At 35.3% G+C, this 60,948-nt stretch overlaps 1 protein-coding gene across 1 annotated transcript; it reads left to right on the top strand.

The window, feature by feature from the left end:
- The first annotated feature begins 731 nt into the window (after positions 1 to 731).
- Positions 732 to 25,939, top strand: LOC131046853 (subtilisin-like protease SBT3.9). Its single transcript, XM_057980645.2, has 3 exons — positions 732 to 1,120; positions 20,741 to 20,838; positions 25,670 to 25,939. The coding sequence occupies exons 1-3, from the start codon at positions 915 to 917 to the stop codon at positions 25,747 to 25,749; spliced, it is 384 nt and encodes a 127-aa protein (XP_057836628.1). The 5' UTR covers positions 732 to 914; the 3' UTR covers positions 25,750 to 25,939.
- The last annotated feature ends 35,009 nt before the right edge of the window (positions 25,940 to 60,948 follow it).

Below are 60,948 nucleotides of genomic sequence, written 5' to 3'. Positions count from 1 at the left end.
CTACTTGCCATGTAATCTTTTTTCAAAAGTTAATATAATGGAAGCTGCCCCTTTATTGGCAGTAATTACTCAAAAAATAAAAATAAAAATCTTAAACTTGATTATTAATTATTAGTTTAAGATTACATTATTATAATTTCAATAAAATAACTATTAATAATTCTAAAATTATATAATATTAAGACTAGAATGAAAGTAGACATTTTTTGAATTACTAAATGAAATTTTTTAAATTCATGATTAAAAGTTATTATATTATTTTGTATATTTTATTCTCAAAAAGTATTAAAAATAGAATGGTTTAATAAAAAATAAAAAAATATAATTATAAAGGATACCTATACTAATTTATATAGAAAAATCATTTTATTATATATAAAAAATGAAGTCCATGTGCCTTTGGCTTGTTGGGATCATGCCCTAAACAAATTTGGGAGAATGGATACTCCTTGACTCTTATAGCCTACAGGCTCGTGCTTTTGTATGGAGTAGCTAAAACTACTTTAGGAAGGCCCTCGCTACGTTGGTGTGCTCGTGCTCCCATATTAGATAGCTAAAACTACTTTGTGAAGGGCCCAAACCCTCGCTAGACTGATGTGTTTGTGCTCCTGTAACAAATAGCTAAAACTACTTTATGAAGGCCCGAGAACTTCCACCTCATCTCAACCTCATCAAAAAATTAGAAAAAGAAAGAAAGAAAGAAATGCGAGAAAAAAATCTAAAAAATCTCTCAATTGTAGTATTGCCTACGATACATTCTATGTTCGATTAGACAAGAGAGAAGTTAAAAAGCAAATCAAATCAGAATTGTTACGCCACATCGATTTCTTCGCTCCCTTCGGTTCTATTTTGTTTGCAAGTCACTTCTCCCGATTCAGACTATAAAAAGTCAATCACTAACAAAGGAGACAACAATGGAATGCAAGAAAGCGTTTAACCTCTTATTTTGCTTGTTAACCTTGTTTCTCACAATCTCGATAGCCATGTCAGACAACCAGAAATCAGAGGAGCAAGCGAAGGCCAGCAATGAAGGCACCGTGCAAATTGTGTACATGGAAAGAACATCTGACGAGGATCCTGAATCTACCCATATCCAAACTCTTGCTTCCGTTCTCGGAAGGTATGTTCTGTTAGCTGATTTGCATTTTTAATCCTCTTTCTTGGCTAGAGGAACTCAATTTCTGCGGCGAGTTGATGATCTTCTATCAATATATTGATTGGCAAATGATGCTTAATACCTATGTCAGATTTACATTTTTGCACTATTTCTTGCCTAGAGAAATCCAATTTCTGCGGTAGATTGATGCTCGTTTATCAATAATTGATGGGCAAATTATGGGAAATACCGATTTCTGATTTGATTTAACCCTCTTTTTTGTCTGGAGAAACTTAATTTCTGTGGTGGATTTATGCTATTTTATCAATTCATTGATTGGCAAATTATTCTAAATACCAATACCTATTTCTGATTTGAATTGTTTACCCACTTTCCTGGCTAGAGCAACCCAATTTCTGCTGTGAATTGTTTCTCTTCTATCAGTATATTGATTGGCAAATTATGCTAAATGCCTATTTCTGATTTTCATTTTCTACCCCTTTGCTTGGTTAGAGAAACCAAAATACCGCTCAGCTTCCTCGGTTAGGGGGCTTCTATTCAGGCAAACGGACCTCGAACATGCAGCTGGTCTTGTCAGTTTATGTAGACTTGGCTACTTTTGGGTGCTCTAGGTTAGTCGCATGGTCCCATCCATGATTGGAGGGGATGGCTTCTTTAATTTCCTCTCCTACAGTGGCTGCACCTGGAAAGTGGGTTTAACGTGCTATTCAATTTTCATGTTCATTAAGGTAAGATGTACCCAGAGTTGGATGCTTTCAGTTTCGTTGCACCAATAATTGGGTGCCTTAGATTAGGCGGACATGTAATTGAAGAGATGCCCTAGGTTACTGAAGTTCTTAGTCCATTCGGGTACTTCCCACTGTGCCCAATTGATAGTGGTAGATATGCTATACCCATAATGGTATACAAGCAGGTTGTTGAATTGAGGTAAGCTGCACCTGCGCCTAGAATTGGATGCTCTATACTAGCTGCGTTCATAATTGAATGCAATAGGTTCTCAATTTCCTTGAATGTTAACATTGGTTACAGTATAATATCTTTATGGGTATCTTAATTTTCCTCAACATTGGCCGCAGCTAAAATTTGATGCAGTAGATTAGCTGCACCCTTGATTTGATGCTGTAGGTTGCTCATATTCCTCATTCGACCTAAATTGGATGCAATAGATTAACCACAAGGGTTACTTAATTTCCTCATCCATTGACATAGGCTACACCCAAAATTGGAAACCATTGGCCAGCCATATTCATAATTAGAAGTGGTAAGTTAGTTAATTTCATTGTTTGTTGAGGTTGGCTGCACCTAAAATTGGATATTTTAGAGTAGCCATACCCAGACATGGATCTATGGTAGATTAGTTAACTTCCTTGCCGGCTGAGGAATCCCAGAATTGGATGCAGATTATTACTCAAATGGTAGGTTACAAATTTTTTTAATCGTGGGGAGGTCTTTTACCTAAAATTTGATGTGATAGAGTAAACATAATGGGTCTATAGTAGACTAGTTAATTTCCTTGCCTGCCAAGGAAACTTGGAAATGGATGCAGATTGTTACTCAATTGTATACATTAACATGTCTGCTGGGAATCCAGTCTTTGCTGTGAAAAATTATTGACCCGAACCTTGTCTATTGTTAGGAAAATCTCTAGTAACGTTACTGCTTATTACAATTACTAGAGTTCCAACATCTCGTGGGGATGGCTATGAATTTTTGATCATATTAAGGTTTAACTATGCTAATAACATTCCTGTTTATAAAAGTATAAATAATTTTAACATAATAGGATTGGCAATGAATTTTTGTTTTTTTAACATGAAACAGCATGAGTTTCATTAGAATCAACAAATCTGTAGTAACCTCCTTTTTTTCCCATATAAAGTAAAAATTTATGCTTGAAGGGCCCTTTTTTTAACTTATCTCTGGATAAGAGAAGCTCGCTTTTACAATTTTGATTAGATAAAGTGGGAAGGGCCCGAACCCATTACAACTCAGCCATAGAAAAAAACTACAAACAAGGCAAGTCTCACAACAAGAACCAGCAATGTTTTTGACCGGAGCATGGAATCAGAACTAGTTAAGGGACCAAAACCACCAACAAAGTCAAGGCGGTTTAATTCCAAATTTCATCAAAGGTCTTAGGAGAGGGGAAGGTAGGAATGGAACGCCCTTCTACTTTTGGGTGGAGAGAACTCAACATTGAGTTTTATTTTGATCTTGTAGGGGGCACCTTTGTCCTCAACAATGTTGGCTTTTGATAACATCAACCTCTGGTCCACCAAAGGGTTATGAAGATGACAGCCAATGGTGGGCTTGAACTTTTTTGATTCCATAATCAACTCCTCTTCCTGGTGGACATGGCACTTTGCATAAATTATAATGGAAGTTAAGGCAGATCGAGGAGAAGTGTCCAACATGTGGAAGTGTTACAACCGAGAGGGTTCATAATGAATCTCTTGATCCCAAACCCCAAGATTGGAGCAGAGTTTAACACTGTTGGGCAACTTCGAACAAAATTCTACCAAGACACGAAATCTAGCAAAGAGAACTAGATCGACAATTAATGACATTATCAATGGCAATAAATTGATCGATAGCTTCAACAGTTTCTCGAATGATACAATCATTCCAAAAGACCAAGGGACGCTTTGGAGATAGACCCAAATAGGAATCATGTTGACTTTTTTAGCAGCAATTCTAACAATCCAACTTTTCAGATGAAGAAAAGCATTATCTAGGAACCAAGGACCTTCTTGAAGAATACAAATTCAATCCTCGAAGGAATGAAAAGAGAATAGGAGGAGCTCATTCATCATGGCCACAACACTAAAAATCTGCCAACTACCAGCAACCTAGCAGCAGATAATGTCTATGTTTGGTCTATGACCAAAAAATCTACCAATGAGAGCAAAATGTGTATTGGAAGAAGCTTTGTTCATCCATTCCTTCGGAATACTCAGAGAAGAAGACCGGGGAATGAAGCCTTAGGCTCTCCAGGAAAATCCATCACAGGAGGCCCAACAAAAGGAGACTCCACATCCGAAGAGGAAGGAAGGGCTTTCAATGGCTTTGGAGTCAAAAGATCGCAAAGCTCCATCACAACCACATTTGAAACCTCCTCAAAACTGCTAGAACCTGGTAAATGCTCAGTTGGGAGTGTGGGAGAGGGTAGAAGAAAGCCCCTCTTGAGAGCATGGGCTAAGTCCCCTGAACCATCCCTTGAACCACAATGCACAGAAGAAGACAGAGACATTGTAGAGTCCTCCTTCCATCCAACCTTGTTCCTCTAAGAAGAGAGACATGACTCAAGAAGAGTATCAAACAACATTTCATCTTCCTCATCTGGCTAAACATCCTCTGTAGCATTCAACACAACATCATCTTCCTCATCAGAAAAACCCAAACAATCCCTAGCGAAGAAAGAGATGCCCAAACTCCATAGTTGCAAGGAGCAACCTCCTTAAGGGAAGACTTCTTCACAGGACCAAGATGAGCATGCAGATGGGCTTCCAGCATCTCACTTTTACAGATACACCATCCCATTGAGAGGCAGTCTGGTTGGTTTTGGGTAAATAAGTTGAATGACAACGTCCAAAAGAAATTGTGCAAAAATAAATAGAATTGTATGTTTTGGAGCTTTTGTGCGCTTTTCTAACAATGACTTATGAACTCAATTATGTTATCTCAGGTTTCTGAAATTATGAGTACTTTTTATGCCTTATTCAAACTAGCTGCTATGGATTCCCTTGAAATTTAAACTTTTTACCCTTATCACATCCTAGCTCATGCAGAATTGAAGGCAATATTGATTTGGGTTTTGTTTAAAGAACCTGTTTTTTGCTTTTGTGCAATCCTAATCCGCTTGGTTTTTCTGTAACTAAGTTGAATAAGATGACAACAACCTGAAGAGACTGCAGAGAATTAGGTGGAACCGTATTTATTTGGGAGATTTCAGTTTTTTTGTCTTCTTTTTTAATAGTGACCTATGAACTCAAATATACTTACCTCAAATTTCTGAAAATATGAATGATTCTTTAGAGGAAAGTCACCATGCAAGCATATTACAGTACCAAACCAATCTCCACCCTAAACAAAATAGATGTTTATTTCAAATGAGAGCATATACAAAATGGGCAAAACTGTAGGAGAAATGTATGCTTTTATTTAGCTCCCATGCTATGAATTCAGCTATTATTTAGAATTACACAAATATAGAAAAATTTACCTTGAACATCTTTAACACCTATGAAATAAAAAACAATAAGTTCACATATATTTATGAGATTGCAGATATTAAATATTGCGACCTTTGCTTTCATTATTGTTAATTTTCTCAGATTTTGTTGTCCTTGAGTCCTGGATAATTTAAGCAGCTTTTTTGTTCAATATGCTAAACTAGATGAGAGATTTCTTTTTGGTCTCCTCTTTGATTGTTTTAGATAATTGACTTTAAAACACTTTGAAATAAACAGGACTATAATTAAAGACATCAGATTTTCACAGTCCAGAATATTGAACACATGTAGTTACTGGATAAACTGTGTAAAATTTATTTTGCAGCAACATTTCAGATCACACTTTGTGATCCATCATCAAGATTTAAAATATTAGAGAGCTAGAGGAGTAAAAATGATAAAAAATAAGGTAAGCCAGGATATAAAACATGCTATATTCATTCATTGGTGAGGCAAAGGATTTAAAAATAATCTCATGAAATTGTTGTGGTCTGTACGAATTACCAAGCATCCACAAACTAAATATTGTCTGATTTTAGCTAGTGAATGCATAACCACCAACATCTTCTTATCATGGATAGGGAAATTACATTCTTATCTCTATTAATTTTTTACTATTTGATGTTATGGGTCAACCTTTTTGTGTAAGAACAGTTCAAAACTTTCTTTTGAAGCGTTGCATTTTACCAGAAAAGGAAATGTGAAATTGGGAATGACAAGAATGGGCCCAATGTACGCTACCTTCTTCAAATGGTCAAATGACTCTTGAGCAAATGGTTAATTCTATCAATGGTGAGGCTAGTTGTCAGAACCACTAATAAAGCTCTTGTAGTAGCTTCAAAGATCCAAAAAATTTCTATAGTTGTTTCAAATGTACTTAAAAGTAAACCAATCCTAGATGGTTTGCAGCTTGGTTGGATCCATCTCTACACCTACCTTGTTGGTTATGTGAACCATGCACATAAGTTTTTGCATTCCAAACTCACACTTTGCTTTTGTGGGCAAAGAAGTTCTGTTGCTGTAGTATGGCCAACACTATATCTAAGTGTTTAACGTGTCTTTCCTATCCTACTGTAAATCAGAATGTCGTCTAAGAATACTAGTATGATTTCCTTAGGTAGGGCTTAAGAATTTCATTCATTGCTAACTAGAATGTGGTCAGTGCATTGGTGAGTCTGAAAGGCATCACCAAAAATTTGATTATACCCAAACTACAAATCAATTTTTGTTCAATATGCTACTCTATGATTCATCAAGCAATTCACTAATACGAGGTATGGGGTATGTATTCTTTATTTTTTTTTAATTTTGATCTCAGTAATCTAGATTCTATACACATCCTCAGTGTTCTATCTTTCTTCTTCACTAGTACTATTGGGGATGTAAATGGGCTTGTATTGGGTCAAATGTGTTCCAGTATCAGTTGCTCTTCAAGATTCCTCTCTGTGTCATCCTTAAAGGCACGGGTATGACGATAAGGAGTCATAATTACAAGCACCATCCTTGGTTCCAACTCAGTAATATGTTGGACATCCTTATATTGTGGAAGTCTTGGAGGCATATTGTCAAACACAAAAGCCTACTTATCCAAAAAAAATGGATATTTGGAGGATATTAATCCACCATCAAGTCCATGGTACTCAGAGATAACCCATTAATGGTGGAAATGGTTTCCATCCAATTGACTTGGCACCGTCTCAAAAGCCTCTCTATTTGATGGGCTAATACCTGTTGTAGTGATGCATCGAAACCCCTTTGACGACCTTTCATTCATGCTCCACATAGCTAAGAGCCATCATTTGGTAGTTTTGTGTAAATCCCCCAAGTAATGTAACTATTGGATACCCAAAACCATGTGAGCTACCACAAGTGGAATGACATTAAAGTCATGGGTTATACCGTTATAGTATGCCCATCAAACACCACCTATAATTGTTGGATGACTTGCTTGTAGGCCAATGAATAACTATCTATTACTGCCACTTTGAACCCTACAGACTCTTTGCCGTTTAATCTAAAAAGTGCTATAACACCTTGGTCAATGAAGTTATGGGTTGCTCTCTTATCAACAAGTGCCATCAGAAAGAATGGTACCTTGGTGGTCCTGACAAGGAAGTAATTGTAGCTGGCTGCATTCCCTCTTTAGATGACTATATATCTTCAATTACTATAACTTTTAGTGAGACCTCATCCTCCATTCATAATTTGGGCTATCCCTTGTCAGCTGAATACACCTCGATCAAATGGACCCATTCTTTTTCCAAGCATCTATGTGTTGGATTCCAAGGTTCTTTATAATTGAAGCATAGCTGATTTCTTTGCAATTCAGTGTGAATCATATATTTAGATTGCTGATATTTAAATGTGCCACATCCCCTGGAATTCATTGGGTCAAAAGGGTGCAGTACCCAATTTTTGCAGGAAAGGTTTATACTAAGTTTTTGCTGCCTCAGTTGTTGTTGCTGCTGTAATGCTCCCTTAAAGGCTGACCCTTGGAAAGTTTTGCTAGGTGTAGCAGTCTCGAAGGTTAGGAACTTTTTATGGCAGCTTATAATGAGTTGAGTTCTAAAGCCTTAACTAGGCCTTGAAGGGGTTCTTTTAGCACTTACATGAAAAGGAACACTAGGCACCTCTCTGATAGATCAGTTACCGGTACATCCTTTGAAATTTGGCCACATAATCATCCATTGGGTCTTGGAGGTGTAGCTGTGTAAGATACTTGAAATGGTCTCCAGGGTCTTGCTTCACGAATCTATTTGTTAATATCGTGCAAAAATGAATGGCACTCACTGTATCCTACATACCACTTGCTATAGCATGACTAAGATGAATGAAGTTACTTTTACATGATTTCTAAAGGATATATTTATAGACAAATTCGGCTAATGGATCAATTTGAGAATCCAAAGAACAAACATTAAATTTCAAGAAGATGGGATTCCTTGAGCTTGAGTTTTCATAGAGCCAACAGAACTCTTTTCTGTTTAACAGTTTCCTCTTGAGCTTAGCCTTTCATTATGGACAAAATTGTCAAGTGTGAATCTTCTTCTGTGTTCTCCTCAAGCTGTCTGGATTACCTCAACCTTTTTGCAACCTTTGTGGATACCTTCACTGCCCTGCATATTCTGTTCTTGCTAAAATATGTCATATTAGGAAAACTGAGAGTATATCAAGGTAACCTGGTCTTTTTGATTACTGAATGTGATTAGTGTTCTGGATGAACTGAATACGGTTTGCTACAATGCCCAATTCAGATCAAGATTGGGTTGCATTATTGATAGTTTGAGATTCTTGACCATTACCATTCGAAAACTATAAACAGGCCTCTGATATAGAGAAATATTGCAGAATAATATTGGATTCTGTAAAAAACAAATCTTTTGTTGGACTAATTTTGGCATCTTGGAATCTATAGTGCAAATGGCAGATTACTGAAAAGATTCTGACCTAATGAGGTTGACAATGGCTTTAAGCTAGGCCCAAACTAAAGTGAGGTTTGAACACTCACCTTTTTACCTGCATGCTTGAAAATTTGCAGCAATAGTTGCAAATAAAAATAAGAATTTTGTAGTAAAATTGTAATGTCCCCTTCCTAGTTTGCCCTAGATTTTGCCCTAAAATCACACTTGCAACAAATTAGGGTCAGGGTTACATCTTACCAAGTAAAATATCTTTTTAGATAACGTGATCCTGGATTTGAATCCTGAAATCATAACATAAGAAACACACACACATATATATTCAAACTTCTAATTATCAGGGTTAGTCAAGATCACATCATAATCATATAATATCTGTAACATCATTCAAATTTCAAACACATTAGGGTTTGGGGGAAGAAGCATGATAGGTATGCCCCAAGCCATCCCACACTAAGCCCAAGAGCAGAATTTTTGCCCTCTTGGCCTAGATGGCAGGTAACATGGACATCCACTCAAGGTATCCTACCTAGTGGGGTGCTTGTACTTGCTTTCCCTATCCATGCTTCATCTCCTAAGATTAATAGCCATCATTATAGAGTCGGAGAGGAGATTATAATGAAGGTTCCTTGATTGTCCTATCTAAGCCCAAGAGCGGAGCTTTGGCCATCTTGGCCCTGGTGGCAAGCAACATGGACATCCACTCAGGGTATCTGTTGATGTGTTTTTCATGCACATGCGAACACAGAATAAAATACCAAGGTATCTTACCCTCTCTCGAACAAAGTTTCCCCGAATGCTAAAGATTTCGTCTAAGGATCATTGGAGAAGACTCCAAGGTTCTTATATGTAGGGCCTCTACGTGTGGATAAGCTCTTGCGGTATGATGTGATTTTGCTGGAATCACAAGGGGACTCACATTCGATGACCTGAGTGTTTGATTTGCTTTGGATATCACTGGAACGTGGGTCTTTACTGATCCTTGATTTTTTAAAAAAAGGAAAAAGGATAAGGGTTGGGGAGGATCTAATTCTAATACTAAGAATGTAGGAGCAATGGATGACCTTTGATGAAACCTTAACTAAGTCTTGCTTTGACACGCTAGGATCATCTCCACAAGGTTAGTGTGATCTTTTAAGGAAAACTTTATGATGTTCAGATCACCGCTACAAGCATAGACACCGTCAAGTTGATGCATATCAATGAAGAAGCGATAATTGAAGTTAAGCTTAAGCTGAATGATTCCAGTTGACTACGCAATGCAAGTTTGCAATCAACAAACCGCTAGTAGTATGGATATACAAATTTCACCATTGATCATACAAATTTCTTCCATTCATCTAATAACATGAAATTAAATTTGAGAAGTATAGAGACCATGCAAATTGTAGAATCGACACACATAATTCACTATTCCTTCAATGAAGTTTACATGTCTTTTGCAACAATCTTTGCCTTCTCTTTTCTACTCTACTCTAAAATGCTATCTACTATTGAGCTACTAATTATTGACTATCTCTCCTTTTGCTAACTCCTAACTATTCTTTGACTATTAACGCCTACAAATGAAGAGCCAGGGCTTTATATAGAGAGCCCCTTACAAATTGATGGCTTTGATTGACTTAGAATCAATGGCTAGGATTACAAGATAATAAACCCTAATTAGGGTTTGTTATAACAAACTTCCTTAGCCAATGAGAAAATTACATTCCAAGAGTGAAGACTAATAGGAAGCAGGGGTAGGTACACTGAAGTTTGTGCCACCTCCGATGAGTCAGGTACATTGCATTTGGACATGCCGAGGTGGACCAATCTGACTGCAGGAGCAGTGACTGGGATGCCACCTTGTCTGACATCTGTGTCTTGGTTAATCCTCCTCTGTCTTTGATGTGATGAATGATGTACCTCTTTTACTCCCAAGTGCTTGATAAGGCTTTCTTATTGTCAAGTCTTCCTTCTCCGATAGCATACCTTGCCTTGAAGTGCTGGCGAAGTGAAGGTTTTGGAGATAGCTGGCAACTCCTTGAACACATGTAGTCTTCCAATGCTTCAAAAACTCCTTGAGTCCACCTTTATGCCTTTGGAATGTCCTTGATGATGATGGACTGGAACAGGTCGTCCTTGTCCTGATCTTCTTCCATTTGCAAAACAAACCAAAAGGTGATTAAGGACACATAATAAATTCATTCAACATAGCATTTTCTACCTTAAAACATCAACAAGAAGACATCAAAATGAAGTTCGCTCAAGATCCTTCCCAGGGACAGGCCCTATAAAAATTTCGCTCTGGACCCTTTGGAAGGATCAGGAGCGCAATTTGCATTTTAGCTCAAATTTCGTCATCTCCTTGCCTTGAACTTCTCTTGACCTTTGAATCCCTTTCTCCTGAAGACATCATTGATTTGACCCCCAACAAGACCAAAAAAGAGGATTTTGCTTTGGACCTTGGCCAAGGACAGGACCTATAGGGAATTTCGCTCTGGACCCTTTGGAAGGGTCAGGAGCGAAATTTGCATCCTAGGACAAAATCTTCACATTTTGTGACCACAACTTGTTCAAATGCATGCCTAGAAATGTTTCTAATCTCAATCAACACTAGGTTTGATGCAAAATTGGAGCAAAATAGAGTTTTTAAGGATTTCGCTCTGGTCCCTTTGGAAGGATCAGGAGTGAAATTCACATTCTAGGACAATTTCTATCATTTCTCTACTCCAAAATGCCTTCCAAGGCAAGCATACACTAGTCTTCTCTCCACCAAGGCCTGGGAATCCATCTCTTAATCTCAATCATGGGCCAATTAGGTGATTTTGGGAATTTCGCTCTGGACCCTTTGGAAGGGTCAGGAGCGAAATTCATTCTGTAGCTCAAAATCCTTACTTTTTGATCTCATAACCCATTCAAATACATGCCTATGGCAATCTTTAAGTCCAATTCACCTTCATCAACGTTTGGCTTAATACAAATTTGGAAGAAAAAGGATATTTTGAGAATTTGGCTCTGGACCCTTTGGAAGGAAGGTTAGGAGCGAAATTCAAGTTTTAGACTTGATCCTTCATTTCCTTCACTTCAATTCATCTTGCAAGGCAAAAATACATCACTCCACCTTCAACCACGCCATAGGAATCAATGTTTTGGCTTCACACAAGGAGAAAATAGGTGGTTTGAGGGATTTCGCTCTGGACCCTTTGGAAGGGTCAGGAGCGAAATTCATGATGTAGGACAAAATCCTTCACTCCTTCACTTCTAATCACTTCCTAAGGCAAAAACATGTCAATCCACTTCCAAATATGCCCAAGGAACTAAGATGTTGGCCAAGGCAAGGAAGAAAATGAGGTTTATGGAGAATTCCGCTTTGGACCCTTTGGAAGGGTTAGGAGCGAAATTCATTCTTTGCTTGTTTTTTCTTACTTAGCTCCATTCTTCTCACTTTGTTCTACCTTGACTCTCACCTTTGGATCTCCCTCTCATGAAGATAACACTTGTTTGACCCCAAAAAAGGCCTGAAAGGGGAAATTCGCTCAAAACCATGGCCAAGGACATGACCTATTTAGGATTTCGCTCTGGACCCTTTGGAAGGGTCAGGAGCAAAATCCATGTTTTAGCTCAAAATCTTGATCATTGGTGGCCACAATCCATTCAAAGGTACGCCTAGGGGTCTTTCCAAGCTCATTTCACTTTGATCAAGGTTTGTCTTGACTCTTGACACAAAAAATGGAAGAAAGAGGGATTTTGGGAATTTCGCTCTGGACCCTTTGGAAGGGTCAAGAGCGAAATTCTTGTTTTGAGCTCATTTCTTCATTTTTTCAACTCCAATCCACCTCAAAAGGCAAGGACACATCACTTCACTTCCATCCATGCCATAAGAACCAAGGTCTTGACCTCATCTAAGGGGGAAATAGGTGTTTTCAAGAATTTCGCTATTGACCCTTTGGAAGGGTCAGGAGCGAAATTCTAGTTTTAGCTCAATTCCTTCACATTTGATGATCACAAGCAACTCAAAGGCATGCTTAAGGACATCTTCAATCTTAATTCACCCTGTTCCACACTTGGCTTGACACAAAATTGAGAGAAAAAAGGAGATTTTGGGAATTTCGCTCTGGACCCTTTGGAAGGGTTAGGAGTGAAACTCACATTCTAGGCTTGACTCTTCATCTCTTTTAATCACCATCAAGTCTATTTGCCACTTACTTAGCTCAAAACAAGGTCTTTCCAATGTCCTAGGCAAAATAGAGGGTCAAATGAGGATTTTGCTCCTGACCCTTTGGAAGGGTCAGGAGCGAAATTCTCAAATATAGCCAATTTCTCACTTCCTTTCTCCTTCTCATGCCTTGGACATACTTTGTTAGGCTTCCTTCCATCATGATCAAGCTCAACTTGGCATTCATTTGGAGACTTTGTGAAGAAAATAGGGTCTTATTACTTATATGAATTTCGCTTTGGACCCTTTGGAAGGGTTAGGAGCGAAATTCTTCGTTGAGCTCAAATCCTATCTTTGTTTTCCACATTTCTTCACTCAAACAAGTGTTTTACCTTCTATCAAGCCTGGGAATGGGTTAGCTCCTAATTTAGGTCAAGGTGGAGTGTCGTATGGAGAATTTCGCTCTGGACCCTTTGGAAGGGTCAGGAGCGAAATTCCTATTCTAGGCTCAATTCACCTTGGATTTGACTTGACTTTGCCTTAAACTTGATCCTAGATCCATTTCCTTCCCTATCCTTGCAAATTTGCTCAACCATTCAATGACTCAGGTGAAATCTTAGGTCCTTTGTGAAATTTCGCTTTGGACCCTTTGGAAGGGTTAGGAGCAAAATTCATTATTTTAGCCTCTTTGTCAGGATTCATATATGGAATATAACATTTAAGTATAAGAAAGAAGAAAGATATAAATACTTTAAGTTATATTCCATATATATTGTCAGGATGTTTGAGAGTGGTTTCGGACCTCCAAGAGTTATAATGCAAAATCTAGTTTTTGGAGGATTCTTCAATTTTCCAGACAGCCAAATTTCAGGATCAGGATTAGGATAACATTCCAGACTTAGCCAAATTTCAGGACATTTGAAGATCAGGATGACATTCCAGACTTCTTAAGGCGAATCCACTCTGCCCTTGATGGAAGGGATGGGACCTAGGAGGACATTATGCATTCAACAAAGGTTTGATTTAGCAACTTGAAGTGCGACCAGATAGTACACAAAAAACACCCTAGGAATGATCTAAATGTAAATGTTATTCGATTTTCAATTTAAGATGCAAGTTATATTCAAGGTTATTCTTCTTCTTTTAGGTATATGTTATTTCTTAATATAATGGATCTGATTATTGTCTGGTATGATGTAGATGGAGAAGGAGCATTTATCGATTCCAATGTCCTTATCATCATTATCGATTGATATATATATATATATATATATATATGCTAATGAGGAGGATCAAGCAATACCTTGACCGGTCATGTCTAATGGACATGACCGATCAAGATATTACTTGATCGCACCTCTTAGAATCATAATCGCATTTTACCTTATACCAATCGGCATGTATAAGTTACTAATCAATGTGTATATCATAACAAGTGGGCCGATACTAACTGGCATATATATTATTAACAAATGCACCGATACTAATCGGTATGCAGTCTTTAATAATCCCGATAACAATCGGTGTTTACGTAGTTAATGTGTTTGACCGATAATAATCGGTGTGCAAATGATTAACAAGGTGAACTGATACCAATCGGTATTTGTGCTTTATGATTTGCAACCGATAATTTAGACATTGATCTGAATAAGTAAGGTTATATATCGAAGAATGATCATTAGATGAAGGAATGATAAATGAAGTCTTATCATAGTCTATCGATAAGATAGATGATTGAATGAGAGACTTCATTTATCTCTCATTCAATCATTTATCTTACCGAGGCTATCATGTATCAACACTAAATAACCCCTAATCACTGAATTGACCTGACCTCTTGAGGAGATCCACCTGACTCAATCCTTTTCGCTTAAGCAGAGCCTGCTATCTTAGTGATCCCTCTGGCAATACTCAAAATGCAAAGGCTAATAGACAAGAACCTAAAAGACCTAGAAAAACAAACCCCAGAAAGCAAAAAGTAGGGGTCCCCATTTGCAATGGGGCAATGTGTGAATACGTCACAACAGTATCCTACCTAGATGGTAATCCTCATGACTTTCCCTTTCCTTACACCTCCTTCCTTCTATACATGATGGGGGTTTTGTTGTGACGTTTTCACACATCGCCCCATTGCAAATGGGGACCCTTGCTTTTTTGCTTTTTAGGGTTTGTTTTCTAGGTCTTTTAGGGTTTTGTCAGTTAGCCTTTGCATTTTGAGTGTCGCCCAGGTGATCACATGGATAAGCAAGTCCGGCTTGAGTGATGTCCTGATCTTGAAATTTGGCTAAGTCTGAAAGTCCTGATCCTGAAATTTGGCTAAGTCTAGAATGTCCTGATCCTGAATTTGGCTAAGTCTAGAAACTGAAAAACCTCAAAAAGCTAGATTTTGGAATATAACTCCTGGAGGTCTGAAACCACTCTCAAACATCCTGAAAGTATATATGGAATATAACTTAAAGTATAAGCCTTATACTTAAATGTTATATTCCATAAAAGTTATCCTGATAGAGAGTTCGAAAAGTCAAATTTCGCTTCTGTCCTTCACTGAGGATCCAGAGCGAATTTCGCTCCTGTCCCTCCCAGGAGGACCAAGGCGAAGCGCTCATGTCCCTCACCAAGGGACCAGGGCGATAATACTTATTTGAGCCATTCCTGACCTTGTTTGGACGAATTGAGACATCAAAGGCATGGTGAAGGGCAAAATGAGCATGATGGAGCATCCAGACTTGATCAAAAGCAATGAAATGATGAAGTTTTTTTGCCCAGAAGGTCAAATTCGCTTCTGTCCCTCACTGAAGGACCAGAGCGATTTTCTTTATATGCACAATTTTAGACCTTTTTTGGACATTAACTTTTATTCATAGCATGAAGCAGGATGATATCTTCCCTAGCAAAGACATTTCATGGTGAAAAGTGAAGCATTTGGGCCTGGAGGACAAAAATCGCTCCTATCCCTCACTGAAGGACCGGAGCTTGAAATCCAAAATTGCCTTGTCCTTGAAAGATTTGAACGATTTCGCGAGTTGAGAAGATCAAAGGAGATACATTTTATCAGTTGAATATAACTTGAAAGCGCAATCATGAGGAAAATTGACCCTAGAAGCAAAATCGCTCCTGTCCCTTTGCCAGGGACCAGGGCGAATTTAAGTGATAGCTCCCGTCCCTCTCTCAGGGACCAGAGCGATTTTCCCTATAAGACAGGTTTTGGGCGAAGATCAAGTAAGTGTTAAGTTTGAGGCAAGCAAAGGAGGCGTAACGAGTCCATTGAAGATAATTTGAAGATTGCAAAAACGCCAAGTGAAGCCCATATTGTCCTAGGCGCTCCTGTCCCTCTCCCAGGGACCAGAGCGATTTCTTCCTTAGACAAATCTCTCGCCAAGATGGGGCAAATTACATGTCAAGGATGAGTGAAGGGAAGCATAGCGGATCCATTGAAGATGGTTTTAAAAGTTAGCAAAGCATGATTGAGCCTACAAGTGAAAGTTCGCTCCTGTCCCTCAGCCAGGGACCAGGGCAAACTCAAGGTTATTTAATATTCCCTCCAAGCTTAAATCACTCCAAGCTAAGACACAAAGGGGCAATGATGTTTGGAATGCCTCGGAGAGAAAGTAAAGTATCAAAGACCGCAAAGGTGATGGAAATGCCCAAATTCGCTCCTGTCCCTCACCAAGGGACCAGAGCGAAATGTTCAAGTGTGTCCAAGTTTAAGTTGCCACTCACATTTCAAGTGTTCAAAAAGGAGTAAGGAACATCATTTTACACCGTGAAGACAGTTGCAAGTTGATATAAACAAGGATGAGCACAAGGAACAAAGGTTCGCTCCTGTCCCTCACCAAGGGACCAGGGCGAAAGTACTTTAAAGCGCACTCCTTCCACAAAAGGGACGAATTAAGCTCAAGATTCCCAATTAAAATGCTATTTTGGACGTCTAAGACAAGACTCTGAACGTGAAAAACAAGAAAAACAAGGCCAAAATGAAGGAGCGCTCCTGTCCCTTTCCCAGGGACCAGAGCGATATGGTTAGTGTCCCTTATTCCTCCCATGCTTAGGCGCCAATATTTTCGAATTACATTAAAATGCCAAATTCGATAAAAATGTGAAAGATTTAATTAAATTGGTATTTAAAAATAGCGCATGGACATTCAATAATTAATTTAAAGCCTTTAAAAAATCGAATTTTTTAATTATAAAGGCATTTAAAATTAATTATTATTATTTAAAAAAAAATAAAATAAAATTGGAGCGCTTGGGGTATTATTTAATGTTTTTATCAAGTCGGCCTCTTCTTTTATTAATTTTTATTTATCTTTTGGCCTATTTTTCCAAGTCGGCCCATGGAAATAAAATGGTGAGCGCTCTATATATAAGAGGGGTGTGTTGAGCATGTTAATCCATCTTTCAATCATTTGTCCAAGTGCGATTTTGAAGGAGCAATAAAGGAGTGCGAAATCTGGTCCAAGAAGGAGTGCGAGTTGAAAGCTAGAGGTGGAGCGAATTTTCCTCAAGACGTTGAAGGCTAGAAGTGGTGAAGTTGATAGAAGAAGCACATTTTGAAGACTTTGATCCACATTTTGCCTAGCAAACTTGCTTAATTTTGCATCTTTTCTTAGAGTTAATTCCCAAGTGGAGGTATGGCGAGATTCTCCTAGTCTCAATTTTGAATTTTGAATTTTCAATCTCAAGTGGCTTAGTAAATTTAGGAAATGATAATTCTAAGATTTATCATGAGGTTTCCTAATTTAAAACTTAAATCCTCTTTCTAGTCTATATTTCCACGTTGCAAATCATGTTACTAATTTTGAAATGTTGTGTAGGTATCAAGATGGCGACTCCCGAGCTCGAAGGATCTACAAGACAGAAGGCTCTCATCAAGGACGATCAAGCAAGGACAAGGACGACCTTCTTCGATCCAGCCTAGCAAGGACAAGGGCAACCTCCTCCAGCCTAGCATCAACAAGGACGGCCTTCTTTGGACTAACGTCATCAAGGGCGACCTCTTCCAAATCCAGCATTCCAAGGCAAGGTACATCAATCATCCTACACATCGAGGACACAAAAAGTCAGAACAAGGGTTCGTTGAAGAAGCAAATAATTTCAGAAGAGTTAATTAAAGATAGCTTCTCAACAACATCAAGTTGAATATCTACCAAGTTACAAGTGTCAGATGAGGTGGCATCCCAGTCATCACTCCTCCAGTCAGTGTGGTCCACCTCAGCATGTCCAGATTCAATGTACCTAACTCATGGAAGGTGGCACAAACTCCGATGTACCTACCCCAACTATCCATTGGTGGAATTTTCTAAAGAGGACATGTGTCCAAGCAATACAATTTTATCATTGGTCAAGCATTAAATGTTATGTAATGGTTGTAACAAACCCTAATTAGGGTTTTCATTGTTGAATCTTGGCCATTGATCTCGAATTGATCTTAAGCCATTGAATTGTATTGAGGGCACTATATAAGCCCTGGCATTTCATTTGTAAAGGCTAATCAGAAGATAGTTAGAGTTAGAATATAGATAGAAAGTAGTTAGAAGGTGATTAGAATAGCAATTAGAGTAGAGTAGAAAGAGAAGGCAAAGATTGTTGCCAAGAGGTTGTTGTAAAAGACTTGTAACTTCATTGAAGAAATGGTGAAATTTATGGGTCAATTCGACAATTTGCATGGTCTTTATACTTCTCATATTTGATTTCATGTTATTAGATGAGTGGAAGAAATATGCTTGATTGATGGTGAAATTCGTATATCCATACTACTAGCAGTTTGTTGATTGCAAACTTGCCTTGCGTAGTCAACTGGAATCATTCAGCTTAAGCTTAACTTCAATTGTCGCTTCTTCATCGATATGCATCAACCTGATGGTGTGTCTATGCCTGCAGTGATGATTTGAACATCATAAAGCTTTCCTTCGAAGATCGCACTAACCTTGTGGAGATGTTCCTATGATGTCAAAACAAGACTTAGTTAGAATTTCATCAAAGATCATTCATTGCTCTTACATTCTTAGTGTTAGGATTAGATCCTTTCCTCGCCCTCATCTTTTTTCCTTTTTTCAAATCTAAGCTAGTGAAAATCCTGTGTTCCAGCAATATTCAAAGCAAATCAGAAGTTCAGGCATCAAATGTAAGTCCCCTTGTGATTCCAGCAAATCACATCATACCACAAAGAGCTTATCCACACGTAGAGACCCTACATACAAGAACCTTGAAGTCATCTTGATTGATCCTTTTTCGCGATATCTTCAGCAATCAGAGGCTTTACTCAAGAGAGGATAAGGTACCTTTAGGTATTTTATTCTGTGTTTGATAGTGTACAAAATACACGTCAACAGGTTTACAAACAGATTTATTGAAGACATATGCATATTATATTATTATCTATGCCAAACACATAAGGAATTACATGCTAGATAATTTTTTAATAATGCATACACTAAGCACTCATCTCATGCATACCACGAATGGAGAAGATTGCCAATATCTGCAACATTTAGAGATCCCTGATCTGATTTATGTGTTTGATTTCTGGAGACCGTTCTTTACTCTTTTGCTGCTGACTGTATTGTTCTTCCCTTGATGGCTTAGTCTATTTGCTGGATACTGTTTCCTCCTTATGGGGCTTGATGTTCCTTCAAATGATTGCTTGATGGTTCCTTCCATCGTGGTCTTCTACCTTTTATATCTTCATGTCTCTTTGAAGTGAGACAACTTTTGGATGTTGCTGTCCTTAAAGAATGGTCACAATCTGTCTTAACAATCCTCTTCAAATGAAACCCTCTCCCTCTATAACTTCCAATGTGAGGGAGAGTCACCCCACCTTTGTCATGCCTTCCCTTTGCAAGGGTCACAACCTTTCACAATTACCGCCCTTTCAAACGGTCACAACCTTTCATCATTTCTGTCCTTAAAAGTTACTTCTTTATTTTCTGCCCATTCCTTTCTTCTTCCATCAATCCTTCCTTAATCGCTACACACCATTCATCCTTCTTCTCTTCATCCCATTCCTTGATTGATGCCTGCACTTTTCTGTATTAAACTCAGAATCAGAATTTCTATTCGTTCCCCCCGCACATTAATTGCTTACTCTTTTATACCTTCATATCTCATTGAGGAGACGCATCTTTTGGAAAGAGATATCCCTTTAAAGGGGCATGTCTCTGCATTGACGTCTTATTATTTAATTCAGATCTGCACTTCTGATTGTAGATTAAGGATTGATGTTTCAAATGAAGTTCTCTTCTCCCTTTTATACCTTATGTTTGAGGGAGCACAACTTTTCATTTAATGTTTTTTGACCATTCATTATACTGAACTAAATTTTAATTAATTTTATTTTTATTCTTTTATATTTTAATTTTATTATTAATATTGATTATTAAAATCCTATTTCAAAATGGGGACATTACAAAAAATGACTGCAGTAAAGAATCTTATTGAATCTCTCATTAAGATTATAAATTTATACGTAAAGTTTGACGATGTCAATTTTGTTAGAATATTGTGTTGAGATGTGTGCTTCATTTCAATCAAACACATCTTACTTGCAGTGTTAAAGAAACGTATTGATTCTACATTGAGCTAATCACCAAGTTTGGCAATTTCAAGTAGAATATTGTCATGAAGTAAACCTTGTTTTGGTCCAACTCATGAAAGAGAGGAATTAAACAGTTATCCTTACACTTCACATTGCCTAAGACTGAGGAATTGAAAAGAGTTATTTTATAGTTCATATTTGCAGAGGATTTTGCATGCTTTATTATTGTAATTTTCAATTCTATTATTTTCTTCTTGTCTAAACTGCTGTCTGTAAATTTTCTCTTATTGACATCAATAGCGAAGAAGCAGCTAAGAGTGCGATCCTCTATAGCTACAAGCACACTGTGAATGGATTTTCTGCCAAGCTTACCCCAGAGCAAGTTGATGCTCTTTCAAGTATGTATACTTCAATTTTTCTTTCTGAATATTTACAATGCAGGCATTTTTCTTTTTTAAAGCATGGAATTTTAGAGGCAAACATAGGTGAATTGCATGTTCTCAAGATTATCAAAACAAACTTAATGAAATAGCCAATTGGTGATTGTCAAATATGCAACAAATGTAGAAGTTATAAACATAGTCATGACAAGTATTGATTTTTTGACTGTTACATGGGGCAAGTCCCTCTTTAGTATTTTGAACTATTTACCAGAATTATAGAACCTTGACGGGTTACTGACAAGGAATGGAACTCTATTTAATGATGCCAGTGGTTTTGATGGTACTGGACACTACTTATGTCAAGGCATAATCATTACAAATTTACAAATGATAGCTTAACTGAAAGATGAAATTTATATCTATTTGAAGATGCCTTATGCTAGTATATTTGTTGACAATCTTGCATGGAATGTAGAACATTGTGAAGGTTGTTAGTTCCTCCAACTGATTGCCTGATCTTCTCTAAAGACTAGCAATATATTATAATCAAGAGTATCAGATCAGTGGCCAATGAACAGAGAATTCACGTTAAAGGTAAATTATTTTTACACTTAAGGCTCTGCAAAGCCAAGGTGGGTTCCCCTATATGGTATCATTTAAGGATAAATGCCTTGACAAAGAATAACACCTAGCAGATAATGTCTCTCACATTATGACAAGGACTTGAAGAATATAACATTGAACACACTTGTGATCCTTATGCACTTTCAGGTCTTGGTATGAGAAGCTAAATAATTAAAAATAATTTTCAGTGGCTTGAGATTTGGCTTTGAGTTTTTGAATTTTAAAACTATTATGGAAAGAGGGAACTGCAAAAGAGACAGATCGGTGCATGTCCTGGGTTACAGAGTCATGTGTCCTGCATCTTAGATCACAATGTAAAACATATTGTGATGATCTTTTATTGTATTACTATCTGATGATAATAATCTCTCTAAAGCTTGCAATACAGTCATTCTTAATAATCTATCTGATAACATGAGCATTTACTCTATACCTTAGACAGATAGAAATAAAGAAAATAGTTCTCTGCAGAAAATGTGCGGAAAGAAAGCAACAATCCTTGATTATAACATACGTTGCAGTGTGCTATTCATATAATCACAAAACAAGATACAACATCATTTTGATGTGATGACTTATAGACACAAACCTTCACCTAGTATAGACAACAATTTTTATCACTGTACAGTGCCTTTTTTTCTGTTTTCAGAACTCTTTTCAAATGACTGAAAGTTACAGTTTAAAGAAGACGAGAAAACTCAAATTAAGTCTCACAATTAATTGGCACACTGATTTCCCTTCGTGCAACTGAGCACGCTGATTTTCTTTTGATTTGCAAGTTGCAACTGACTGGCACCTTATGCTTTATTTTACCTTTTATTTGCAAGTGAAATTTTCTTTTTGCCTTTTGTTTGCATTCCCGTATGAAGTATTTACTTGGGTCATGGGTGTGAAAACCCATTTACTGCTTTATTTCACCTTTGCCAGTAAAAATTTCGTTCTCTGGGTAAAGGTCCATTTCACTGGCAGTTTTCAGTGACTGTCAGAGCCTCTCTGTCTCCTTTGCAATCAATTTGACATTTTTCGAATGATTGGCTCATATCCTTTAAACTTGTTTTTGGAACTTGAAAGATACCATTAGCATAGTATTTCAGCTCTCAGCTTTATTGAAAGCACAAGGGGCTTTCAATCTCTATACAATTTCTTTACAGGATGAGTCACTTTCAACAATGCATAACATAGGAAAGCTTTGAGACAAAACCTCTTAGGACAACAAAGCACAAATGGAGTTTTACCATCTTTATGTTTCCTAAGTATTTTCAGTATAGTTAGCGTTGTTTTCCATTTGTAGTTTCTCTCCAACCATTCCATCCCACATCTGATCCAGGTGCTTCAACGTTTTCCCAACCAGACTATATAACAAATTGCATACAGTCGCCATTTTTATTCTTAATGTGCTTGATATTTGAATCATCATTCCAATGGTCTGGGGCATTTTATCATGTGCAGGTCGTGAGAAGCATTTGCAAGGACGTTTGTGGCTTGGATAACATTTAAAAAATGCCCATAACATCATAAAACAACTCTCTGGGTGTTTGGAAAGCTACAGACATTTTATAGGATAAAGCAGCAGGAAAATGATGCATAAAACACTTAAATGCCCTTAAACAGTTTCCATGTGAATGATTTCTGTTTCTAGCAATGGGATGAGTTGTTTGTAAGCTAAAACAGTGAAGAACTTGCTCCATATTGGCGTTAGAGCAGAGAGAAAGTACCAGGTCATTACCATTATGATGCACATGAAAAACATATCCTTTTTGGTGCAATTCAATGTCCAACTCAGCAATGAATTGGACCAATCACAATGCCATCGCAAGTTTTCAGTTTAGCATTGGTTCATTTTGCTTTCTCAACACAAAGATGTGATGGGAAGAAATAAGGAAAGCAAGTTTTAAAGATAACAAGATATCACGTGAGGAAATAAAGCTTTCTGGGTGCCACTTTCCAAGTCAACAAAGGCAGCAAAAATGTTACTAACTGTCTCCCGAAGAAGACATTCTAATATTCACCAATGAGATGCCATCGCAAGTTTTCACTTTCATCACAGTTTTGAGTGTAGTTAAGAAGCCTAAAGATGTGGAGGTGCGATGGCCTCTAAGTCAGTGTAACTTGACTTTTAAACTTTGACTCCATATTTTATAAAATACTTTAAATGCCTAATACACACTCTCCACCATTGGAGGAAATTTAATATGTTAATACCGATCAAAAAACAATTTAAGACATTTAACAATTTCAAATATTTTAATGTCAAAAATCTCGAAAATGGCAATTTATGCTCTTTGCAAGCCAAATGATGGTACTGACACCATAGGCACAAACGACCTCCAGGAGCCATGAAACCTTGCAAGGAGTGATATAATCAATTGTGTAGTCCCTGTTATTTGGTTTTGACATGGTCAGAACATCAATTTCCAAGACATTTATAAATTGGGCCCTTTGGCAGACAGTTAAACACAATTTTGGTTTCAGGCTCCAAAACTTCTCCAACAACCATGATAATGGAGCTGGAGGTTATCGAGGACAAATGAACAACAGGATTGTCAGCAGAATAGAGAAATTTGGAACTTTTTACGAGACCCTACAAGCCCGCTCAAAATCATAGGCAAATTAAAATCACCATCAAAACTTGTTGGAGAACTACGAAACTGAGCATGCACAATCCTTATGATTTATCAAAAACTGGATTGGAAAATATTAATGCTGGAAGTTTCAGGCCAACTAGTTGCCACAAGGCTTAAAATTGAGCTTCTGTCAACTGAAAGTTCAAAATGCACTATAAACATGGCAAAAATATATATGCTAACAAAGGGATCGATTGATGTCTATATGTTCTTGCTAACTCTTCCAACGCATCAGTCAACATTGGACTATGTGGATGACACAGGGGGATAATTGCCAACGAAGCCTCATTGCTGCAGTGGCCAGACAGTATTTTGTCTACCATCTCAATCATGAGATAGTAGAGTACCTTATTGTGATTGGATGGAACTCTAGAACTCCCATTAATCATATCGTATTCTCCCTTATTACTGCAGTGCAACTTTAGCCCTTATAACAAACACCTGCAATTACCATACCAGGTTTGACATCTCTTTTGGCAATGCATCCTGCCTCAATCATAATAACAGTATGTGGAATTTGGGAGAACATTTTTTATTTTTTCTGGCAGAATCATTTGTCAACATAGAAATATAGAAAAGCAAATAGGACTCCTTGAAGTCTTCTTGCAGGGGCTAGAGAGAGCCTTTTGTGGATGTGAATTAACATGCAGTCTGCACAATTTGTGGATGCTTGTTTATAATGTTTTAAGAGAGATCATGATAGACTCGTCTACTTAAGGAACTGATTTCCTATGAGATTTTACTGTCAAGTCTTACTATTCTTAAGGTAGATGATCTCTGGTTGAAAAACTCGTGCCCAAAATTTCAAAATAGAACAAAAAAATAGAAGCGGAGACATCGCCTTAAAGTACCTATGGTCTGTCTTGATAAACCATTTTGTTTATTTCTTGACTTCTGGGGTATATACTTTGTTCATAATTAATGTACATCGTACCTTTTGTCTTATTTAGATATTGATCAAATATTGACTGTTTGTTTCCTGTTGTGGGGCTCTTCAATTCTGCCTGAGTATCGAAAAACATTGAGATGCTCAAATTCTAAACTTCTTAGCAAACAGTTAAAAATGATGAGCACGATTTGTATATCACTATGGTGTAGAGAACGTGTTTTTTGTAACCATTGCAGATATCAAATTCAGGATGTAATTCGTTTAAAAACCTTCAGAGGGGCATCACATTGTTTTGCATTAAAATTGTCAAAACAAATGCCCTGATTACCAGTAGGTACTGCATAACTATGCAGTGTCTACTTGGGACCCACAAACTTGATATAAGAGATGCAACACAAATTATTTACTCCAACAACGAAGGCAAAGTTTAAGCTGTCAATTGCATCTTTCAGGTTTCAGATCTAAAATTTATTATATCCTCTTATCATTTACATGTGACTTTAATCTTGCGGCCTCAATATTCTTGGATATCTTTATCTTTACCACTCATATCATAGGAGCTTCATTTTTCTGAGATATCAAGTAATCATTTTTTCTGGAATTTTTAAATCATTCATAATAAATATTTCTTGAGTTTACCCGTTACAATTATTGGAGTTTGCTTTTTAAATTATTCATAATAAAATTCGGGTTTGTTATTATTTTGCAGAAATGCCTGGTGTTCTCCAGGTCATGCCAAGTCAGAAATTACATCTCCATAAAGGAGCAGGGCTTTCCTCTTTATCATGAATTATGACTTCAATGGCATCCGAAACTTTGTGCCTAGAAAAATAAACATCAGATGCTAGCTCTGGAGTTTTGCAGCGTGTATATTCATATATAATTATATTACTTTAATATAATGCTGGAGAAATACTGCAAATGCTTATTTTCTTAAAATTGTTTATGTTTTTAATAATATATATATTTGAGTGATGAATTATTCTTGCATTGGGCTTCTGTTTCTTTTAACAAGATATGGCACGATAGATGAAATGTTCATGCATCAGGTTATGTTTTTTCATTTGTTGCATTGGATTATGTACTTATTCAAATCGAAAGGTGGATAAGGGTTGTATACCATCCTGAACAATTTCTTGTGGGTTCCTATACACCAAGTTGATGGTTCCCATACTACCACAAAATTTGTAGTAATTTTAAAATTCCTGCATGTTTTTGTTTCAATTGTGTTCTAACGCTTATATAGGCTAATGCTTACACAAGTGTTCTATCTCTTTGCCATATATCTTTTTAGATGGATACATTTAGATTTTAGCTGCCGAATGTTTTTGTTTTAGCTCATACTATCTCACATCCCATTGATTCTTTTAGTCTACCACTGATTAATATATTTTGATTTTCTTCGCTTGGCCTCATTTGAAATTCCACATATTGTAGCATCAATAATTTTAAAAATGTCTCCCAACTAATACTATCTTGAAAATCAAGACCAAGGTACATGTATTCATTTACTACTTCCAATAGATTTTGTAAGTTAAAATAGTTTTCTTTGGGTTTAATTTCCATTTTCTCTAAAGGAAAATATGAAACCTCAACCTTTGTTTCATTTGGTATGTACCTACTTTCTTATTATCCAAGGTGAAGCTTGAGAAACACCCATACTTTAAACGTGTTTGACCACTCCTCTATGTTGTCACTCACTAAATATTCTAGTTGTCATGTAGAAGTTCTGCATTGTGGGTTGTATTTTGTTACCTTTGGGAACTTGGTGAATATTTATTTGAATCTAACAAGGTAGAATTTAATCGTTGCCTCTCTTAATATTTTTTTTTTTTAAGTAAAACTCGGTTGTGCTCTAAGATTCTTTATTGGTAAGGAATTGATAATGTGGATCTAAACTTCAAACTTTACTATGGTTCATATAAGTCCCACCACCTTTATTAAATAGTTGCGCCTCGCGAAAGGTATAGAGGACATTGTTTGAAGCATATAACACACGCCTCAACACATTGAAGCATCATAGCGAAGGATTATAATTTCGATTGTGATTATTTAAAACTTTAAGGATAAAATCTTTATGGTCAGAGAAGGTTTTGAGTAGTTCACAGAGTTCACTTTGGAAATCTTGCTTGGGATATATGGTTTCTTACATCTATATTATTTTCGATGTTGATAGGTGTAATTATAACGGTAATAATTGAGTGAGTTATAATAAAAAATTGTTAATATAAATTTACTGTGAAACACACAAACACATATTATATGATTGATCACAAAGTGTGGTATAACATATTGATGAAAAGTAAATATGCAATTTTAGTTTAGAAGCTTTATCACTTTATTTATATATTTTTGTTGGTAAAGGTGTGTTGTAGATTGTGTATAATAATAATAACATAAATGGTGAAATAAATATTTAATTATGATGCATCTTAAACTTGTATAATAATAATAACATTGGGATCATGGTTAATATAATACTGCTTAATGGTTTTTTGTTTATGCTCGTTTCATAAAAGCAAGCACATGAGTAGTTATTGAGGTTGACTTGTCAAACATTTAGCTTGTTGGTTAGAGGTTGGATCAAAGCCTATTAATATTGTACATGTGATTACAAGAAGCACGGACTGAGATGTGTGACTACACAATTTTCATCTTCTTGCTCACACGAGGGGAAACAATTTAGTTGCTTAATGTTTTAGAGGCTGTGCATGACAACTCTACAAGTGAACGTAATCTTGTTCATAAGATAATACATTGAGTTGGTGCTTTTGCATGGTGGGATTTTCCTTTGTGAAGGTTTTTTAAGGCTAAATTTAATGTAAGATAAGAATGACAAGATCATTGGTGTTGAATAAGAATGGTTTTTCCTTTGTGAAAGATAAGAAAGGTAAGACCGTTGGTGTTGATATTGATAATGTTGGTGAAGACAAAAAAGGTGGTGTTGCTGGCAAAGTAGTTAGTAAAGATAAAGGTAAAAAGAGTTCTCCTAAGGTGTAGGGTCCGTCTGTGAGAACCCATAGCCAATCCAAAGTTGATAAAAAATAGGTTATTTAGGAGGCGATCAACCTGCATGATAACTTGATCCTAAAAGATATTGAAGCTACTAAAATCTTGAAGGAATTCCAATATTTTTTTTGGTTCCTTACATCCTTGTTTTGTTGCTTATTGTTTAGTTGATGGTTTGATTGCTAGTTTTATGATGCTTTCATGTTTTAGGCAACTTTTTCTTGTAAAGGATTCAGGGCCCCTTCAAAACCTCTTTTACCTTAATAAAAAACAAATATATGATTGATAAAAAAAATGTGATTAATTAACCAATGCAAGCACATAAACAATAGATTTCATAAATGAATGCTTATGAATATGAAATTTTCATGAAAATAATTAGATTAAAAAATGAAAATCAGAAAATATGAAAATGTAGGACATGCCCCTTCAAAACCTCTTTTACCTTAATAAAAAACAAAGATGATTAAACAAATGATTGAGCAATTTTGATAAAGAAATGCAATTAATTAACCAATGCAAACACATAACAATAGATTTCATAAATGAATGCATTTGAATATGAAATTTTCATGAAAACAATTAGATTTAAAAATGAAATTCAAAAAATATGCAATAGAATCAACAAAATGAAATGTAGGGAAATAGAATCTAGATAAAGAATACAAACTAGAAGTCATTTCCAAACTCTTTCATTGGAGAAAAACCAGTTAGGCCCAACTTTGGTCCCTTGGGAGAGTTGATCGTTGTAATTGATTATTCCCTTTTGATTGTTGATGATTGGAAATGATAAAGACAAGAAATGATGCAAAGACTAGGTGAAACGTTAGGAAATCAACCAAAATTAACATAAATAGACAACTTTAGAACTCGAAATAAAAAAGTAAGCTTAGATTTGGAAATGAGATACAAAGGGAAACTTGTCAAATCAATTTGGGCATGAAAGTGCCAATCTAGTGAGTGAGGAACCATTGTCCAGAGGTGTCTTCCTCAACTCAGATGTGGAAATTTTGGATCAGGATGGTCTATAGATTGTCCTGCCAAAATTTCAGTAGGAAAGTGTCAATCATTGGAGCAAGTTGACAATGACCTAGGTTTTTTGTCGATTTTGAATCTAGAACTGTGTATCTCTATCTACACTTTCCAAATTCACAACTCTATGTAGTTAGATTTGGAATCTATGCACATAAAAGTGTGGAAAAGTGTTGGGTTGTATAGGGGTTTGCCTAAGTCAAACCCTGGGTAGGTGTTAACCTCCACTAGAAAAATGATGATTATAAAAGAGAGCTTACGCTTGGTAGGACAAAGGATAAATCTAAAGGAAATACTGAATTGAAGTGCTGGAATGAAATGATTATACCTTTGATTGGTGATGTGGTGTAGGAGCACCTAAGTTGTCATCAAGCCTCTACGAGGCAAATTATGAAACCTTTGTGTTTTAAAGAGTGAAAAGTGATAAAGGAGGTCTTGAAAGACCATATGTGATGTAATAAGGTCATTAAGACCATTGGGTGGTGTCTTGAGTCTTAGTAGGAACCATGTTGGCACATATTGGCAAAATTGTCCTAGTATGGAAACTATGTACCAATGGGTCTAATATGATGCTTTGTGTTGTGTAAGGGTCTTTTATGCCTATTTGGACCTATTTGTATCATTTTTGAGTCATTAGGGTCTTAAGTTGAGTCTAGGATTAAAATTGGACAAAGTTAGTATAAATTGTCAACATTGTCACAAGCAACTTTTGTGTTTGTAGGGGTAATTAGGTGTAGTTAGTAATGCAAGTTCAAATGGTGGTTACAACTGATGGGAGGCCTGAAAAGTGTTTAAAAGGCCCTTCCCACATTGAGTTTGGGGTTGGTTGATGATCTCATTGAGGAAAATAATAAAAAGCTTGAAGTTCTCTGCAATTTTCTTGAATTTTTTGAATATTACAGTTTGTTCTCATGAGTTTTTAACCGTTAATATTTATTCAATTGATTTGATCATTCATAGGATATGAAAGAGCAGTGAATCTAGAACATTTCCTTTTTGGTTTCATTTAATTTTGCTTGGCTTTGAGAAAGTTATAGCCAATTTAGTAAAAACTGTCCAAACCCTACCTAGGGCTGGCAACAAGCATAAAAATATGTAAAAAATTATTTATATTCAATGTAAGACCCCCCAAATGGGTGGCAAACTGTATTATACAATGCTCTTTCATGTGAATGTTCTTGCAGGGGAATCATGCCGAAGTTTGCACGTGCATTCATGGAGGAGAAGACTGAAAAATCTGTCTCAGATCGTCAAGAATGAGTGGTTGTGTGGGGGTGTGGACGTGTTAAGTTGGGTTGTGTGGAGGCAAGTAGAGGTGTGGCTGAGTGTGTGGGAGTAAAATACATATGTTCCAACTGATGGTGTCCCCAAATATTCATCTAGGAATTAATATTCATTATTGTCCTCTGAATGTTTTGACTGTCCTAACTTGACAGTGATTGAACATTTACAATTTGGTACAAGCATTGAGTAAATGTTGATGTGTGAGGTCTGTAGAAGGATTAAGAAGTTCCTTGTAAGCCATTGAAATGTTTGAAGGCCCTATGGAGTGTGAACACCCAAAGTATATGTGACTGCCCCTTTGCCTATGACTGTCCTAAAGCATCTATGGGCTGTCCTAGAAAACAGTGTGTTGGTTGTGAGTAGTCGATAACCTTGTTGGGTGGTTGGGAGGGTAGAGAGCCTTGTTTAGGCATGTGTTGGAACCTTTGAAGGGATGTCCAAGGGTAATTTGGTTATGCGAATCCTTTGTATGATAAAAGTGGAGGTTGGAATCTTGACAAAGCATTGATGTTGAGTAAGAGACTATGAGGGTGTTGATGATGCAAGTGTTAGAAAGTTGTCAATGAGACTAATTATGTTGTTTTGCTCCATTTGAGAAAATGCCAATGGTTGGAAGAGAGTTAATGAATGAAGAATGTGTCCTTAGGGTGTGAAGACCTTGTGAGTAACCTATAGCCTAGTGAAGGGTTTGTGAGTGAGTGAAGCTTGTTACCTATTGGAATAGGTAAGTTAGGAGAAAGAAACCCCAAAATGGAGTTTAGTGTTGGATGCTCTGCATCATGATGCAATGCTCTTTAGATGATTCTTGCAAGTGTTGATGCAATAGCATGATAAATCATAACAAAATCCATCATGAAAACATACTTGAAGGCAACTTGTTGTAGCTTTATGCTCCTTGTACTAGGCTTGTGATGCCAAATTAGGTTCTAGATTGATACTCCTTGTTGTAGGAGTGTCAAAGTTTGCGATGCCAAATCAGGTCTTAATTTGAATATTTGACTACATTAGGATGTGATAGAGCCCAAATAAGCTTAAAAATGATATAGGATAGGACACACTAAAGCAAGGGCCCAAAAAGAGTGTACATTATAAAGGGGTTACAATTTATGACACTATATTAATGAATAATAAAATCATATCTAATTGGTTTTATTTGTTGAGCTCTTGAAGATGCAACATTCTTAGGATGTTCTCTAATTCCATTACTTACACTAACTAGAGTTGCAACATTCAATATTGGAGTCTCAACCATCCATTCACAACTTCAGAACACAATCATATATTTCTAGATAAGGAGAAAACAAGGACCAATAAATGTTTTGTTCTCCTTAAAAATCTACGATATGTAAATCAATGATTGGAAGTGATGACAAAAACTAATGTTTGCATTGACGATATTCTTTTGTTCACAACAAATGATAATATGTATAATAAGAATAAAAAATGTATTTAATAAAACCACTTATTACTCATAACATTGCAATTAAAGTGGGTAGTGTCAATGGACCAAAAGGATGACAAGATGATAGCATGATGGCGAGTTATTAATTGCTAAGGATTCAAGAGTCATGTTAATATCTAATCTTTGGATAGAAAAATTTCTTCTAAATGGATTTTTAGGGTTATTCAAAATATAATATACAAACTTAGGAGTGCCGCACTAGCTCCATCGACATATATTATGATCAACTTTAACAATTACTCGGGGATACCATTTAAATATGAAACACTACATTTAGTTCCAATCACACTAATGCAAAGATGATGTACAAATTAACTACCTTTAGGGTTTTCTTGGACATTGATAATACATAAATCACAAGGTTTGATTCTTTTAAAAGCTACAATTGACATGGGGCAAAAGAAATAATAGGATTGACCTTTGTGGCTATATGTTGTGTAAAGATTAATATGACTAAGAATACTGTCACCATTTACATATGACTACTATAAAAATGAAAAATCAAAACAATTTTCAAACCACAAAGTTGTGGAACAAATATAAAACCTATTAGAATATAAGCTAAAGGAAGGTATGCCTATGGATGCAAACCATGAAATCTATAATTCCTCCAAATGATACATCTGCAAGGAAGTTTATTTTAAATGAACCACAAAGAATAGGTCTAGATCTAGGAATTTCTTAGGTATATCATTGATTTTACAAGTATGAGACTTTTTGATGAATATTAAATCATCTTCTTTTTAAAAATTTATTTAAAGATTTTCAAATATCATAACGAAAATAAAATTGATTCATTCATTGAATTAATGGTGAGGAAGGAATTAACATTTTACATGTTACAACTACAAGTACTACTAACATACCTTTCTTAAAAATATGTGAAAACATGAAAAAATTCAACCAATTTGTAAAAAAATGATGTAAATTTTTATTTTAATATATTGTAAACATTACCATATTATTATTATATATGATACGTATAAGAAATTGAGACATCCTTTACTATTGAAATATTGTTAAATATAATCTAATCAAACATATAATAGAATGATTATTTGTATAAATCAAAACTAAAATAAGCTATGGAAGACCAAGAGTCCCTACTTAGAAATCCACTTCTATTTAGAAACCATCTCGTATGGAAGACCAAGAGCCACAACTTAAAATTCCACTTTAGATGTCCCAATGGAAAATTGAACTTCGATCTCCACATTGAAAACCCATTGTTTTAGCCAATTAAACTCAGCCCCTTGGACAACTATAAGTATATTGTTATATCAATAATTTAATAATCTTAAAAAATGGTAAAAACTAATTTTTAATAAATATAAATATAATTTTAAATATAAACAATATAACTATTGTTACACCTCCTTCAAGTGCATGTAATAGAGAAGAGTGACTCTTAAAACATTATTTCTTTCTCTGTTAATAAAGAGGAATCGACATGGTAGCCCAACGACTAGAGTTTAGCTCTTTGACAAGGTAGGTGAGTTCCCTAATAACCTTTTGGCCACTGTTATAATAGACCTCTCACCACACATTGCACTTAACAAAGAGTCAAACCTCAAACCCCATGACCTAACCTAACTGAGACCAGAGTTGTTTTAATGGGTGAGATGATTGTTAAAAAATGGGTTTTTTAATATAAAGCCTCAATCCCCATTCCCACTTTTCAACTCCATAATGGTCAATGAAATCTTGGGAAATCCAAGCATGAGAGGTGGTTCAACCTTTTTGAAAAAAACAAGAGGTAAAGTGGAAGAAGAAATAAATATGAAAAAGAAATAAAAATGACTCACATGGAGACATTGACATAAAAATGGTTGGCTCTTCCAAGGCCCTTTATGTCCACATAAAACAATTTTTAATTTTATTTAAAAAAAAAATGATGCAAAACATGCATAAATGCGTAAGAGAGATTATCTCAAACGGCACGCCATACAAATAATAATATTTTATTATATTAAATACAATTCTTTGACTCCAAGTTAGAAGGCGTGATTTAGGGCTTTGTGGCCAATTGGTTAACGTCGATTTGCCGAAAGAAAAGAGGAGCGGTTGGGCACATGGAAGACCACCTGTTACTTCTCACCGTTTATAACACGCGCTCAACGGGATTCCTGCCATGAAAGTTTGCCACGTGGTGTGTGAGAATCACGAGAATAAGGGTTGTTAGTTTACCTATACTAGATGAGCATGCATGCATTCCATGACTTGGATTACAAAGTCTTCCGACTTAACAAACCAAACTTGATGGCCATATAAAACCACTCATCAAACCTATACTCTCCTCTAAACCATACTATTTTTGGGTTTGGTTAATGTTGGGTTGTTGGAGTTTGTTTCTTTGCGGCTTTTTTGATGTTTCATTTCTTAAAAGAGAGATCACATATTCAAACCTTACAAGGATAAGGTATGTACGCCTCATAGATGCCTCCTACATAAATATGTGGTAGTCTCATATACTATAGACTATACGTAGACCCAAGTATAGATCACCCAAGCATTGTGAACTATAAAAGGATCCTTTCGTTTTCATTGTATTTAATGTATTATCTTTTATTTAATAAAAAAGAAAAAAAAATTAAAACATATTTCTCATTATTTGAATGGACATTTCTACAAGGATGGAATTTCTCTTTAGTTGTGGGTCTATTTTGATGAAAATTATAAAAAATATGTAGACCCAAAAATAGATAACTGAAATTATGGAGTATAAATGAATCCTTTCCTTTTCATTGTATTTAATGTATTCTCTTTTGTTTAATAAACATTAAAACATATTTCTCATTATTTGAATGGATGCTTTGTACCATGAAATTTCTATTTAGTTGTAGGTCTATTTTGATGAAAATTCTAAAAATTCAAACATATTTCTTATTGTTTTGAGTCAACATTTTGTAAGGATGAAATTTCTATTAATTGTGGGCCTATTTTGATGACAACTTTGTTGTAATAAAGTGGTCTATTTTTGTATTAAAGTTGTCTTGGTTTCTCTTAATTTTTTTAATAAATATATTTATATATTTGATTTATAAGTTTATTAGTATGAGTTTATTTATTATTTTTTGAAATCATTTTCTATTATGATGTGTATGTCTAATTCTATAATATGAGGGTTTGTTAAATAAGATCATTTTAAGGCATCCACTATTGTATTTCATTACAACTAGAAATCTTTTGGGAAAGTTGTTTTGTACACCTTGCATTATAATAATATCAAAAAAAATATTTAATTGTTGTGCATCTTAAAAATTTAAATACCATATAGATTAGGATAAATATTTAATGTGGGTATTGCATTAAGAAATTACTTAATATTAGAAAAATTTAATATCAAATATTTAACTATGGGGTTATGATTTTGAGACACAAGGTTTATGTCATACCATTTAGTGCTTTTGTGCAAACTTGTGTATAAAAAAGTAAATACATTTGTAGTTGAAGTTGGCTTATAAGCTAAGGTTGGATTGAGTATCTCTTGTAGTTTGCATATGTGGAAGTATACATTGTCTATGCACAACAAAATGGTTCCCATTTTCTTATTTGACTATGCAAGTGTATTGCAATCTTATTCTTGAGATAATACATCGAGCGTGAGTAATTTTGGAGATTGGGGTTTTCCCTTAAAAGAGTTTTTTTTAAGATACATATGGTATTGTCTTGTGGTATGCTTGTAATATTTTTGCACAATGGATTCTAAATATTATTTATTTCTCTAACGAGAGTAATATGGAAATGATATATTTTTCTATAATTTATTTTTATTTGGTATTAGAACTCTATTGTCAAATTGCGAGAGGAGAGATCTTTTTGGTATTATTTACCCTTGGTGTGAGTGCATTTTATGCATAGTTGGATGCATACTATTGCATGAAATTTTTGAAACATCCTAAGGTTTCACATGTGTTTGCATATCAAGGATGTTGTAGAGATGGGATTTTAAGTTGATTTAGTAAAAGGACATTTATTTTGGATCATTTTGTAAAGGTTTTGGACATGAAGTTTTATAAATGTCTTCCTAGAAAAAAAAGCATCACTATTGAGTCAAGAAAGCCAAACATTTATGGAATGACATAAAACTTGATAGGCTTTGGAGGTAGGATTTTTTTAATATTGTTTAAGGCATGGTGGAATCTCAACTATTTAAACTCATGCATTTGTATGAATTTGTATAGGTCGTATGTAGTCACATGCATTAGATCTACGTATTTGGTATTTTTGTCAGATATTCCTCTACCAAAACCATCGATATAGTCTTCAAAAAAAATTAAAATGGTATCGGTTAGAAAATACCAATGGCCTCAATAAATATAGGCTTATGTTACTTAAGAGTTAGCATAACATAGGGGTTTAATTCTTGAGCCACAACGACATTGGTGAGTAAACACATACATTCATGTGGTTGAATCTAGTTGTATGGTTAGGCCAATGGCTATTCATAGCCAACCGTGGGGACTAAAATCTTGATAATTACCATCTTGTCATGCCACTATTATTCAATCGATTGGTCGCTAGGGAGCCATTAGAGCAATTTTTTTTTGGGCCTAAGAAAGCTATTGTTTTTCCAAAAGCCATAACTTTCACCTATAATGTCATATTTTTAACTTCTTATAGTCGATAAGTAGTGTTATCAATTGTTTTTTAGATTTTATTGTTTGTGATAGAAATTTACAAATGGAAGCTATTTTTTCTCTCATTAATTCAAGAAGTTATGTCATATACCTATTTTTTGTTTTATACTTCTTATAGGTGATAACAAACATTTTCTAAACAATTCATAGTTAATCAAAATAGAATTTGAGCTCATTGACTGGTTAAACTCCATATATAGGCGATAACAAATTTTTTCTAAACACACACACACACACACACACACATGTTGTTGGAATCCAAGAACACTGAGAGGGGGGGCGAATAAGTGTTCTCCCGGTATGATATATTTTAATCTTATTAGCACAACAACTTAGTAACCGGTATACACAAAAGCAAATAACAAGTAATAATTGATGCCTTCCTAAATGGACAAGGTTAGCCAATGACAAACAACACACAAAACCAAAAGATCGTTAGTGTTAGTCAATCAAAAACTAATATAAAAAGACATACCAAGAGAGACACTAAAAACATGCTAATATATCTAACTAAAGAAGCAAAGATAATGAGACATCTCCAAATGCCTCTTAGCATGGTCTTGGTTCCTTTTCCCTTGTTCCTCTCCTCTCCAAGTTCCAAAATAGTGTAGCTCTCAGCAGCTTTTTGCACTATGGATGCTTATGGAGGATTGAGATTGTAGTATTGTGCTCCAAATCTGAAATGAAAAGCTAATACTAAGCTATTGATACTAAAATGATTGATTTTATCCAAAATGACAAGATATTAGTTAATTATGCTAAAATGCTCTCTTAAAATGCCTATAGCTTAAATGCATACAAGTTTTCAGGATTTGGATTATGAAGAAATGGGCTCTATTTATAGGAAAAATGGAGCAATGGATGGTTGAGATTGAGTAATCTCAACAAGGGTTAGGATTGAATGATTTCAAATCCATGTGAGGGCTTTCAACCCAATCCCAGGATGACAAGTGTCAATGTGAGATAGGTTGAGAGGAGAGGGAATAAGCATTAAATGCCTGACATGACTTTGGGATTTTAGAGTCCAGGTTGGTTGAATGAATAAACTCTTTATTCAAAGAATATAACTTTTATCCAATGGATAAACTCTTGTGCAAATGTGAAATGGATGAATATGGTCAAAACAATAAATGTTTGGGGGGACAAGTTTGAAATAACCATAAATGGTTATGTAAGAGACATAAATGGTCATGTAAGAGCCATTAGTGGTCTTGGAAGACTTTGGGGGTTAATTTGTTGAACACACAAAGCATTAAATGCTTTTCAAAGACTTTGGAGTCTTTGAGAAGTGACTCCATTTTGCTTAGGAATGTGACAATAATTAGGGGATGGATTAGGCTAATTAGGAAGGGGTTAGAAGAATCTAGAAGGGGATTAGATTTTGCAAGTGGATTTGGTGGGTGAGGGAAAATAGGATTTTATTAAAATAAAAATTTATTTATTTCAACAAATGTGTGCAAGTTGCATTTGTAGGAAAATGCAAGTGGGGTGGGGATAATGAATTAAATAAATGTTTTATTTAATTTATTTAAAAGAGAAAAAGGGGATTTTATTAAATAAATAGATTTTATTTATTTAATTGATTTGAATTTGATTTAATGAATTAATTAAAATAAATTGAATAATTTATTTAATTAATAGAAGAATGTTTGGGGATGAATTAATTAAATATTAATTTAATTAACTAGTGGCTAGTGGATTTTTAATCAAATAAATAGCGAATATTTATTTAGTTAAGCTGGACAGATTTGTGTGACTACAATAATAATGCAACCATAAAGATCAACACCATAACACAGAGAATTATATGTGGAAAACCTCAAAGAGGAAAACCCACGGTGGGATTGGTGATCCACAATATCTATCCACTTATCAGATGAATAAATATTACATATAAGGGGCCTACACATGCAGGAAGACACACTTCATAGAGCACACTTCTCATCACAAAAGGGGCTTCACTGACTACAAGAAATCTTCAGACTACAATCCAGAAAGAAGATTCAATTGCAAGAATAACATCTCCTATGCCTGAGTACAATTCCAGTTAAGATCAATATCGGAGGTCTTAAACCTCTTACATAAACCCAATTCGATCACCTATGATCGACCAAAACCTCTGCATATGATTACAACTTTATTCGCACACAGATAATCCCATAACCATCAATGACCATCCTACGATCTATAAAGAGATCTTACATCAAATTTATATAAAACCCTGGACCTAAACAATTAGGTCAGCCAACTAAAAGATAATAAAATAAATCCATTACATAAACCCGCAAACCAGTGATAATCAAAACGACATTATCCAATCGATAAATCCAACTGGTAATGCATCGGGAGCATCCACCAACACATTACACAAACCGGTCCATAACCTAGAAGTCAATAACAAAGAATAGCACCAGACCTAAAATAGGTCACCATAAGCCAAATGCAACACCACCGATCAACTAGAACATGAACATGATAACCATTGGCATCCTGAGAACCTTTTAGAAGCCGCACCGACACCACTTATCAAATCCATCAAAAGATCTTCAACAAAGCTCTACTGGTAAAACCCTTACTAGTAACCAAAATGTTTACTAGAACATATGATAGCTTCCAGATCATTGAATCTCGAACCAACTGAATGTGATACACATCTGAATGACATGAATGATCGAACCAAACCATTTCCACCAATCTGAACATACCAGAGAATACCGGAGATGGTCTCCAGATCAACATCACAATCCAACCATTCTATCGGAACTTGGTAGAAAACCAAATAAGTTAGTGTTGACATCAATGACAAACATCAATGCAACACATAATCAGTTCCTCCATATTGCCAACACATGTATGCACATAGATATTATTGATTATTATTTTGTATAAATTAAAATGAAATTCAAGCTTATTTTGTAGTTAAAATCCATGCATTAGAGAATAAAGAAATGCATTGAATGCATTTACTTTGCTTGATGCAAATTTAAGTGAGTCTTAAAGATTCCAACAAAGTTTTTATAGTGGAGGTGGTGAAAGCTTAGAGATAATGCAGGAGAAACTCAAGGGTTTCAGAGTATATAACAAAAGGAGGAAAAAAAAATGAGAGTAAGGAAGAAATGACAAAGGGTAGAAGTAGAGACTTCTATAAACTTTAGAAAAATTTGGTCAAAGGATTTTGGTATTGTTACATTGTAAATTGTACCCCATGCAATTCCACGTCACATAGCACATTCGCTTTAGTTGAATCAAAAACTATGATCGAATTTCCACTTCACCTGCTTGCTTAGGCTGCTTCACCATTTGCCTTGCCTAATCTCTTGGCCATTTGGATTGATTTATTCATGGTCATCTACGTGTCATGGAGACATCTGCATGTCACACATTTGTCCCCAAAAAATTCAAACTAAAGGTGTTGTTGAGACATTATACCTACTAATTTTGGTAGTGTAATGCCTCCTTTGATGCCCACCAACATTGGGATGTATCCCAATCCCCTTTATCTTTCTATTTCGCTTCATTTTTCATCTTGCTAGCATTCAAAAGACTCTCTTGATCTCTCACACTCTCTACTTCTTGCAATTTCTCTTATTTGTTTGTTATCTTGTCACCATTGTTGTTCATACCAACGCTCCATCATCTTGAGAGATTCACACTCTTTCTTATCCCAACAAGCTCTGAGTTTTTGGTGTTGAAGGAGATTTCTTTCTCTCTTGTTTATTTCTTTGTTTATTTGATAATCTCTGATATAACACATCATTGGTTACATTTTCTTTACAACATTTTACATTATCATTTATCAAATCTATCTATATGGTTGTCCATGGAGGTGGAAACACCAAAATGAGGGTTTGACTATGGAAAACCTCTAAATCATAGTCACCCAACATTTTGCCTTTGGTTGTTTGTGTGCATTTCTAGTGAGGAAAGATTTAACACTTGTTGGAGGCTTCATTCACTAGATTGGTTGTGAGTATTCCTACCTTTTCCTTTTCTTTTTGTTAATCTTTTGTGTTTTGCTAGTTACTAGTTTACTATTTTCATAGCATTCATAATAAAGTAGGAATTTTTGGTTATTTGTACCCTCTGGCATGAATTTTTGTACCTCATCCATACATGACACTTGCGCATCGTATTGTCATTGTCAACCTGTGTGTACATGCGAGACAAAGAGCGAACAAAGTTCAGTAGGTGGTCTCAATAGCCTGAACTTTCATCCTCTATAGCTAGAATATTTTTTATCTATCAACGTCATATAGTTTCATACACTTTTTCATTCCAGTGAGCAAATTTAGGGGTTAGGGAGCCCTAAAGGTTTTCTCGAAGTGGAGAGAATTTTGTTGAGTCCTCAATGGGTTTGACCACCCTTCGAAGGGGTTGAATTTTTCTCTACATTTTGGTGATCCTGTTATGAACTCACCTCTTGATTATAAACTTGTAAACATCTGCAATTTTTTTTCATAAGATTGAAATAATCAATGCTTCTGTCTATTGTCTCTCTTGCTTGTTCTTGGGGTTGTTGGAGTGTTGTGGAGCTTGTCTATGAGATTTATGATCCAGACTACTTTGGGGATTGTGGTGAGGAGGACTTCCAGATCTAGCATTCCCCTTGATTGATATTGTCCCACTAGACCTAGTCCAATGTTCTTAGGGATGGTCAATCCCGATGATCCTTTTGCTCCTCAATCTTTCCTTTGGGTTTAGGTTTGAGAGGTTATGCTATAACCGATTCTCAAAATAATACATTGATAAATACCCCTCTGAGGTCTCCTCCTATTGTGGACCATGAGTTTGATCTAACGATTCCATTTGATTAGATTCAATCCCTTGAGGAGAACCTAAGAGATTTTGAAGGTTTCTTAAATTAGGAGAATGTCCTCTTTCAAGCCAATACTATCATTATTAATCGAAGAGAGAAGCTCATCTCAGATTGTAAGGGCCTGGAGGTGCTTAGGACATTATCTATGATAATACGGTCTCATGTATCTCTTGTTGTACCATAGCCTTAGGATACTCAGTCCAACATCACTGGTCCTTAGTTTGGTGTTGTTATGCCTCAGGTGTCAATTCATAAACAAGTCTTATGATTGATCCTCTATCTAGCATTCTAAGCATTAATGTCTCTCAAACTCCCTTGGGGTATGATGGTTTAACTCCTAGCTCTATTGCCACTACTTCCACCATTCATGATGCTTCTATTAGCATTGGTAATAGTGTCAGTGCTAGTGCTAGTGTTCGCATCAGCGTTGGTATTTTTATTGGCATGCATAATTCACCTTTGCCTCCTCCACTTGGTAATCCTGTCCTTAACATCATATTACAAAATACTGGGAAGCTTCATCAACAAATCGCTAATCTCACAAATGTTACTAATCAACCCTCTCTTCCACTATATTATCATTGCAACCCACTTGTAGTACATGTCCTTAGTTCTAACCTTCCCCAAGGCATCAAGCCTATGAAATTCAATCAATATAATGGTAACGAAGATCCTAATTTGCACATTGATTCTTTCCTTACTCTATGTAGTGATTATCATAATCACGATCATGTTCTACTTAAATTATTCTCTTGGTATCTCAAAGGGCTTGCATTGGAATGGTGTAGTTCATTACCAAATTATTCAATTCAAACTTTTTATCAATTGATGGATACATTTCTCAAACAGTTTCAAGTTAACATTGGTAGCAAGGTCACTATTGTTAAACTTGTTCATTCCAAACATTGACCAATTGAGAAATTGATTGATATCATATCAAGGTATAAATCTATATCGACCAAGACCCCTTATACGTTGTCATACAATGACCTTCAAAGGATGTTTATTGGTAGTTTGCAACTGGCACTTAGGGAGAATCTCTCCTTGAACAAATATAAAAATTCTCAAATATTTGCGTTGCTCTCATTGATTATCAACACATGTTGGCTCAATTTGGAGATCCTATTCTAAATTCTTGTGCTAATACCTTTGGAGGTGTGCTTTCCTCGAGTGGGTCCTTGAAGAATATATTTATAGCTAATGTAATCATAATTCCTCAGGAAACTAAGAAAAACACTTTAGAGTCTCAGTTCAATGGGGTATTCACTAAACCATTTGATTCTAATTTGAGAATAAAGTGTTGGTTATCATTCTTGTTTGTGTATCCTCATACATTGGTTGACTAGTATATATTGGCTTGCTAGTGTGATTATTTTATTGCACTAAATGAATCACCCAACATAGCACACCTTGTTTTCCAATAGAATTCATTCCTTCTTCTCTCATCATTTGGTGCACATTCATGCACATCCTTTATCTTTCTATAAGAACACTTGCACTCTTGCAATAACATGATCAAGAATGATATTAGCGATTGAGATATGTTTTACAAAAAGGTCTCTTCAACTAATTGACTTGGAACCCTTTGTTTGCTTTAGTACTAAAATTTATTGTTTTGTGTATATTTGAAGGTTTATGCATGGATTGATAGGATCCTATGCTTGAGGGCTTGATCATCCATCAAACTTAGTGTCATCCTTTCCCTAGAATGTCTTGCTCTTAGATGCTCTATCTCTTCATCTATAATTTACCATGAGTATGCGTGTAAGTTCATACTCCCACTAAAGTGGGGCCTAAATATAGTGTCATAATTTGCAACCCATTAGAATTTCACACTCCTTTTTGGGCCCTTTCTTTAGTGTGGCTCCTTCTAGGTCATTTTCACATACTCATAAGGTGACCTAATCTAGTGTCCTAGGCTTGTGCACTTCACATATGCCTCTGTTTCACCCCTTTTTGGGTGGACTATGGGCTAGGCACCATAGTCCCTCCCAAAAGAGTCCAAATTTGAACTTGTAGGAGTGTCAGTTCCTGACATTTTTTTATCCAATCCCAATAAATTAATATTACCATTGGAAGTTGGCCGAAAAGTGAAAATACCTTAAGAATCCTCTATAAAGGCATTATCCCTAATTCATTTGATCATCTTTTCATAAGCTAGCATTCCAATTCAAGAGAAAATCTGAGTATAAAGAGCATCAAGCTACAAGTTGTCTTAAAATATGTGTTCATGATGTATTTTATTATGATTTATCATGTTATTACATCATCACTTGGAGGAATTATCTAAAGGGCATTGCATCACCAATCAAAGGTATACTCATTTCAATTCAGCATTTCCATTCAAGCATTTCACTTTAGATTTACCCTCTACCTTGCAAGGGTAAACTCTCTTTTCCTAATCATCATTGTTGTAGTGCAAGTTAACACCTACCCAAGGTTTGACTTAGGAAAACCCATATATATCCTAACACTTTTTCTCTCTTTTCTATGTGTAGGATTAAGATATGATAGACAAGGATTAAAGATTTATAAAGTGCAGACTGAGACAAAGAGATTCAAACTTTAAAGAAGTATAAAACACTATACACTGGGGCTTAGCCCCATAGTCCGACACTTTTCCAATGAAATTTTAGGGAGATGATTTGGGTGACATCTTGATTATAAATTTGTACGATATCATTAGACATCTCCAAGACAGTGGTGCCTAACCTGATAGTCCAATACTGTAAGGCTCAAATTGCAGACACATGTTCCTTTTTGACTCCTATTTCTAGATTTTTTTCACAAAGTTGACATATCTATTCTGTAGCTGACTATTCATGCTAATTATTGTCAAATTTATATATTTTAACCTAGTTCTTGCATTTTCGCGTTCCATTTTATCTAATCATATCAAAATTCTAAAGAGAATAACTCAATCATTAGGCCCAACTCTTCCAAGGGTTTGTAGTCGTGTCTATTTATTATTATCTAATGTATGTTGAGTGAATGGGTTTGATTCCTAGTTTGCATGTTTATACTAGTGAACCCCATTCCACCACACTACACTTATTGATATATGTTATTCATCTTATGTTACACGGACCCTAGATGTTTGGATCCCTTATGTGCATTTGCATGATCTTGTTTCTATGTGATATCACCTTGATTTTCCTATATTGGGGGCATTTCATTGTCATGACATTCTTGTGTTTGAATGTGTACTACCTTAAAGGAAGTTGATCCTTTTTAGTGTATGCAATTACTTTAAGGGAGGGGCATACATTCCTTTATGTCTTCCACTTTGTGCACAAACCACAAGGTTTGGTGTGCACTTTGACCATACACCACAAAATTTTTTGTGCTATCACAACACCCTTTTTTGTAGCATTCGATCAAGGTTACCCAACAAACAAATATTTTTTATTGGCTTTGTAATCTCAGTAGGCATGAAGCCGACCTAACATAACACAACTTGCTAGCTTGTGTGATACCTTCACTTGTTTATGAGCCACCTAGCATAAAACAATTTGCTAGCCTTGTGACTTCTTGTGAACATGGCTCCTAATAAGTTTCTGAGGATCTTACTAGTCCTAAATACCAAGCTTTGTGTGTTATAACATGAATCCTAGTAAGTATTTGAGGATCTTACTAGTCCTAGATATCATGTCTTAACTTTTTGATATGGCTCCTAGAGAGAATCTACAGATCTTACTAGTCCTAGTGCCATACATCATATTGTGTATGCTCCATGAATGTTACCAATATTAATTATATTTCTCACTTTGTGCTCCCCCTTTTATCTTCATATTTTATATTGATAAGATACTATGTCTTAGGGCCTACTGTCTTGCCAAGCTTTGAGTCATCTTGTCTCTTCAATGTTTTGATGAAAGAATCTTTATCTTCTCCATACTTTACCAAGAGAATGAGAATAAGTTATTTAACCCTAAATCTTGAACACACATTTCATAATCTCATACAAATGTAATAACATAGATAAATATATATAGTTGATAGTGTATTTAATCTAGGAAAACCCTTTCAAGGAAAACCCAATAACAAATGAGACTCAATGTATTATCTATTAATAAAAACTATAATTGTTATAATATATTCATGGTATCCACTCCTATGTATTAGCATCAATTAAGTCAATTATGACAACATAACCCCTGAAAAACTATCAAGTGCATTGTATCTTAATCCTAGGCATCAAATATATACCCAAGCCTAAAAATGAAAACCAAAAGTGATTTTTAAATTCACGTGTTGAAACCATGGGCCCCAAACAAGAAAAGAGTTTAATGCCCCTACACATTATGATGAACCTACAAAATAAAATTGGAAACATCACGTTCCTTCCTCCAATTTTGGTTGTAATACAATTTTGGAATAATTCATATTATAGAAAGATGTTCATGCATATCATGTTGACTAAATATCCTCTTTTATTTTCTCCTATTCCCCAATAACCTTCTCTTCATCCTCATTGTATCTTGACAACTCTTCCACTCCTTGAAATTATCATGGTTGTATTTGACACTAAGTGTAACTTATAAATTACCAAAAACATACTATAGGTAACACAAAGTACAACCTCAAGGAGGATGCCCCAATATATGGCCACGCAAATAATATGACAATGATATTTATAAAAAAATAGGATTTGAAAGGTTTATGACACCTAGTCCTAATAGATATCTCCCTCAAGTGATGTATTCTTCTACAATTTCTACCTGATCTTCCATATACTAATTATAGGGATACAAGTGGTTGTTTCCTATCGAGAAACATTATGATTCAAAATTTGTGAAAATACAAATAATTGATAAGGTGAAGAAAACAAATTTTAGCTAGTTCATATTCTCAAGTAACGTTTAATTCTATATGTCAAATTCACTTCCACAAATGTAAACTTTTGAGTCGAAGTAAAATATCCTCTAATTGATTTTCTAAATCTAATATAATCATATATAAAGACGTAATTTTCTAATATAACAATAAATTAATTTATAATATCTCACATTATAATTTCTTTTTTGAATTTAAATCTAAATACTTTTTATTATTTAATTTAATTTTAATATATATTACAATACCAATTACGAAACATTTATTTTATTGCAAGTAAACATCATTAGAAAGTATACACACATAATTGCTTTTCCTTATTAAATTGGACAAACATTGGGCTCCAAGCACGCTCAATCTCATTCACATTCTTAAATGAATATTTTGGTGTAGAGAACAAGTGTGCAATTATTTACAAACTCCTTTTTGTTTTTGAGTGTGAGTCCACTTAGTGCTAGAGGGCATCTTGAGTTTTAAAATAGTAAAACAATTATATTGTTCATGTAAAGCAAGTGTGTATGGAGGAAATCATTCAAAGATTTAAAACATGAAAAGACTACAATTTCCCATTACTTTGACATATTATTATTAGGAGCTCCAAAAGTAATTGTGAGTTTCTTAATGAGAATGATGACCTATGCAATCATTCTAATAGTCATTGGATTACATCTGATATAAACCAAAACATTATTATTATCATTCCTATACATTTTTTTAAGGAGCTCCAAATGTAATTGTGAGTTTCTTAATGAGAATGATGGCTTATGCAATCATTCTAATAGTCATTGGATTACATCTGATATAAACCAAAACATTGGGTATCTCAATTTTATTTAATTCTTGTCTTCAAATATGAAAAATGACAAGTAATAAACAAGAATTGATCAGTTGATATGAATTATCATATTTATATTTTATCACAATTTTATATGATTATAAGCATATTATTTTTTGTTATAGCAATATAAATTTTATAGTTGTTACAATGCTATTTAAAAAAAAATTATTTAATCTAAAATTTAGAGAGTATAAACAAAATTATAAGTTCATAATATACCTGATTTTAGATGAAAATTCAAGATAAGTGTACTATGAGCTTTGTAAAAATAAAACATTATTCATCTATAAACACATAGAGATATTTTTATCTTCATCTTCCACAAAATGACTTTTTTATTTTTATTTTTATTTTTATTTTTTATTTTCAAGTTAATAAAAATTAGTGAGCTAACATAAAAAGATAAGTCTATTTCAAGTGTTTGCACTTGAGTATTCATACCTTTAATACATTTTCACCCTAATTCTAAGATATTGCAATTCATATATTAGATGATCTTATAGAACACTACAAATTGACTCAAGCAAGATTTATGTTTTCATTTCAAATTGCTATATCTACTGATAGAAACATTTTGTATTCTGTAGTGCAATAAAATTGCGACCCTAGGAATTTTCGACTGCATTAGGGTCCTCATGCATGTGAACTCAAATCCTCTAGCTTGATCGGAGATTGGAGATTGCTCGGCTTGCGAAAACAACTTCTTCTTTGGCCTTTGCATCACCCCGACCACACTCTGCCCTGGGGAAAGGGGTAGAAAAGGGGTGTGGTGCCACTGTCCTCCCAGGACACGGGCATGACACCCCTGTCCCTTCCCTATTTTGGGGTAGGACCCTTCCTAGAGCATGCATTGTGGGTTGTGCGTTGGGTGGGAAGCTCCCCCGATGTCAACCCGTGATGAAATTCAAATCCACCAACATGTATTTAAGGGGGCATTCGCTCTCTCATTTGCATAAGTTGGATAGGTGGAATTTCGATAAGGTCATGTTGCATAAGCGATAAAGCATTCAAGAGCATTCAAGCATTCTTTTCCAGCATTGAGCATTCTCAAGTCTCTCTTCAAGGCTAGGTGTTGCATTCAAGTCAAGGATTCAACCTTTGAAGAGGAGATTGATTTCAACATACAATTCCACACAAGCATTTCTATCAACATTGCTACTACAACCTCCCTTGAGGTGATTTACAATTCAGTCTTTCCTTTACATCTACTTGCAAGTACTTTCTTTCATTACTTGGTTAATTCCAAAACTAGGGTTTGACCTAAAGGAAAACCCCCAATCCCAACCCATTTTCCTCTCTTTTCAGTGTGTAGGTTGTAGGTGCACAACTGTACTTTCGGATTCGGGCTTCATTTGCAGAGGCAAAAAAACCTTGGACCGTGTACATTCCCGCCACGGTCTAGACAACTTTTCCTCATATTCACAGGGCGACTTCGTCTCGACATTTCACTACCAAATCCAAGTGCACAACTTCATCCCATATTCCAATCTCAAGTTATAATTGATTCTTTGTCACTTTTACACTACATAATTCAATCAATTTCCTTTCTAAATCAAACAAGGAAAAGGGGGATCATCCCAACATTCTCAATTCATTCAGAATTCAATCTACCATCTTTGTGTGGAGAGATTGAACCTAGTGAATTATCCTTCCCCCTTCCTAATGTAATGGTGAAAAGTGCTTGAAGGATAATCAATAGTGAAACTCTCATCTCTCTTTGAGGGAAGGGTAGTTTTCCTCTTGATCTATCATTCATCATTTTCCCACTATTACATTTTGGTGAACCAGGTGTCTTGCATGCTTTCCTTTGAACAAAATTGCATATTTTTCATTTACAAGTTTCAAATTTCTACAAACTTAGTGGTTAAATCATCCAAAACCGTAGTTTTTAAAATTAAAATTGAACTTGTGATTTGTAAAAAATTGGTTGTGGTTATCTTAGATTTGAAAATTGTTTTGTTTGTCTTGTTCAATTTGCAATTAAAATTTACAAAATTAAGAGGTTACTTGTTAAAACCCTAGTTTTCAAAAATCATCTTGAACTTGTGCAAAAATTGGATTTCCATTTAATTTTCAGATTTATGATTGTTCTCAGATTTGTCCTCAATCCTACAATTCAGATTTTCAATTTCCTCCTTTTCCCTAAAATTCAAATTTCAAAATTAAGTGGTTAGGTCATCAAACCCTAATTTTTAAAATTAGTTGGATTTTGTGTGAATTTCAAAACAATTTCATTTACATTCAGATTTCTAAACATTCTCCAAGGTGTCCCTATCTATTAGGTTTGACCCTTTTCCAAATTGCAATTCAATTCCTCTTGTTCTTCAAAACCCTAATAGGGTCATATTTTCACATTTGCGTCTTCATTTCGCCCATCTAGAGATCGTATAATTCGCCATTTTTTGGGGTTTAGCTTTAAAATCATCAAAATATCCATCCCTGAAAATTTCAAAAAAAGTTGGTCGGACCATGTGCGTTCTCGCCACGATCCTCTACTATTTTCCTGAAATTTCGAGAGACTGTTATGACTATATTTACTAGCCTAAATCCAGAAGATTGGTTAATTTTATCGATTTTTGATCCCTCTAGAATCGGAAATACCTTCAAAATTGAACATTTCAACTTTCAAGATTTTTTTTTAAATTAAGAGGTTAATTATAGTCTGCCCCGATTTTAAAATTAAGTGGTATTCCCTTGGCCCTAATTTTAAAATTCCAATTTCCTTTCATTTTTGGAAATTGTGTCATTCACTTCCTCCAACAAAGTTCAAATTGTGTAATCATCATTCCCTTACATTTTGCATTACTCAATTTTGTAAACTTTGTTCTACAGTTCAAAATTCAAATTTTCCCTCTAGTGCATGAGTTTCACCACTATTAGTCCTACCTATCCTATCCCTATTAGACGAAGCATTAGAATTAAGGCTTCTTAAGGTTTAATTACCGAGGAGATGAAGCCTAATTTGGGTGACTTCTTTAATGAGGATCATGCTAATTCTTCTCATCCTAATCATGTGCCTATGCACCCCATTAATGGATCCCATGATGAAGAAGAAGCTTTAACTAGGGTTTCTTTAGATCAACTTTCTACATTGGATAATCAATTTGATAGCTTTCAACACTGGATGTCCCACCCTAATAGTGAAGCTCTTCCATTAATTGAAGGTCTTAAACACATGCTTCAAAGTGATAAGAATGGAATTGATATATTGCGTGGCATTGTACATATTGTTGATTCTAATGTCATGCCTATCAAGAGTTGTGTTGAAAACCTAGGTTACTCACAACCTTCAACACAAGTCAATTCTTCTATTCCTTTGACTAATCCTATGACTAGTATTCCCACTTTCACATCTAACATCATGGCTACTTCAACTCAAAATGTCATTCCTACAACCATAGGTCATGGGGGAAATCCCTCTTCTTCATTTAATCCTCTACCGTTACCTATGACTTCCATGAATATTCCTATTATTCCTCAACCAATCTATGTGACACAAGGGGGCAATTCCTTCAACAACTTTATTCCTCCTTTAAGTGTCCCTTTTCCTACCCAATCATCACCAATGCCTACTTATCATAATGTCCCACCACCTTATTCTCAGTCCATGTCTTCTTTCAATAACATTACACCACCTTCTCAATCAACTATGTCTACCATCAATTCTTCCACCAAAATGACAATTAACAATCTTGCTCAAACCGTGTCTTCCTTACAACAACAAATTGCTTCTATGAGTCAATCCAAGTTTAGTGTGCCCACCTTTGATGTTGTGAGCCCACTTTCCCTTGATATTGTTAAAGTCATGCCACCTAAATATGTTGAGATCCGTCAATTGGAACTCTATAATGGAAAAGGTGATCCTCTTACGCATGTCAAAATATTTCAAACCTTGTGTACTGATTTTGCTTATGACCAACGATTGCTTGCAAAATTGTTTACAAGAACACTAAGAGATAAGGCCTTACAATGGTATTTCTCTCTGCCTTCTTATTCTATCATTTCTTTTCAACAACTAGCAAATGCTTTCATCCTACAATTTCAAAACAACATTGGTCCTAAAATCACTTTGACTGATTTAATACATTGTAAACAAGGTGTTAAAGAAAAAGTGACTGGTTTCATTAGTAGATATAAGCATTTGTGTGCTCAAATTTCTTTTCATGTGCCTGATAATGATATTCAAAGAATTTTCATTTCTAATTTACAAAAAGATATTAGGGAAAAGCTTCTTTTGTCTGAGTTTACATCCTTTCTACAGTTGTGTGCAACACTCCACAATTATCAATTGGCTGTGAGTCAAATGGAGCAATCCACTCCTAGGGCTCCGAGTGATAAGGGGGAGAGTGTTCAACAACTGTTTGTGAAGTTCAAACCCACAAAAAGCTTCATCAAGTTCAATTTTTCCAAAGAGAAAGGTAGTTTACTCCTTTGAATGAATCTTTGCATAGTATTATGTCTCAGTTGTTGCACATAAATGTTATCAAACTTCTTCCTATCAAACAAATTGATCCCTCCAAACTTGCATCTCCTTATTTTGATAACAATTCCTTTTGCCAATTTCATCGTCAACCTGGTCATGATACTGAGAAATGTTTTGCATTGAAAAATAAGGTTCAAGACTTGATTGATAATAATATTATATCCATGGCAGGTGTGAATGATAAAGGGAATAAATCAGTTGCTCCTCCTAATCAAAATCTTAAGATTTTCACTGATCCCTTGCCATCTCATACCTCTAACATTATTGAGATTGTGCCTAATTCTCTCACTTTTGAAGAATTCACCTCTATGACTCAAAACTTGGTTAATATGGTAGAAACACAAGATTTTCTTAAGTATCCCTATATTACATTTGACCCTAGCGATACCATTAGAGCACCCGATGACCCTTTATACATAGTTGCAAAGGTTAAGGATATCCCTTGTCGTGGTGCCCTGATTGATCCCTCTTGCATGGTTAATGTCATAACTGAAGAGTATCTTTTCGCTTTATGATTGCATAAACCACTATATGATGCTTCTAATGTGGTTGTAAAGTTATTTGAAGGATTTTCTTGTCCTACCATTGGCTCTATCACCCTTCCTGTTGAAGTCCATACTAAATCCATGGATGTTGACTTTGTTATCATTTTTCTGAGAAATTCTGTGTGAAGTTGGGCTATCCTTGGCTATCTTCCGTGAAGGCTATTGCTTATCCAATCCACAAGTGTCTTAAATTTCCTCACAATGGAGAAATCATAACCATGAACCATAGCTTATTTCGTCCATCCGAAAGAAGCCCCGGTGTTCCTATTGATCTCTTTTGGCCTAAACAATTTCAATCTCTTCCATCAAGGAGCGATGCTCTTTTTTAATCTTATAAAATATGTAAGAACGATTTGATCCTATCCTCAAGTCAACCTAGATCGCCAACACTTGACATTCCTATTATTCTTCAAGATGAGGTTCTTCCCCTCACGGATAGAACCAATCTCCCTCCTAAGGAAGATTGTCCACCTACCCCTATGGATGTGACTTTACGTTCTCTTAAGGAGAACGACAATATTCCTCCTAAGGTTAGACCTATACCTCCTCCTCATGATGGACCTGGTCTCCTTCCTACACCTAATATTCTTCCTTTCTATGGCGTAGTTCCACTTCCTTCCTCTTATCAAGAGAAGAGGCCTGCTTCTCCTCTTATTCAACCTAAAAGACCTCAACCTAAACTTTCCACTATCAAGGAGAAAACGTTCCTACTTTTTCAAGTGTTCCTCCTCTTTCTCATCCTTCCACAAAGACTCGATGAAATCGTTGTGCAAGAGAACACTGACGAAGACGCTGTTTTCGAGCTCGTGAAGCTATCCCTTAAAATACTCAATCTCCTTAGACTCCAACAATTGACACGATTCCCTTTTCTCCTAAGCAAGATGTTCAACCAACATCTCCAAATCATAAGTTGCATAGAACATGTGATGGTTTTACTCCTATTCGTGTTCTTGCTCCTCTTTCTTTAAAACTTGATGAAGAAATGGGTGAAAATGTTATTCATAATGGTAATACAACTCCTAATGCTTATGCTAGTGAGTATGAGTATTTTGATGTGGACAAACATTTATCAAATGAGTATTCACAAACCCTAATCCTAGCTCCTAGAATCGAACAAAGTGACTTACAACATGAGTATAGTCCTTGTTTGGATCTTGTGATAGCTCCATCTGTTGTACTTGATGTCGCTCCTATGGCGTGTTGCTCGCCTTCTTGGAATAGTGATCAACAAGATCAGGAGGCAGATGTTGTGCTAGATTAGCGATATTAGCACTCTAGATCTTATCTCTCTTATTTCTTTCTTTTTTTGTGATCATTCTTCTATGTGTATCCCTGTTCTTATATTGTTCCCTTAATGTCTACTTGGGGATGATGCAAAGCATTGAGATCTTCTCTTGGTCTCTTTCATGTTGACTCAAAAGACATCCCGTCTTCCCTTTCTTCTAAGGTAGTGTCCTTCTTTGGGGAATGAAGATTATTATATGCATATACATACATGATATACATGAGTCATCATACATCATACTGACCCTGAGGAAAGAAACACTACCTCATGTTTTGTGTTCATTATCCTTGGGTTTATACCTCAATTGGGGGCTAAATCCTTGCGATAACGTGCTCCATTTCTTTTCTCTCTTTTGGGTGTATTGTACCTTAAATAAATTGCTCCCGATAAGGCATGTGCGGTCGCTTTAACGTGGGGGCATAAACTCTGCTCACATTTTCCTTCTTGTGATACTTAGAATTACTTAGTGAACTTTGTTTTGCTTTCTAATCTTTGTATCCTTGTTTTCATGACTCATAGTGAAAGGAAATTTTCTACTTGCAGTCATGGTTCTCCCCTTCTCGATCTTCCCTTTTACTTTGTCCATCGAAGTCGTAAGATCCTAAGTCCACTGGGGGCTTGGCGCATCTTACCTCCTTGACGTGGTGAAAGTCTTTTCAATCTTGTTTCCTTGTACTTTACCGACAGTATTGGTGTATGCTTATACTCCCGCTAAAGTGGGGCCTAAATGTAGTATCATATAATTGCGACCCTAGCAATTTTCGATTGCATTAGGGTCCTCACGCATGCGAACTCGAATCCTGTAGCCTGATAGGAGACTGGAGATTGCTCAGCTTGCGAAAACAACTTCTTCCCTGGCCTCTGCATCACCCTGACTGCACTTTGCCATGGAGAAAGGGGTAGGACAGGGGCGTGGCGCCCTTGTCCCCGCTTGGATAGGGGTGTGACGCCCCTGTCCCTGCCCTATTTTAGGGTAGGACCCTTCCTAGAGCATGCATTATGGGTTGTGCCTTGGGCGGGAAAATCCCCTGATGTCGGCCCGTGACGAAATTAAAATCCACCAACATGTATTTAAGGGGGCATTTGCTCTCTCATTTGCATAATTTGGATAAGTGGAATTTTGATAAGAGCATGTTGCATAAGCGATCAAGCATTCAAGAGCATTCAAGCATTCTTTTCCAGCATTGAGCATTCTCAAGTCTCCCTTCAGGGCTAGGTGTTGCATTCAAGTCAAGGATTCAACCATTGAAGAGGAGATTGATTTCAACATACGATTCCACACAAGCATTTCTATCAACATTGCTACTACAACCTCCCTTGAGGTGATTTACAATTTAGACTTTCATTTACATCTACTTGCAAGTACTTTCTTTCATTACTTGGTTAATTCCAAAAATAGGGTTTGACCTAAAGACAAACCCCCAATCCCAACCCATTTTCCTCTCTTTTCTATGTGTAGGTTGTAGGTGCGCAATTGTACTTTTAGACTCGAGCTTCATTTGTAGAGGTGGAAAAACCCTTTTCATTTCGTGGATTTTTTGGAGGACCGTGTACATTCCTGCCACGGTTCAGACAACTTTTCCTCAAATTCGCAGGGCGACTTCGTCTCGACATTTCACTACCAGATCCAGGGGCACAGATTCATCCCATATTCCGATATCAAGTTATAATCGATTCTTTGTCACTTTTGTACTACATAATTCAATCAATTTCTTTTCTAAATCAAACAAGGAAAAGGGGGATCATCCTAGCATTCTCAATTCATTCAGAATTCAATCTACCATCTTTGTGTGGAGATATTGAATCTAGTGGATTATCCTTCCCCCTTCCTAATGTAATGGTGAAAAGTGCTTGAAGGGTAATCAATAGTGAAACTCTCATCTCTCGTTGAGGGAAAGGGTAGTTTTCCTCTTGGTCTATCACTCATCATTTTACCACCATTACATATTCTAAATTTATTGTGATAAATATATGGGTATTCAAAATGCCTATAATTTTATACCATCCTCCTTCCTATTAAGTTAGCATTAGAATTATAAACTTGTAAGGAATATTGTTTATTACCAATTTTAATTGATTCAAGATTTATTTAAGTCAAGATAGTAAATATCTAAATTAGATTTGTAGTTAATGACCTTAGTTATTAATCAATGCTTAGAATTCATCGACTTATTTCTATGGTATGTAGTTATTTCTATATCAGTTTCTTGCATAGTTTGATTTTAATAATGATGAAAAATAGATTGAATCTTCATCAAGTAGTAATGCATCTTTATTCAAGTGTCATCTCAATTTTACTTTAGACTATCTTGTTTTCTTAACAAAAATATTTTAAAGTTTCATTTCCTTTTATTTGATAATGGACAAGTTGTATTCTAAGTTTCTAATAATAACATTTATATTGGTCTTTCTTTAGTAACACTAACCTATAATTTTGTGTACCCATTCAACAATAGTTTAAATTACATTTTATACAAGTGAAATAATACCAATATAATCTAAATTAAATCCTTCAATTATTATTATTGCTAAATTCTCCTTCTTGTAAAATAAGTTAATTGTATCATCTATAGAAATACAAGCATACAATCAAATCTATTCATGGACTTATTATTTTATTAAATACTAAGATAAATTAAATAATTCTTTCCTTTTGTCTATATAGAAGAGATGATTATAAATTAAAATAATCTTTTATATATAGAATTACTTTGTGTGATAATTTACAACTTTCAATTCAAAGTAATAAATTCTCTATGGTAACCAAAGACAAATTTCAAATAATCCTTACAATATATAATTTGTATGGACTAATCTCTTATGCAATGTTAGGAATAGTGTGTACTACACCTTGCACAAGAATGAATTATTTCAATCATGTAAAATATTTATTTATTTGTCGTGCATGATTGATCTAGAGTTATGTTGTTTTACTTATCTATTTTAAAGTATATTTTATCCCTATTCTCAAACACTTGGTATATTTAGTGCTTTGATAAAAATATTTTAGGTAATGTAAGGACTAAATGAAATCTTGCGAGTAGAAATAATTTTTTCACATGATATGTTGCTTGGATGATGAACGTTCCTTGTTTCTTGCATGAATACACATGTTTTTATGGATAAATATTACATTATTCATTGTTGAAGTTCCTAACTCTCTCCAAAGGCAAGGGATTATAGTCATCTTTGGAGTTAATCTATAAACTCTGGACTGAGTTACATTTCCTATTTAAATTATCACTTTTTGTAGCAAAGGCCTTAGTGGATAGATTGCATGTCTCCCTAACTAGATCAACTCCTATTTGGTCAACCAATGATTGTTTCTTGAAACTAAGCAATTCCTAGTTAGATTAAGAATTAAACCTCAACCATCACAAGAAACTCTTACTTCCACCTTCCATTTAGTGTAGTGATGGTACACCTTACCTTGTGTTTTAACAAGACCCCCACCCCCCTCCCCCAATTCAAATAAATTCACTAATGTTGGATTTAGTATCTATATCAGACTATTCATGTCATTGACTTGTGTTTCAAAAAACTATTTCCTTGATCATAGCCTTAGGAATAAAGTCCAAATATATATAGTAGGGTTGTTGTATTCTTGTTAGATTTAGTTGGTATTTTTTCAAGTATAAAATAAGGGAACCATTCCCCTCTATAATTTTTCCCCTTTTGGGGTCGTTCAATGATGATGAGTAGGAAAGTTGTCTCAAGATGTTAGAGCTCTAGATCCTTCCCAAAGGAGAGTGAAACCCACTCATTTGGATGAAGGTTATCCTTAGTTATTGTTTCTTTAGCTATTGTATGTTGTTGTCTAGATCTAATGTATTTAGGTATTGATATTGTTTTCTTGGTAATATGTTTTAGATATAATTATTGTTATTCATCTTCTATAATTAATATTATAATAATTCACATTTTCTTCTATTGAATTCTATATACCTTCTCACATTCATCAAAAACATGAAAAAAAATTCATTTGATCATTTCCTTTTATGATGCTTTCAGTAATTAATTTTATGATTTCATGCATGGTAGAATAGGTGTGTACATATATTACTGTTTTATTTCTACAAACGTGTGATCTAAAATAGTTGTTTGATTTCAACTCTATTTCAATTCATGCAAGTGTTTTAACATACATTCAATTACATACAATTTCCTTTCTGTAATGGGGTGGTAGAGTAAGATTTAATTTATACCAAAGTAGTATATGATTTTATGATTTTACAACATTATATTTTAAAAATTAAATAATTCAAATAGACACATGGTTTTCCTTGTCAATAAACATAAAGAAATTTTTGAGAACCCTCTAATATCTCCTTACCACAAATATATATAGACACCACTAGCTTAGTGAATTAAATGATTGGTATTTTGATGAATACAATGACCAAAATCAATGCATCATTAGGTGATGTGTTTAGCCAAATTAATTGTTTATTTGGGTTCACGTACATTGATTAGATATTTCTTGTATGGGTTGCACATGGGAAAATATTTAATAGTGTAAAACTTAGTACCAAAAGATAAATGTAGGATCAATATTTTTGTGTACTCATGGTTTTGAGGGACATGGTTTTACTTTACCACTTGGTTGTATTTGTGTGAGTTTGATTCTATAAAAAGAAAGCATATGTTTAGTGGTTAAGGTTGGCTAGGTGGTTTTGTCTTGGTTGTCTTTATATTGATCTTTGTTCTAAAGACTGCATATGTGAAGCATGTCATGGGATTGTGGATACATTCTTGGACACATGGAGTATGTATTGGAGGAGCTTGATGTTTTAGAATTTCTCATAATGACTTTGTAAGTATATTATAATATTATTATTATTGAATAATGCATTGAGTGTGTATATTTTTAGAGGATGGATATTTTCCTCTTGATAATTTTCCTAGGGTATATTGTGATATTTATTTGATCTTTATACATGGTTATTTTTGTAAGTTTGTATGCATGATTTTCTCTTATAGGACTATGTAGGTAATGGTTCGATCAACATGTAATAATGACGAGTTGCGCTTTTTGGCCAAAATAGGACATTGAAATCAATATTTTCAACTAAATATTCACTTTTTGACACCTATAGCAGCTAAACCATCAAGAATTTGAAGATGACGTGTGTAGACACCTAAAATTGTCCTCAATAATTATTCCTTTAAATTAATTAAATAATTTTATTATTTAATTAAGCTAACATTATTCTTCTATTTTAAATTTCAAATTTCCCTCGCTTCATCATAAATTAAATAATTTTTAATTATTTAACTATCTTAATTCCTTCCAACATTAATTAACTAATTGTTATTATTTAATTAATTATTTATTGCACAAATAATTAAATATCTTTTTTATTTAATTATTCAACTTTTCTTCTATGATGCACATTAATTAAAAAATAATAATAATTTAAATAAATCATTTTATTCCATTTTTCTTATAATTAAATAATTATTTTAATTATTTAATTAGTTGACATTCTCTTCTATAATTAAATACATTATTTTAATTTATATAATTATTCATTTTCTAAATCTATTTCTTCTAGTAATAAATAAAATTATTATTTCTTCTAGTGATACATTATTTTAGAATTGTCTTCATTGTTCTCATCAAGCAACAATATCATTTTGAATAAGTGGAGGCAGATCTGTATACCATTTAAGGGTGTGTTGATTGGGAAGATGCCAAATTCAGAATGTCGTAGGGAGGTCAAGTGGGAGAGGCCATCCAAATCATATATGAATCTCAACTTCGATGGAGTGTCCAGAAGGAACCCAGGTAGATCGAGAGTTGGTTGTGTGATTCGAGACCATGGTGGCCATATCAAGAAAGCATTGTTGGTCAGACTACCAGATGGATCAAATAACATGACAGAGGCATTGACCCTGCTAGAAGTGGTTGAGCTAGCAATTAGTTTGGGGATCTCGAAGTTGCATATCGAGGGTGACTCCCATATCATCACCTCAACCATTGTTTCTAAGAAAGTTGTTAACTGGGATTTGCAATATGTCCTAGGGGAAGTGTGGAGACTTCTCCCAAGATTTCAATCTTTCAAGGTCAGTCATTTCTTCTGAGAGGCAAACCAATTTACAAATATCTTGGCCAACTTGGGGGTTAACTTGGATTTGGGTTTGATGCTATTGGATGGGATGGAGCTTATTAAAGCAATTAAGGAACAAACAATATCGACTAAGTTGGCCAAGGAAATTGAGAGTGCCAAGTAAGGTTTGGTTTTGTGTCCCCCTGCTATTGCCACTAATGGCTAGAGAGGACAGGTATTGTTCTTTTGCCCAAGGATTGTCGTAACATGTGTTTCCATCTAATGTTTGTTCGTGTGTTCTGCCAAGCCGTGTCATTCAACCCGCATTGTTTTTAGTATTGGAGATGGTGGCGATACTTTCTTTTTTTCCCATCATTTAGAAATAATTGGGGGTACATGCGAGGTGCCTTGGTGGCAGATTGATTTGTAGTCTCCGCATGCGTTGGTAGATTATATGTGGCATTGGATTTATAGTGGTTGAGAGTCATCGACATCTGGATCTGCCAACACATTTGCAGAGCATTTCGTAGGATTGGCTAATCTTTTGACTAAGGAGTCACCAAAGGAAATATTCATGGAATGAAGGGAGTCATAATTGCTATCAGTGTTGAGGGCTTTTAAAGGTGGCTGAATCGAGTAGCTTCTCATTCAACTTGTTGTTTACATTTTGGTGCAGAGTGCCATTGCACTGTGTCCGTGGTGGTGTCTGTGGGTCGATGATGGACTATAGACCTCTCAACATGCGAATCATGATACCCATCAAGCAATGGGAGTTCCCTATTTCTTTGGCCTACCTCAGCCACCATTTTAGGGTCCCTTTCAACGTTTTGCCAAGGCAGATTGAGAGGGCAATCAGATGCATAATTGGCGATGGGGTTCTCATTCCATGGGCACCTAGATCCTTGTATCACTTGCATGTTGTTTATGTGCTCCTCTCCAATGTCTTTAATGTTTTACCAAAGTATGAGATGATTCTGAAGATAGCTCGTAAGTGTGTCAATGTAGATTGTAGATGGTGATGGGTTGGATTTGGCTATAAGCGAGTATGATCTTCATGGTTTTGCTACTTGGATCGGTGGTGTAGTCCCGGTTCATTCCCTTGACAATAAGATGGAGATGGTGAGGCTATTTAGACATCCTCAAAATTGGTCTCAAACATCGGGATCATATCTTTTTTCAAAGGGAGGTTCGTAACCTAGCTGGGGTCCTTCCCTCTAATGTTTGGGGGATGCTTTTGCATTGTTTGATTTCGTGCTTCTTCTCATCTGATTCGCCTCAGACCATCCGCCTCTTCAATCAAGTGGCTCCCCCTCAGGAAAGGGATGCCAAGATGACTGAAGCAGGGGCGACCTCCACGTCTTCCTAGTTTGATGTTTGGTCTCTTTTTGTATATGGCTAGTGGTTTTCATGTATATGGACTGCTCATACTAATGCAAATGTATCTTCAATTAGTTTTGTTGATGTAAATGGCTTGTTGGAAGTGTTTGCTCCCACGATATGCAGACATGGCTGAGGCTAGTTTTGTTTTGGTCGTCTGCAGAGGTTTGTAATTATCTCTTGCTGCTTTTTTGGAGCTTTGGCTTGCAGCGTATCCTTCTGATGTATCTTTTGTCTCATATCAATATAATATTTGGGTCTTTGACCTTTTACCAATTTTTTTTAAAAATTATTATTTTATCTATTTCTCACTTGCACATGGATTAAATAA

This window comes from Cryptomeria japonica, chromosome 9 (assembly GCF_030272615.1).
Source record: "Cryptomeria japonica chromosome 9, Sugi_1.0, whole genome shotgun sequence".
Classification (NCBI taxonomy): domain Eukaryota; kingdom Viridiplantae; phylum Streptophyta; class Pinopsida; order Cupressales; family Cupressaceae; genus Cryptomeria; species Cryptomeria japonica.
This window is presented reverse-complemented; position numbering and strand designations above follow the sequence as displayed.

What these genes read in the sequence shown, in the direction of transcription:
- LOC131046853 (XM_057980645.2), top strand. Translation starts at nt 915, where the DNA reads ATGGAATGCAAGAAAGCGTTTAACCTCTTATTTTGCTTGTTAACCTTG. An exon ending in CTTGCTTCCGTTCTCGGAAG is followed by an intron (nt 1,121 to 20,740) that starts GTATGTTCTGTT and finishes TGACATCAATAG; the next exon opens with CGAAGAAGCAGCTAAGAGTG. An exon ending in GCAAGTTGATGCTCTTTCAA is followed by an intron (nt 20,839 to 25,669) that starts GTATGTATACTT and finishes ATTATTTTGCAG; the next exon opens with AAATGCCTGGTGTTCTCCAG.